This window comes from Vitis vinifera, chromosome 6, assembly GCF_030704535.1.
Source record: "Vitis vinifera cultivar Pinot Noir 40024 chromosome 6, ASM3070453v1".
Lineage (NCBI taxonomy): Eukaryota > Viridiplantae > Streptophyta > Magnoliopsida > Vitales > Vitaceae > Vitis > Vitis vinifera.
In genome coordinates this window covers 92104-150830 of record NC_081810.1, presented here as the reverse complement: position 1 = coordinate 150830, position 58727 = coordinate 92104, and the positions used below count along the sequence as shown (strand labels likewise).

The following is a 58727-nucleotide window of genomic DNA, read 5'->3' as shown; positions in this document are numbered from 1 at the left end:
GAGAGAAAATAAGAGAGAGGTGGGGGTAGGCATCACTGGCCGGTGGTGAGGGGTAGGTGTAGTGGGTCATGGGTATGAAAAGAAAAAAGAAAGACAAATAGAGAGAGAGAGAGAGAGAGAGAGAGAGAGAGAGAGAGAGTGGAAGGAAGAGAGAGAAGTAAGGGAAAGAGAAAGAATGAAGAGGGAGTGGAAGACTGTCAGTCAGCAATTGATAGTTGTCGGAGCTACTGATCAATAGTGTGGTGAGGGTAGGTGGGAAAAGAATGGGTAGAGAGTGAAGAGGAAAGAGAGAGAGGAAGAAGAGTATGAGTGAAGGAGAGAGAGGAAGAGAATTGACTATTGGCTGAGAAGTTCCTTGTAGAAATGAATCTCTTATATCTTGGCTGAAACTATCAGTATGAACTTCTTCGGATAACACCCGTTCAACATCAACACCTATTTCTCGAACATGTGCGGTAATTCGTGGGTAGGTATTTCCATCTTCATCAACTAAATGAAGAGATTTAACCCATTGAAACAATTGGTCATCTTTTTCTTCACCAACCTCAGCTGAAATGTCAAGTAAATCAAGGTAATCTTTCTTCGCAACCGTGTCATTCTCTATCTCCATAATGCGGATCTTTAGTTTCATGTTATAATAATAGAAAACTAATTGTTGGAGCCTCAAGTAAGCAAGCCGGTTTCTTTGTTTTGTATGAATTAAGGCAAACGTGCTCCAATTTCTCTCACAAGTTGAAGATGACGTAGTTTAAGATAAAACCTTGATGGCCAACCTTCTTAATGTAGGAGTGTGGTTTCCATACATGAACCACCATTCAGCTACAACTAAATAAATTATGTCAATACTTATATTGAAAATCTACAATAATAATATGGTAATGAAATGTATTTTTAATTCATAAATAATACTCTCTGGGAACTATTTTTGACCTAGAAGCAATCGTTGCTCGATCACCAAATCCTCTATTTGCATCTCAAAATAGTATAACCTACATATTAAATAATTGAAAGTAAAAAATTGAGTAAATGAAATTCAATTATTTAATTTATATTATAACCCTAATAATTTACCTCATTTCCAAATTGACTAAGACCTTCTACTATAGGATCTAATTTCCCAAAGACTTCATGAATAACTTGAAGTAGATCAGGATTAGTACCAATTCCACTTCTATATTGAAACCTTAGATTAAGAAAGAATGCTATAATAGTAAAGTAGAAATGTAGAACTAGAATGTTATGAAAGAAACATATTAAATACCAATAACTTTTGAAGATGGATAATACTTAGTTATCTATTGCATGAAGAGGATAAGAGTTCTATCCCAATGATCTATGAGTAGTTCTAACACCCATTCTCTAGCATTAAGTTGAATGAAGTTCTTTTTCAACACTCAAATCAATTAGTACAAAAATGGCATTATAGGAACAACTTCTGAATTGACAATGCGAAGAACCGTGTATAACACCTCATAGATTGACACTAGCTTTGGCACTCTTTCCTAGTACGCATGGTCAAACATAAGTTTTTCAACCTATTGGCCTATTAATGTGCGAATTAACTTGTGTTGTGCCCATTCATTACTGATAAACACTTTCTTCAAGTCCGTTTTTTTTTTCATAAGACTCTCGAGGGCAATATAATTGGTTGTAAATCTTGTTGCTCCAGGGCGAACTACGTCTCCACCACACACTTTCTACATCTGCGCAAGCAACCAACTATGGTTGTAAATGAAGTTGGTTATCTTCAAGCCTTTGTAATCACATCTACAACACTCGACCTTTTACCGATGTCTTCGAACATTAAGTCGATGCAATGTGCTGCACACGGAGTCCAATAAAAATTGTATTTCTTCATTAACAGCTTCCTCACCTTCACGAATGCCGACCCATTATTCGTAACTATTTGTACCACATTTTCTTTGCCAACTTCCTTGATCACGTCATTCAACAAACTATATGTGTATTTGTTGTCTTTTATATAATTTGATGCATCAACAGATTTGAGGAAGATTGTGATACCTTTTGAATATACCATGAAATTAATTATGCTTGATTTCGTGGGCCCAATCCATTCGTCACACATAATCATGCATCCATAAGTTGTCCACTTTTCTGTTTGAATATTGACATAAGCTTTCATGTCTTTATATTCTATATCCAAGTACTTGTGTTTGATTTCATAAGGAGACGGTGGTTCTATACCTATACCTACCATCCATATATAATTAAAGCATACAAGAACATTTTTGGCAATCATACTTTATAAATTATAATGATATTGTTAAAATGAATAAAACTCATAAAATTATAGTAATTACCTACTTGTTGTGCACCAACAATCATGTTCTTGAAGTGGTGAGAGTCTGCTTTATTGGGCTTAACATTCTCCTATATGAAGAACTTATTGATCAAACGTCCCATGGTTTCCTTGATGGCACCACATTTGAAAAGATTTTTCACATTTTTCTATCTTGCTGTTGAAGATTTATACAATGAGGGTGCAATAGGTGATGATGGATCTGAATATTGAACACTTTGCAATCTTCGCATATGCCTTGTTGGATTAGTTAGATGTGAAGACTCACCTATTACAATTATTAAAATTAAACATATATGTTAATTTAATATTATTGATAAAGTTGATAAGAAACAGTAATAATTGAACTTGATAATTCGGTCTTCCACTTTGCATATACTTATTTTTCTTTTACCTCTTACAAAATGTTCTTCTTGTTGCCGATTTCATTCAATAGCTTTTGATGCTCAAACCGCCACTTTATAAGCATGCTGCTTATCAGGGTGCATGTCAACTGGATACATATACACATCATCATCATCATGAAGGTTTTACTCATCAATTACATGTCTATGTCTTCTTGTCACTGTGTCTTGCAATTCAGCTCAGATATCTTCTATATCTACAACTTTCTTTGCTTTTGCCTTATTTTTTTTTCCTCTAAATGTAGTCTTATTTCTTGTTTCACTTCTAGAGGCACGTTAGGGCACTTTTTTGTATTTGAATGAGGGTCTATATGCGATAGGTGAAATTTAAAATGAGTAATCCTACCATTCTTTATTGTTAACCCACAGTAATTGCATATTGTTCCATTTTTGTTCCCTTCCATAGGTGTATAATATTTCCAATAAAGATCTCAACCTATGATACCACTTCCACTTCCACTAGCCATTTTCTAAACATGTATTTTAAATTTCCATACGAAACTAATATCAAATTTAAAATTATTAAAGCTAAAACATCTAAGTTAATTTAATATTAATATTATTCATGAAATTGATAAGAATTATTGTTAATAAAAATTGAAATTACAATTGAATTATGCATATATGAAATTGATAATTAAAAAGACAAACATTATCATATATGTGATCTGATATAAAAAAGACAAACATTATAAGTAAATTTCTATATGAGTTAAATTTTAAAAGTATTAAAGATAAACATCTAAGTTAATTTAGTATTAATATTATTAATGAAATTGATAATAATCATTACTAATAAAAATTGAAATTAAAATTGAATTATACATATATGTGATATGATATGAAATAGATAAACATTATAATTAAATTTCCATATGAATTAAATTTAAATTTAAATTTATTAAAAAATGAAACTAAATATGCATATGTGTCAAATTAATTTGCATATGAAATTTAATGTTAATATGACAAAATTTAAAATTAGGTAATATCAATTAAACTATACATAACAAATAAAATTGAATTATGCATAATAAAAATAAATTTTATGAAAGGTAAAACATACCTTAATTATCCTTGACTTGGAGTTAATCCTCTTCACCACCAAATTCTCAAAATATAAAAATTTTAATAGAGATCAAAAAAATAAAAATTTGGAGCAATAGAACAAGATCAAAATTTTATGTATGAAATGGAATGGATTGTGGGTATTTATTAGATTTTTTTTTATCAAACTAGCCATTGGATAGTCAAATAGTCGTTATAAATTAATTTTAACCGTTGGATCAAAAACTGGTTCAAATCTGGCCATTAGATCTTCATATAACCATTGGAAACATTTCATAGTCGTTGGATCAAGTCAAGATTGATTTTCCACCATTGGATCATGATTACTACTCAAAAGTGCTATTTTGTAGCTTGTAATTAACTCTTTTAAACACTCTTGAGTAGTAATTATTACCTTTTAACTCAATTGACATGTTAAGGACCCTTGCAATCGTTTCTAATCAAATTGTGTTAAGTTTTGGTGTTTTTGATAGCTTTTAGCTACACCAAAGCAATCCAAGAATGAGGGAGAGCTGTATATAATTCATGGCAAAGCTTTTGGAAGCTCAAATTCATGAAGAACCAAGCTTTGGAGCTCCATAGCCCTTTGACAAAGTCATTCAAAGTATGCAAGGAAAGAACAACGGAGAGAGGAAAAACAAAGTGAAGAAAATAGAGGACAACAACTACAGTATTATTTTGTACTTTTGGAGCACTTCCCGAAGTTCATTTTCTACATTCTATATACCATTTCAAAGCTTAGGAATTCAAGAATCCAAGGCTTCAAACGGTGTACGAATTGGAGCTGAAATGAGGAAGATATGGCCTTCGCAAGACAACTGCATCCAGTTGAAGGACAAATTCACATCTTGCGAATTTGGAACTCCAACGTGCGAAATTAAAGCCTACCTTGCGAAATGGAAATGGAATACAGCCACACAGTCACAGAGAAGCCCAACTTGCGAAAGTGATTTTGTAACTTGCGAACTTGGAGCTCAACGTGCGAAAATGGATTCCAAGTTGCGAAATCAACTTGTGAGATTTTCGCAAGTCACCATGCAACGTGCGAAATCTACGTGCGAACTGGGATATTTGTGCACCGACTCTTTTAGATCTTTTATTCAGATATTTTTGTATAAATTTCCATTCTTCTCCTTGTAATCCACCAATTATAAGATTTCTTAGTTAGGAAGGTTGGAAAAATGTCTCTATATATATTCCCTTGCATCCATTGTAAAAGAGATGGATATATAAATATATAGAATATACAGAGCCTTGCTCTGTTTTTCCTTCTCTTTCATTTTCATTTTCTTGCTAGCCAAACATTCTCTAAGGATTTTTCCTCAGAGGATGAGAGGCTAGGCTCTTTGTCTCTTGGAGTGAGGAAAGTCGGGTAAGTTTCCACATGCATAATTTGGAAGTTTTGTTGTTTTAGTTTTTAATGAAGAGAAAGTGTGACCCGTTAATGGTTTTTATCTTTTTAGTTAACTTAAAACGCCTTTAAATCACCTGGGCCAACACTTGGTAAGGCAAGTGATCTCCGTCCATGGAGATGCACTAGTTTTACTCTTGCGAGCTTTTGGGAGGTGACTTGAAGGTAGGATTTTCTAGAATAGCCAACACTTGGTAAGCTTTTGGACTCCAAGGAGACATCCATTAGTTATCTCTTGCGAGCTTTTGAGGGGCAATCCAAGGTTAAAGATCACCTTGAATGGCAAATGCTAGGTGAGAGGCACGAGCCATTGCAAGATGCATCAGTGAGAGAGATTTAGTGTTTGAACCCATTAATGGGAAGCATTTGTACAACACCGGTTGGAGAAGGAACTATATGTTAATTCTCTAATGCGAGGAAAAGAAACAAGTGACCGGAACTCCCTTTTTGTATGAGGAACCTAAGCCTAGTGATCTAAACTCCAAGAAACACTTTTCTTTGTAAGTAAAATCAGTTACTATTTGTGGTTAGTTTAAAACCAAACCTTTTCCAACTCAAGTTTATGTTTTCTTTTAAAGCTAACCTTGAAATGAAAAGGCACCAATTCAACTTTGAATTAATATCATTTGTGAAGTGAAAACCCATCCCAATGAACGATCCTAGAGCCACTATGCTATAGTAGCTTTTTCTTTGCTACCCTAGTATATGGTGTAATAGGTTATAAATTTTGTTGATTACTCCCTCAATCAAGGAGCACCAGTTGGACACGAATCAGCTGAGACACCAATTGAGCACGAATCAGATCACAAATCTGACCATTAAATGCCTTTAAAAAAACACGGGTGAAATCTGGGCCATCGGATTGTCAAAAAATTAAAATCTAGTCGTTCGATGTAAGGTGGAGATTTTTTTTTTCAAAAAATTGCCTAAAAAATCTCTGATATATTGTCGATTTTTTGTGATCTCCTCCGTCTGCCACCATACGTTGCCCCACACTTGATTTTTTCACCGATATTTCACCTCTGAATCGATATATCGTCGATATTTCGACGATTTTGTTAAAATTTTGCCGATATTCCTGATGATCGATAATTGATGCTTGATATCATTTCGGGCACCACCGATATCCGATGTATTAGTGATATTTCGTAAAAAAAAAATCGATATTTCAATCCTTGGTTAATAGTAATAACAATGATTGCCAATAGTGGAGGGTAGTGGGGACAAGTGTTGGAAAATGTGGTATGGAGAAGAAATAGAGAGGAATGAGAGAAGAGTGAGTGATGGCTAATGGGGAAAAAAACAAAGTCTTCAGGGCTTTGAAATGAATAGATGGTGGAGATGAATGTGAAAATAGAGGGTTCAAATTGGTTTTCTAAAAATGGGTATAAAGATGAGCTAGAAGCTTGGACCTAAAATTAAATAGAAAAGACTCCCAAAAAAAGAAAATGAAATGGGCTCCAAACAAAAGTTAGAAATGGGCTTGGGACAACTTTTAGGATCTATAGTTTAGTTGAGAAGTTTTAGATGTTTTAGTATTGAACTCAAGAGTTTTTATGAAAATGATTGTAAATTGTATCTCTTATTTGTATTCATAATTGAAAATTTTTTATTCATGAAAGTGTATCGATATTCCTTATCATGTTTTGAGCTCATTCCCTTTTATTGATAAATTTTCAGGTACGTTTTGTTTGGGTGAGTGATGGTGAGGTTTGGAATCTACCATTTTTAGGATTTTGGTTTAGACTTTTATTTTGGATTTTGTTTAAATGTTAGAAATTAATTAATGAAAGAATTATTTGAGTTTTAAGTTGTTTGGACTATCGCAAAGTAGGTGTAGAGTTTGTTTGTTTGTTTGTTTTTGTTTTTTTTTTTTGAAGTTGAGTTTTGAGGATTATAATATCTTGTACTACTCTAAACAAGAATTTGTTAATTGGTAACCTTCCAATTATAAGATGATTATTTGAGTCATTTTTACTTTGAGTCTTCCAACTTGAGATGTAAAATGATTGTCATGCCCTTATAATGGGTCTTAAGGCGTGATAGAGATGTATCCGAGCACTAGGTTATGATTTTTTTAGGAATTTGATTTACTCTAAATTAGGGATAGATGAGTGACACATTAGTTTAAGTTGCAACTTCATCTAATATAATTCCAAATTTTTCTTTTTTTATTCTAAATTGTTTAATTAGTTTCTTAGTGACTAATCCATGCTTAATGTTTTTTTTTTTTGTTTCACTATATTTTTTTGGTTTTTTGGGTATACCTATTGCTAGCATGTATTTTGATTTGATTGTTGCTTCTCATATATGAGCTTTTGTTGTGACCAATAGAATACTTAGAAATAGGTCATTATTTGATGATTGGCTATAGGGAGATGCTAATTGACTTAGTACTCCTTAACTTTTAGGATTTTGATGCTATTTTGGGAATGAATTGGTTATCTTCCTATCATGCCTCTATTGATTGTTTGCGAAAAAATGGTGACTTTCCACATTCTTGGTCAACCTAAGTTTAATTTTGATAGAAAGCATGTGAATAAACTATTGTGTATGATCTTAACCTTATGAGCTAGTTCCTTATTGAGGAAGGGTTTTCAAGGCTTTTTACCTTATATGGTTTGTGATGAAAATGATTTAAAGTTAGAGAACATATCTATGTAAGGGATTATCTTAATGTCTTTCCAGATGATTTACTTGGTTTATAACCAAAGAGGAAGGTGTAGTTTACCATTTATGTGATACTAAGGGCAAGTCCTATCTTTAAGGCCTTTTAAAGGAAGATGCCTTTATAGCCCAAGGAGTTGAAGTTTCAATTTCAAGAGTTGTTAGATAAGGGATTTATCAAGCTCAGTATTTCTCTTTGGGGAGCTCCTGTTTTGTTTATGAAGAAGAAATATGGATCAATGCATCATTTGGTTAAAGAGAGTTGAATAAAGTGACATTGAGAAACAAGTATTCTCTTTCTCAATTTGATGATTTTTTTATCAACTTTAGGGTGCATGTGTTCTCTAAGAATGATTTTCAGTCTGGATATCATCAATTGAGGGTTAGAGGTAAGGATTATAGGGAATATCATATCAATTCATTCCTTATCCTAGGATCAAGTTAGGTGCATCGATCCATATCTCCTTTGGGCATCTAGATCCTAGCAATAGAAGTAATAATGCATTTTAAAACATAAAGGATCTAGATATATTGTTTAGAAAACATTACCATAGATTTAGATGTCCCTAAATCTTTTATTTATTTATTTATTTATAAAGAATTATATGTTGTCTAAAACCTTGTACACACACAATCTTCCACCCAATGTCGCTTCTTGAATCTTGGCACTCAAATGGTGGGGGATTGGAGAATGGAGGCTAGGTACTCTCTCTTTTTGGTTGGTGGAAGAAGATAGAAGAATGAAACCCTAACTCTTAAAGGGGATTTATAAGGTTCCTATAAGGTTTAACTGATTTGAGCCTACTATGGGCTTAGGTCACTTAATTTAGTCCAAATAAGGTCCTAATTAATTAATTAACTTAAGAGGGTTGTCTAGTTAATCAATTTGCCCAATCCAAAGATACGATTCACCAACCCTTGTGAAACCTTGTGAAATTACCAAAATGGCCTTATGCAATAAGTAAACCAAGAGCCAATCCAACCCTCATAAACTATACCATCAAGGCATATGAGATTGAGCGGGACCATTAGGACCTGTAAGACAATATTAGATCCTTCAGAATCCAATTCTAAAGTTGATTCAATATTATGCTACAAAGAACCAACTCTAATATAGTATTTTATGTAAATAACAAGACAATAAGTGCTTGGGTCCATGACTTGCTATCCATTATGTATAATTTCTTCATGAACTGATGTTCAAAATCTAACCAGGTGAAAGTTATTAATCTCTCAAGATTACCTCTACCATTCTTGAGTTCTAAATCCTCCTATAGTGTGATCAACTGACATATCTTGGCTTATAAAGAGCTTATGTTAAGTTCTGCTTAAAGAATTACTATAATCATAATTTACATGAGCATACCTCCTTAGGATCACCTAAGGGGATACATTGTCTCACTCATAGGAGATATCATGGTGCTTTTATTAAGAATATCTATTGTTATCGACTTTTATCAATAGTGACCCAATTCATAAGGAATATTCCTTAATCACTAGTTATCCCAGTTATCCCTATCGTTATTTACCTTAAGACAAAGCTATAAAGAGTAGAAAAGATTGAAGAGCTAACATTTGAACTTAAAATCAATTTCATTCAACTAATGGTATTTATGAATCTAGATTTAAAAGAGGAAGTTAGGTTTTGGATGCAACTCTGAATTATAGAACTTAGGTTGATCATGAACTACCAAGGGTCCTAAAAACCCTAAGATCATAATAATCGAGAAACCCTTGTTTTCATATTCTGTTCTTGAATTTGTACTATAGAACACCCCCGAAATCGAATCATTTGACATTACAACTAACATTTGCTCACTTATTAATTTTGTTTTCTTAAGTTATTCATTTTCATAAAAATCAAATCATACATTGTTTTCATTTAAGATTTAGATAAAAGAAACTCATTTGACCTAATATTGATAATTTCTATAGGCTAGTTCTTGAGGATGATATCCAATTTCTTTTTTATAATAAATGACATATCACTATCATCTCAAAAAAGGATGATAATAATATATCCCCTACACACTAAGTGCATTAATGCGATTTTTAAAAATGACAGCTTGATTGTGTCCACTAGTGCTTGCTTATTTAAACTCAAGGTAAAGTTAGGTTTCACTAGGAAAAAAAATGTTCATCATGGAGCCTCGCTTCTATCACAACGTTTAATATATCTTCAATCTCTCTCTTTCTTATATATGACAAGTGATGTTTTTCTCAACTAGGAAATTAGGTTGTAGTCTAATGCTTTAGAACTTAATTGATACTTGCAACCCTTAAAGCTCAACCTTCTCTACTCCTATTGTTTCTATGATATATCCAAATGTGTTCATTTATTCGAAGTTAGAGCTATTGTACCAGCCCCAAAACTGTCGATTTTTTTGCTTATACTAGGCTAATTGATAAGTAAGTCAGATTTTCCTAATCATGTTAAATTAAGTTCACATGCATGAATAACTTTTGGACTACATGTCAATGACTTGATAATGACTAATTTTAATCTATTGTAGTGCAAACTCCATTTATTTCATTTAATTGAAAATTTATAATATTTATCAATTGTATTTTCACTTATTTTATCAAATGATTTATTAATTGAAAATATAGTTTTGGGGAATAATTGTTTAAAATGTTGTTTGGGGAATAACTTTGGTTGAAGGTCTTGGACAACATTCCACTAATTGATTTCAATATTTTGATTTCTTTCCTATACTTTTTTATGATCTAGTTAGTTCTTGAACCGATAAAAAAAGAAGAAAAAAAAGAAGAAGAGTGCTTACAATCTCATTTTCATTTCTTTCTATTGATATTACATTCTAAAATTTGGTTTCCATTGCACCGTGTGTCTAATTTGAATTATTTCTTTACAATTGTGTTTCGAATTTTGTTATAGGGAAATTAAGGTTACGATTTATAGGCTTTAGGGTTTAAAGTTTAGAGTTTGATCCTTAAGGTTTACAGGTTTTAGGGTTTAGATTATCAATTTCTTATAATATGTGTAATAGCCTTTGTATCTTTATGAAAATTGAGTTGTCATTTTGTTTTCACAAAAGTTTTGTATAATTGGTGCTTGTGATTAAATCTTATTTGAAATTCTAAGTGTGTTTGTTTGATTACAACTGGTATAGTAGTTTGTTACTCTTTTGTTTTTTAACCTTGGTAGTTGAATAAGGTGTTCCTTTGAGTAAGGCATTTTGTTTACCTATTAAATTTAAAAAGAAAAAAAAAACATATTGTTAATGAATCTTTTTATACCCCAATGACATTTTAAAATTAATCCTATATAAATAATTTTTTTCATTTTTCGTTATTGCACCCACTTAATCAACTTAAGATTATTTTCTATTGTCCTTTCTTAATTTTATGAAAACCCTAAAAACTAATCCCTATCATTGACCCTAATAAAAGAATAGTCTAGAAATGCTATGCACATACTGACTACCATTCAGATGGATAAGAAATCCCCTACAAAAGATTCTAAGTGTGAGGCCTCATGTCAAACTAAGAGATCTACGATATGGTTTGTTGAGCAAGAGATTTTGAGAGAAAGAACACCCAAATCTATAGCAATCATTTAGTGTGACCACGTTTCAAGCTTCTAAGAGCCTCATTTTTTTTTTTGCCATCTAAGAGAAGATAGTAGCAAAATTACCTCCACTAAGAAATTTGACATCCCTAGAGGCTTTGTCAATGGGATTCATTCCATAACGGCATGAATTTTTGTCCCTAAAGCAGTTCACTAGATTTGGACAAGCCTCTCAACATGTTGACGTATAGGTTCTTAAATGAGGTTCAATTTTTGGGGGAATAAAACACTAGAACTTGGAGAAGTCATTATTATATTTTTATTTATGTTTCTTTTGATAAATTAAACATATGTTCCCTATATTTCTTTGTATCTCTCAAATCTTTCTCTCTAGTATTTCTCTTCATTTATCTCTTTTCTTTCACTTGTGCACATGGGCTTGTTCAAATATGACAGGCATAACCTTTTGTTAGGAATTTGAGGCTAATCCAAACTATGGTAATCACCCTAGAGGGGGGGTAAATAGGGTGATGGTCTTTTTTTCACAAATTTAAACTATGCAAAAATAAGAGACAATTATATGCAAATATATAATAAACAAAATAAACACAATTGCATATAATTTAAAAGAGTTAGGGAAGAGAGAGTGCAAACACGAGAGTTTATAGTGGTTCGGCACTTCCTTGCCTACGTCCACTCTCCTCAACCTCCTAACCGAGTGAGGGTTCCACTATCTAGAAGCTTCAACCAAGCTTCCAATCTCTTTACAATTGGATTATGGTTCCAATTCACCATCTTGGAATTTTGGCTCCAAGCGCCCTTTACACTTCTTCAAGAGATATCCCTCTCTTGAACAACCTCTCAAGTGATACCCCTCACTTGAGAAAATTCCTCACAAAGTTATACAAATAATGATCTCTCAAAATCCTAGTAATAGAACTTTAGGTTCAAAGATACAAGAAAAACTAGGATTGAATGGTGCACTAAAGATATGCAAGTTTTGGAATAATGGTGCACTCAAAAATACTCTTCCAAGGCTCAAATATAATCAAGAAAGATTTGGGAAGGTTTTGCTTTTGAAATAATGAAGTTTTGAGCCTTTTTATAGAAGAAAAAAAGTCATACTAGCCATTGGGGGTTCGACCGGTTGACTAGCCTTTAGGAAAGTGACCGTTGGGCCTCAATCGGACCTTAACCGATCCTCGACCGGACCAACCTTGACCGGGAAGAGAAGGCCATTGGGAGAGAGAGAAGCTTTTTGGCCTCCCTCAACCGGTCCTCGATTGGACGAGCACAATTGGTCGACTGGTTGAGCCATTCTTTTGGCTCAACACTCAACATTTTTCAACTTAAAACCTTTTAACACAAGTTTGAAAATCATTTTACACAAAGTTTTAGTTGAAAACATGAAATCATCCAATTCTTAAGATATTTAAAACAATATTACTCTTGGATGATTTTGGTGCATAAATAAAGAATGAAATACATGAAAGTCCTAGTGCACCAACAACCTTACAAAGAGATCTTAAGAAGCTTTGGTCTTGAAAAACTCTTCTCTTTGAGGTGGTTTTCTTCTTCATGATTTCTTCTTGGCTTGATTTGTCTTTGGATTGCCACTTTGGAAGTCGTCTTGCCTAATCACACTTGAAATATGATCATTAGTTCTAAACCTTGTTTTGTTATCATCAAAATCAAGATTAACCAAACACTACAAGAAATTTGACCTTCAGCCACAAATTTTTTGGCCATGAATATAATTTCATCTCTAAAGATGATATTAGGAGACGAAATTTGAGTTTGTTACGAAAATTTGTGTCTAAAGTTTTAGTTGAATATAAAATGAGGCCAAATTATTTGTGACGACATCATAATTTTTAACAACAAAATAGTTCATGGTGCAAAATATATTGGGAGACAAAAAGCTAGTATCGTCCCAAAAGGTAAATAATGGGTAACAAAATTATGTTGTTGTAAAATAATTTTGGAGAGAAAAATCCTAATAATGGGAGACAAAAATATTGTCCTAATACCACTAGATGAATGAACAAAGAGAATTATTAGAGAAGAAATTGTTTTATTGTAAAAACTCAATATTGGAGACAAAACTATTTCATCCCCATTAAAATGCATTTTCCATTTTCAAAATAAATTTATCACTTTTAAATTTATTTATACTATTGAATACTTAACATGATTTATTTGTTTTTTGAGAAAGTTTCATGATACTTTAATATTCATGAAACAACACAATTATTATTAAAGAAAGTAAATATTATTTAGAAATAATGTGATAATTTTATTATTATAATTTATATATATATATATATATATATATATATATATATATATATATATATATATATATATATATATTAGAATCAAGAATGAAATTATCGGTAATTACAGATATATCGGTACTTCCATTTCACGGATATATTGGAAATATCAAAGAAATATTGGTGGAGCAAAAATTATTTAAAATTCATAGGAATGCTTGGAAAAACTCCAAAAAATGATAAAATTAATAAGCAAGAATACACATTTTAGAGTTATTTTGTAAGTGTAATTGACATAGATATGATCAAGAAGAAAAACATTGGTAGATTGAGATATATCGATAGATTCGATATTTGAATTTTAAGAATAATAAATATGAATTTTGGAAGTGTATAAAATTAGAATTGAATTAAGAAATATTTGATTTATTGAATAAAAACAATTTATACATAAATATAATACATATGACATTGTAATAGTCTTTGATATGAAAATGAAGATTAATGTGGTTTTATCATATTTTTAGATGAAAGGAACCCATTTTGTTGAAGACAATATTTATTTTAAAAATTTTAAAATACTTTTATTAAAATATGTTTTATTACATTTTAAATGAAAAATTAAATTAATTTATATAAAGTATTTTATTTGAGATTTAATTTCTAAAATTTTATTAAAAATATGTAGTAACAACTTTTTCCATTAACATTAATTAATTTAAATAATTAAAATATTTAATAATTTATCTTATTAAATTAATTTTAATTTACAAAATATTTTCTAAAAAAACCGAAATTTGAATGGTAGTTATTTAATCAAAATAAAGATGATAATTAATAATTATTTATATTTGTTCTCATGATTTGTTTTTTTTTTTTTTCTTTATACTAAATTTAAAAATCAAAAGGGCCACCCAACCACTTTTTCACTCGGGCATCAAGAACCCCTTTTTAGAAGTTGCCCTCCATACCAGAGAATCCCTAAAAAGGCCCTATTTTCCTCTTCCACTCTCAATCCTCGCAGGTACTAATCTAATCATGTTATTGCTACTATTTTCTTTTTTTGCAACCTCCGTTTGATTCCAAGAATCACAATCCAGCATGTCCTCACCACTGTTATCGCCCCGGTTCTGATTGTTCCCCCCGTTTCTTCTCCTGATTACCGTTCAAATCCGCCAATATAGCAGCAATCACGGACCCGCTAGACACCGGAACATTGTCGTTTTGGGCGGCCACGTTGCTCATCGATCGCGAGAGCCACTGGTTGGTCGTCGTCGTGGCCGTCGCCGGAGAGGACGTCGAATCCGAATTCGTCTGCAAGTGGAGAAAGCTCCCATCAGCGTATTGAATCTACTGCCGCAGAATTGCGTTGTTGAGCCACGTCGGGCCAGGGCCGCCGCCTCCTTCTCCTCCCAGATGCTGGTGACTAGGTGGTTTTAATTAATTTTATTACTACTATTTTCTTTTTTTGTAACCTCCGTTTGATTCCAAGAAATTCCATCCCTCATTCGATTTCCGGGAAAATTCATTCTCGTTTTTTTTTTGCTTCCTGTGTATTCTGGATCTGTTCTAGGGATTGCTTTGATTTTGTACCATTGGATTTAAATTTCACGACCTTGCCTGCAAATCATGATCTGAAAAACACAACGTTATGTTTTACATCCACGATCTCGGAGCCCCTGAGTCTTGGGAGGTCGTTGATTTGGACGAGAGCATGAGCAGATTGATGCTCTCCTCTTCATCATCCAAGAAAGATTCCTCTTCCTCTTCCTTTCTCGATGCCTCGGTACCAGCTTCAGCTTTTGCTTCTGCTTCGGCTTTGTCGTCTTCGTTGGTTCTGGTTGGTTCCGGGATGATTTCTAAGGACTCTATCAACCAAATGGATCAATTTCTTCGGGAGGCTCTGCAGAATCCGCGTGAGTTGCCACGCTCTAGGTATTGTTTTTCTCGGGTTTAACTAAAAAAAATTGTGTTGAAGGCTTTTTTTTTCTTGGTAATATGTCGTTTTTTTTTTTTTTTTGGTAGTATGTTGCTCTCTGGTGATAATTTAGGTTTTTGGTTTGGTTTTATTGTGTGTTTGTTGGGTATAATAGAGCAATTTGGTTTGCTATGTTCTCGTTGGTTATAAAAAACTATCCAAAAATATTTTACTTCAAAATTGGAAAATATTTAAAGAATTGGTAAGTAATATTGTAAAATATTAAATTGCCTATCAAAAAAAAAAAATTGTAAAATATTAAATGAAAACAAAAATAAAAAAAAGAAATTAGAATAAAAAGCTTTCCTAAACTCTCCACAAAAATCCTCCATCCTGCTTCTCCTTAAATAACATCTCTATTATTTCAAACCCATCACCATATTCATTGTCCATCACCACGGACTGCCATCAACTACTTCTGTTGCTCATCATAGGCTGCTGCTGTTGCTGATCTTGGTGTTCTACAACATTGAAAAAAAAGCAAATCAGGTATGTTATCACTACTTTATATTTTTAGGTATGTTATTAGTTACATAAATAGTCTTTTTATTAATTAAATTTTCATCTCTTTTAATAGTTCTAATAAAATGCTATTAATCTGATTTTATTTACTATAGACATTCAATTAATCACTTAAATATCTATATTTGTATTATTGTTGTTATTAAGGTTAATATTGCTTTAATATTATATTTTATATGCTTTTACAATTTAAAAAATAATTGAATATGATTAAATATCTATATTTGTATTATTGTTGTTATTAAGGTTAATATTGCTTTAATATTATATTTTATATGCTTTTACAATTTAAAAAATAATTGAATAAGATTAAATATCTATATTTGTATTATTGTTGTTATTAAGGTTAATATTGCTTTAATATTATATTTTATATGCTTTTACAATTTAAAAAATAATTGAATATGATTAAATATCTATATTTGTATTATTGTTGTTATTAAGGTTAATATTGCTTTAATATTATATTTTATACGCTTTTACAATTTAAAAAATAATTGAATAAGATTAAATATCTATATTTGTATTATTGTTGTTATTAAGGTTAATATTGCTTTAATATTATATTTTATATGCTTTTACAATTTAAAAAATAATTGAATATGATTAAATATCTATATTTGTATTATTGTTGTTATTAAGGTTAATATTGCTTTAATATTATATTTTATACGCTTTTACAATTTAAAAAATAATTGAATAAGATTAAATATCTATATTTGTATTATTGTTGTTATTAAGGTTAATATTGCTTTAATATTATATTTTATATGCTTTTACAATTTAAAAAATAATTGAATATGATTAAATATCTATATTTGTATTATTGTTGTTATTAAGGTTAATATTGCTTTAATATTATATTTTATATGCTTTTACAATTTAAAAAATAATTGAATAAGATTAAATATCCATATTTGTATTATTGTTGTTATTAAGGTTAATATTGCTTTAATCTTATATTTTATATGCTTTTACAATTTAAAAAATAATTGAATAAGATTTAATATCTATATTTGTATTATTGTTGTTATTAAGGTTAATATTGCTTTAATATTATATTTTTTATGCTTTTACAATTTAAAAAATAATTGAATAAGATTAAATATCTATATTTGTATTATTGTTGTTATTAAGGTTAATATTGCTTTAATATTATATTTTATATGCTTTTACAATTTAAAAAATAATTGAATAAGAGTTGCATCATACAGGTTTGACTAATGGATAAAAGTTGGATGAATCTTTGCGATAGATTGTCAGATGAATATGCAACTGGTGTTAAAACATTTCTTCAAGTTGCAAAAAATCATGTGGATCAAAATGGAAAGACTCGTTGTCCATGTAAACATTGTCAGAATGCATTTTGGAAATCCATATATGACATTGAAACCCACTTATATAAATACGGAATAGCCACAACATATCAAAGATGGATTTTTCATGGAGAAAAAGTTAGTGTTGATTACAATGAAAGAAATGATATGAGTGGTCCTAATAGGTTAGATCATCATGAAACTTTTACTGTTAATGATGATGTTGACGACGATGATGAAATGATTGAACTTTTGAGTGATGTTTGTGGCCCAATACCAAATAGAGATGCTACATCTGAGACAACTAATGTAGAGACCAAACATTTTGATGAGTTGTTAGGTGAAGCTGGAAAAAAGTTGTTTACGGGGTCTAAATTTTCATCTTTGACATTCATTGTTAAATTGATGCATCTAAAGGTTCTTAACCATTGGAGTAATAAATCATTTGATATGTTACTTGAATTGTTAAGTGAGATATTTCCTGAAGGTACAAATCTTCCATCATGTACGTATGATGCTAAGAAGATGTTACGGGATTTGGGTTTAGGGTATGAAAAAATTCATGCTTGCAAGTTTGATTGTGCATTGTTTTGGAAAGAAAATGAATTTTTAGATAAATGTCCTATATGTGATGAGGATCGATATAAGATTAATGATGGAAAGGGTAAGAAAATCCCACATAAAAGCTTGCGATTTTTTCCTCTTAAACCAAGATTACAAAGACTATTTATGTCAAGGCATACAGCAAGTGATATGAGGTGGCATAAAGAAAAGAGAGTAGATGATGGTGTGCTAAGGCATCCGGCTGATGCTGAAGCATGGAAGTCGTTTGATAGAATGTACCCCTCTTTTAGTAGTGAACCAAGAAATGTGAGGTTAGGTCTTTCATCAGATGGTTTTAATCCATTTGGTAACATGAGTCACTCATATAGTATGTGGCCTGTTATACTAGTGCCATATAACTTGCCTCCTTGGAAATGCATGAAAGAACCATTCTTAATGATGTCACTTTTGATTCCGGGTCCACATTCTCCTGGAAAAGAAATTGACGTTTACTTACGCCCATTAATTGATGAACTCAAAGAGTTATGGCATGATGGCATAGAGACTTATGATGTCTCTATTGGTCAATATTTTAAAATGCATGCAGCAATTTTATGGACAATAAATGATTTTCCTGCGTATGGCATGTTATCCGGTTGGAGTACCAAAGGTTACATGGCTTGCCCTGTTTGCAATGTTGACACATCATCTCAATCATTGAGAAGCAAAATATGTTATATGGGCCATCGTCATTATATGCCGACTAATCATCCTTGGCGTAAAAGTAGATTGCATGATGGTAAGTTGGAAATGAATCCAGCACCCCAAAGTTTTTCTGGTGATGACATATTGAAGCAATTAGAAAATGTTGATCATGTTATTTTGGGTAAGAATCCAAACAAAAAAGATAAGAAAAGGAAGCGAGTACCTAGTGAATTAAATTGGACCAAGAGAAGTATATTTTTTGAATTGGAATATTGGTCAAAATTAAGTATAAGACATATTCTTGATGTTATGCATATTGAGAAAAATGTATGTGACAATGTGATGGGGACACTGTTGAATATTGAAGGGAAGACAAAGGACACATATAAAGCTCGACTAGATTTACAAGACATGAAAATAAGAAAGGAGTTGCATTTAGTGTTGCATGGTAACAAATACTTGAAGCCTCATGCATGCTACACATTAACATCAATGGAAAGAAGAGAATTTTGTGCTTTTTTGAAATCAATCAAGTTTCCTGATGGATATGCCGCAAATATTTCAAAGCGTGTGAACATAGAAGATGGAAAGATATTAGGTCTCAAAAGTCATGACTGCCATGTGTTGCTCCAACGACTTCTCCCAATTGGAATCCGTAAATTTCTAAGGAAGGATATTAATACAACACTTACAGAACTCTCATGTTTTTTCCAAAAGTTATGTGCAAAATCATTGAGGATACAAGATTTGGAAATATTAGAACATGATATTGTGTTGATTCTTTGTAAGCTTGAGAGGATCTTTCCACCTGCTTTTTTTGATGTTATGGTACATTTACTTGTACATTTACCACATGAGGCAAAACTTGCTGGACCTGTTGGACTTAGATGGATGTATCCTATTGAAAGGTAATATTTATAAACTTTATATTCAATTTTAAAAATTAATTTCTTTAACAATTTGAATAATGTTTCAATGACCTTTGTTTTTATTTAGGATTTTATCGACTTATAAGAGTTATGTAAGAAATAAGGCTTACCCAGAAGGTTCAATAGCAGAGGCTTATATTGTGAATGAATCATTAACATTTTGTTCTCAATATCTTCTTGGAATTGAGACTAAATTTAATCGACCAGATCGAAATGTTGATGATTTGAATGATCAGTCAAATGGGTTTTCTGTTTTTTCTCAAAGAGCTCGCCCATTTGGAAGTTACCAACAGCTTGAGTTCTCTCGTGCCGAAATAGAGAAAGCTCACTGGTATATCTTGAACAACTGTAAAGAACTACAATCATATTTATGGTAAGACATAAAATTATTTTTGCAACCATTTATAATTATTTATGACTCAATAGCTAATTAATGCAGTGTACTAACAAAAGTGTGTACAACTAGTGAACACATGGAGCAGTTGGAAAAGGAAACCAATGATAATTTATTTCAAAGGCAAAAACAGCTATTCCCAAAGTGGTTTGCGAATCATGTATGTATATCTAAAGACATTTTTTCTCTTAAACAAATTTAATTAGAATGATATTCTTAATGACATATCTTCTCAATTATGCAGATGAAAATATTACGCCATCAAGGATCACCAGAAGCTACTGATGAGTTGTATTCATTAGCCTCTGGACCTGATCGTAGAGTATCTTTATATCATAGTTGTGTGGTAAATGGAATTCGATTTCACACTAAAGATCGAGATGATCGACACACAACTCAAAATAGTGGTGTTCTTGTATTGGGTGACCATTATGAGGATATGATTGATTTCTATGGTGTGTTGCTGAATGTTGTTGTGTTAGATTATATCTTCAACAACCAAGTTGTTCTATTCAAGTGTGAATGGTTTGATACTGATCCCAATAAAAAGAGATTGCAAGATGATGGTGTCCTTAGGTGCATTAATGTGGATAATAAGTGGTATGAAGAAGATCCTTATGTTCTTGCAAGCCAAGCACAACAAATCTTTTACATAAATGATCCAAAGTTAGGATCAAGTTGGAAAGTGGTGCAAAAAGTACTTCATAGACACATATTTGATGTCCCAGAGCAAACTACAACAAATGATAGTGAAAATGATAATGAAGATCCAACAATAGAAGAAGCATATCAAGAAAATGATTCAACTGATATCGTTTGGTCAATAAACCAAGATTGTAATGTTCTACAATATCAAAGGGCAGATGGTGATCCAAGCTATATTGATATTGAAAATGTGGCTGATCATGGGAGAAGATTTGAAAATGATGATTTAACTGCTTTCATAAATGACCAAGATGAAGAAGATGAAACACTTGTAGACTATTGTAGTGAGGATAATGAAAATAGTGATGAAGAAGATCATGATAGTGATAGTGATAGTGATAGTTAGTTTTATTATTTTAATGTCAATTTCAGTTAGACTTTTCTTGTTTATCATCTTATTGTTTTTATTTCATTACAATTTGAGTTATTTATTTAATGCATATACATGATGTATCCCCTAAACTAATTTTTTTTTAAATCTCATTTATCACATCTTATGTGGAATTGAAGAATATAAATGAAAATATTTTATGTAACTATGTATTTGTCTAATTAAATTTAGTGCAGGAAGTATTATCATAGATGGAGCGTGGAAATCGACGTCGCCTTAAATATACTTCTAACACTAAGTCTCGAGCTCCCCCTAAGAATATGAATAATCATACTAAAACCACTATTAGGGTTGTCTCTCCTCCTCCTCCTCCTCCTCCTCCTCCACCACCACCACCTCTTCCTTCTCCTCCAATTTCTTCAACTCCTATTCCTACTAATAGTAATATGCCATCATCAATGCAGACAATAGTTAGGAATAGCACTGGTAAGAATACATTTTTTAAGTTTTTGTTTTTATTTTTATCATTAACTATGCATTCTAACTTTGTTTTTAAATTGTAGATTCATATCCACCATTAAAGAAGGGTCGTGGACCTACAAGAGGTAAGGGCACATATACTATTGTACAAATGTCAGGGAAAATCAAGTTAGATTTCAACACAGAGAGTGGAAGACCAAAGGATAGTGATAAATCTGCAAAGTTTTCTAATGAGTGTGGCTATCTCATTAGAAAATTTGCTCCACTACAATTCGAGAAATGGTCAGCTATTCCAGCTATGGATACACAACCATTAATTGATCGCCTTTTAGTAAGAGTTCTTATTAGTTAAAAATGTTTTAATTAATTAGTTAATCTATAATTATACTAACACATTATTTTTATAATTATACTAACACATTATAAAAATGTTTAAACCTTGGTTTCACACCTTCAATGTTAATTTGCTTAAATGGTTGATGAGTAAATTATTACTTTCCTAATGGAGGGTGGATTTGAAATCAAATTAAAATGGGCTGGTTTTGTTATCAATTTGTGGTTCTTCAAATTTCCCCTTATGCTCATTTTTGGATAGGCAAAGATCAATTCTATTAAAAGCACCTAGCAAAAAGAGTGCACAAAGGTATATATGTTGTATCCAAAAACACAACTAGGCCAAAACAATGCCGAAGAAAAATACAAAAAACAATACTCTCTACACATTTAGAGCTCAACTAATAAGTGAAATCCAACCTGGATATTGAGTAATCCCATATGTATACTCAAGTCTCTTGACTCGAAACTCTAAACCTCAAATCTTATACCCTAAACCTTAAATCCTATCATTCGAAATAACTAAAATTATTGTTTAGCTAGTATAACATCATCCAACACTCATTTGTTAATAATTTTTTTTCACAACCCTTCATTGTGATGTTTTTGTCGAACATAACTACTTATTAAATTTATTTCAATCTAATAATTCAAAAGAATCACATTTATTACTATATAAAAATTGGTAATCGATAGAAATTTAATGTTTTGTATTCAAGCTCACGTCTTCAAGCAAATTGATTTTTTTTTTCATATGAAAATTAATTATGACGATTTTGGGGAATATAACTACATCTATATTATTTTTCTTTTTAATCAAAATCGCACAACCCTATCAATCAAAAGAACAAAAATTTTTGTTTGACTTTATAAAAAAATGACAATTGCAAGTTATTTAATTGAGCATCACACTCATTTGTTAGCATCACACTTATTGAATTTCTTTGCAATCAAAATTGATTAACCTAATCATCAAAGAATCAAATCTATTGCTACATAAAAATTGGTCATTGATGGAAATTTAATGTTTTATAGTCTAACACAAATTAGGAAGCAAATTAATAGTATTTTTCATATAAGAACTCGTTATGAAGATTTTAGGGAATATGATTACATTTGTATTAAAGATCATTGCAATCAAAATTTGGCAACCCTATCATTCAAAAGAACCAAATCTATTGTTTGAGTATATAAAAAATGACTGTTAAAAGTTCTTTAATGTTGTATCCTCCAACATTCATCTATTAAAAAAAATTTTATTTGTCACATGACACTTCATTATAATTATTTTGACGAACATTACTTATTAATTTCTTTACAAATTGAATTTCTTTACCAAATCCTTTGAAAGAATCAAATTTATTTTTATATCAAAATTGACTGCTCATGAAAATATAATGTTGTACAATCTAGCTGATATCATAATGTAAGGTGATTTTTTTGTTTTCATACAAAAATTCATTATAATAGATTTTTGGAAATATAACTACACTTGCAATCAAAATCTAGCAACCCCATCATTTGTAGAAATCAAAATTATTGTTTAGATATATAAAAAATGAACATTAAGAGTTCTTTAATGTAGAATTGCCAACACTCAATTGTTAGCAATTTTTTTTTATATTTTTTTTTAGGACCACTTCTTTATCATGATTTGATCAACATACTACTTATTAATTTCTTTGCAATTAGATTTGGTCTACAAGATCATATGGAAAAAAAATATTATTATATCAAAATTGATTGCGGATAGAAATTTAATGTAGTATAGTTTAGTTCACATTCTAAAGCAAAATGATTTTTTTTTCTTTCTAAAATTCATGATGATGATTTTGGGAAATATAACTACATCTGTATTAAATTTCTTTACAATCAAAATCCAACAACAATGTTATTCAAAAAAATATAAAAAATTGATCGTTTAATGTTTGCTAGCAATTTGTTTTTTCCACCCGACATTTTATTATGATGACTTTGACAAACATAACTACTTATTAAATTTTTTGTAACAAGAATTGGTGAACATGATCATTTGAAAGAATCAAATTTATTGCTATATAACCATTGATAGAAATTTAATATTTTGTAGTCTAGCACAGATCTTGAAGCAAATTGAATTTTATTTAATATGCAAAATTAATTATGATGATTTTTGGGGAATACAATTATATCTAAATTAATTTTATTTGCAATAAAAATCTAGCAACCCTATCATATGAAAGAACCCCTATTTTGACTATATATAAAAATGACCATCAAAAGGTTAACATAATATGGTCCAATACTCATGTAATAGCAATTTTTTTTCTTCATTCGAAAGAATTACAATCTATTATGATGATTTTGACGGATATATCTATTCCCTATTAAATTTCTTTGCAATCAAAATTGTTTTACCACATTATTTGAAAAAATCAAATTTATCTCTATATTAATATTGACTACTAATAGAAATTTAATGTAGTATAGTCTAGCTTAAATTTGAAAGCAAATTGATTTTTAATTAATATGAAAATTAGCTATGATGATTTTAGGGAATATAAATATCTCTATATTAATTTTCGTTGCAATTAAAATCAAGATCATTCGAAAGAACTACAATCATTGTTTGACGTACAATACTAAAAATAATTGTAAAAATTTAATGTTTTATGGTCAAACACACATCTTGAAGCAAATCGATTTTTTTTTCTTACACTTCATTATGCTGATTTTGACAAACATATTCTTTGCAATTACAATTGGTCAACCTAATCATTTGAAAGAATCAAATTTATTATTATATAACAAGTTGTCATTGATAGAAATTTAATGTATTTTAGCATAGATTTGAAAGCAAATTGATTTTTTTCCTTATGAAAGGATAATCATCTAATAACAATTATTTTTCATATATCACTTCATTATGATGCTTTTGACGAACATATTTACTTTTTTTTTATTAAATTTCCTTCCAAACAGAATTGTTTTACAAGGTCATTTGGAAGACTTAAATTTATTGCCACGTACAAATTAACCATTGACAGAAATTTAATGTTGCAAAGCCTTGGCTCATATTTGGAAGCAAATTGACATTTCTTTTTCATACGAAAATTCATTATGATGATTTTATAAAACATGTTTACATCTTTATTAATTTTTTTTTTCCGGAATCAAGCAACCCTATCATTTGAAAGAATCAAATTTATTATTTGAGCAACCCTATGTCAAAAATGACGATTAAAAGTTTTTTATGGTAATATTGTCCACTACTCATCTAATAGCAAATTTAATTTTTTTTTATTCACAAGACACTTCATTATGATGATTTTGATCAACATAACTACATCATTCAAATTCTTTGCAATCAAAATTTCTACACCAAGTAATTCCAAACAATTAATTTAATTGTTATTTAAAAAATTGATCAATGACAGAAGTTTAATGTAGTATAGTGTAGCTAAGAGATCTAGAAACAAATTGATTTTTTTATTTATTTGAAAATTCATTCTAATGATTTTGGAGAAGATAATTACATTTGCATTAATTTTCCTTGTAATCAAAATCTAGCAATACTATCGTTTGAAGTAAACGAAATTATTGTTTGACTCGATCAAAAGTGACGGTTAAAAGTTCTTTAGTACAGTATCATCAAGCAGTGATTAGTTAAAAAAATCGTTTTATTTATTTATTTATTTTCATACAACAATCCATTAAGATGATTTTAGCGAGTATAACTACTTATAAAATTTCTTTGCATTCAAAATTGCTTTACCTGATTTCTTAGCAAGCTCCATTTATTTCATTTAATTGAAAATTTATAATATTTATCAATTGTATTTTCACTTATTTTATCAAATGATTTATTAATTAAAAATATGGCAAATTTGATGTAAGAGCAATCTTAACTTTTGTTATATTTACACTACGTTATGTGGGTTAATTAAATTTGTGGTACATAGATCATGTAAACATAACATCATAAGAAAAGGAGACTTACAAACAATGGAGTTACAATCTTGCCAATATATAGAACATTGAATACTAAACAAATCAAACTAGTTGAAGTCTTGAACTTTGAACATAAATTATTTTATTAATTAGTTTGGTGGGGTTGATACTACAATGAGACTCAATGCAATTTCGTAAGCCTTTTATCTCTAATTTAACTATTTTGTGAGGAGTGTTGATAAAATGGTCATGCGAACCATTCCCAAGCATTATTAGACCCGAGGGTAAGCTAAGACTACTTGGTTATGGCCTTCCACAAATTTTAAGCCAACGTCATTGTGAAAGCCATCACAGAAGGTTTATTCTAGACTTCTAGTTACACAAAGGAAATTAAAAAGGAGACAAATACATATAAATAGAGAACACAAAGTAATGGCATTTTGGAAAAGGTCGATACACAAGTATAATCATCTACTCTTTTTGTTCCAATCCCTCTTATTCTTTACCGTCGATTACTCTTTTGAAACGTATACAAATTACAGGTTTTAGCTCAATTTCTCTCCTTTGATAGCTTCTCTCTATCACTTTCTCCTTGTCTCTCTTTGATAGCCACATATAGAGGAGTTTAAATGGTGTAAGGCTGGGGCTTGGGAAGGCCTTTAACAATACCACATAGTTCCGCCACGTCAGGGATGTTGTATTCATCTCTGAGGGACCGTGCTGGGGATAAAACACTTACGTAGAGTTGTTGTCCCAAGTAATTCCTCTCCCACGTTTCTGACCTCAGGTTCCACAGTCCAGCATTATCAAAGGTCAGCAAGATTGCTGTCCATGAGCCTGGGTATACTTGGATTGTGTTTCTACTCACAGCATCAAGAAGATTGTAGTTCTTCCTTTTATCTGGGTTCCACCTCCCTGGCTCCATACTGTAAATATAGGTTGAATCAATGACTTATTGGACATCAAATTTAAATACCAATTTAAAATTCTATAAAGAAAAGAAAATGTGCAATAAATAATACTTACGCGACTGCAAAGAAGGAGTAGCCATTCAAATGCCATGACTGGATGCTCTTCTCATGATTCTCAAAAATAATCTCCACAAATGTGCGGAACGTGATGTTAAGGACATTGGGTGTTATGACAATCTTTTCGGCACTTTCCGGCGGTGGGTCGTCCACCATAGTATTATACTTGAACACCTTATCTACTACTCCAAAGTACTCAGCAAGTTTAGGGGGGGTGGTTGGATCTGTATGTGAGACGCCATTAATGGCATAACGAAGCTTGCCATCCACAGTGCTGGCAGAGTTGACAATCTTGATGGTGCGAGTAATGTTAATAAAACCATAATGGTAGGAACCTTGAGGGTTAGGTCGGGCAGCACTTGCTGTGAGGTTCCATCGAAATGAACGGAATTGATTGAGAGACCAAATCCAACCACTAGGAGGCTCAGGTAGTTCTGGTGAGGCTGGGCCCTTGCCGTTGGTGTAACGGATAATGCGTTTAGCAGTATAAACTTGTTTGAGAAACCGAGTGGAGGCTACCATATAATAATCCTTGGGGTCTTGGTTAGCAGTGACCAACACTGAATAGCATTGGCCAAGATGCACGTCAAGGGAGTCGTATACATTTTGAACAGTATGGGATCCTTCCAACTCCACTAGCTTCATTGTGTGACCTTGGATCCTGAAGTTGAGAGAACTTTTAATCCCTACGTTACAAATCCTATACCTGTAAGTCAGACCAGGCTTCATGGTGAAAAGCGGCTCATCCTTATCTTCTGATTTTCCATTGATTTGGACACCATCAGGCCTTCCGATTGAATGACCGCTATCTAGTTTCTTCTTCAGGACAGTATGACTCTTTTTGTACCAGTCTCCAATAAGGACAGTGTAGTCGTCTTCTGGATCATCAAAAGGAACTGGAATGAGCAGACGACTGTTGACACGAAGGCCACCAATGCCACCAGCTGCCCTTTGCATGCCTAAACTGGGGAAGTAGAAATAGGTTCCAATCTGGTCCTTCACTTGAAAGCGGTAAGTGAAATTAGTCCCAGGCTGAATTGGGCAATTGGTTCCAGGCAATCCGTCCTGCCAAGAGTTCTTCCTTTGTTGGATACCATTCCTACCATGTCGGACCAACACATGAAAAATGCACTATCACAACACAACAAATACATGAGAAAAGGGGAAGAGAATATGCTTACATACCATGTAAAAAGCAGTGGTTCATCAAGATTGTTAAAGACATTGATAACGATATTGTTGTTGGAGGAGCAATTGATTCTTGGTCCAGGAAATTCACCATTGATGAGAATGCCTTGCTGCGGTACACCTAAAGGAGAGATAGTCCCATAGGTGACGTTCCAGGTGTAGAAGAAGTAAGGGTCTTCACCGCGGACCAAAAAGGACCCTGCCGAAAGGCATAATAACAAAGCTAAAAGAACCCGACTCCCACCCATTTCTGTCTCTCTTTGCGCCTCTGTTGATAAAAAAGATGGGACTCGTATCTGACCATCTAAAATGGGTTCCCAGTCGCCAGCTTTTATAATAAGGGATGGAATAGAAGGAACAAAATGACAGCCGTTGAGCTCCCTAAAACTTCTCTGTGCTTACCCATATTTCTTGGCCCTTGCATTGCGCCCTTCCTTTCGTTATGTTTTATTCCAGGTCCGTCGCTCCCTAATCTGTTATCACCGCCGCACAACTGTCTCCTTTGCCGGTAAGCAGAGGTAAAATTGTCTCTCCTTCGTTCTCCAGTCCCTCCCTTCTATCATTTCCATGTTTCATCCCTTCTTTTTTCCCCAGTTTCTAGTCCGGTTCTTCTCTCCTACTTTATGCGAGAGAACCCTCATTTCGGTCCATTAGGTTCTCATCTTGTGCATTTTGGACTGCACCGAGGTTTGCTATGGAAAGATCATGGATGGAGGAAGACAACACGAATGATTCTGGGTTGATTTAACTCCAGTGTTGGCGGCTTTGCATGAGAACGCTTATTTTGGATCTTCTCTCTCACACTTTTCTTCCCCAGATACCCTAGCTGTGAAAGCATCTCACATCCACTGGGGAAAAAGCCTAGCTGTCTCTCATCCCAGATCTATGACAGAATCTCTGGCCATCTTTTCTCTCTTACCTCAAGAGAAAATCATCAAAAACTTATTTCACTTTAGTTATCTTTCTCCAAAACTTCTCAGGTGTTTCTGTTTTCTGTTATGATGATTTATACCTTAACTTCTAGCATCTGCACTTTTTCTTAAAACTTTCTTAAAAATATCAGCCTCCCATCTGGGATCCATGAGAGAAACTCTGGCCATTTTCTCTAATTTAGAAATCCTCATATAGAATCATCAAGAATTTATTTCACTCCAGATGTTCCTTCAAAAGATTTCAGGTAGTTTTGTTTACTTGTGTCAAGATTTAGAACTCAATTTCAACCATTTGCATTTGTTCTTAAATGTTCTAAGAAAATTTTGGACTCTTGTCTTAGTTAAATTTTGAAAGTTTTGTTTTGCAGTTGAGTACTCCTCCAAATTTTAAGATCCGGTTATTTACTAATGCCGTTCTTGGAAGTTTTAAAAAAAATAATCTTTGGCCACTGATTTTTCTATCTTTCTTTCTTTTTTAATTAATTTCTTTTCAGCTGGTTGTGTATTGAGTTTCATATGCATCAATTGATTTTGATTTGGAATTTTGACTTCGATCATTCCTAAATGGACTATTTTTCCTGAACATTTGACTTCTCATACTTTTCATGTATATTAATTGTTCATGGAAATCTTGCATTATAAATTGATTCATTCCTTTGCATTGGATAATTGGACCGGATGTATTCAGCTTTCTGTGTGAGATTTTGCTTCCTTGTAGGCAATGATGAAAATATCGGTAATCACAGATATATTGGTACTTCGATTTTACGGATATATCGAATATATCGGAGATATATCGGCGGATATTCTGAAAAAAAATATCGATAGGCTTAAAATTGTTAAAAACTCATGAAAATGCAAGGAAAACCTAATAATAATATAATTAGAGGTATAATGAATATTTTAAAGTTGTTTTATTGAAAATTTTGATATACATATGATATAATTTGCGATATTAGATGTAATTATATTATGTCGATCTATAAGAAATGTTAATTTTGTAATTGTTCTCATTATAAAGTCACATAAAATACTTCATTTCATTAAATATCAATAATTTGTACACATTAAATCCATTAAATAAACATATTTCATATTCAAAATATACTAGTTCATGTTAATTAAATTAATTAAATAATTTAGAATGTTAATTAAATTAATTAAATTAATTAAATAATTTAGCTAAGTTAACTAGTTTAATTTAATTCTAAATGTGAAAATAAATCACAAATAATTATCTAAAATAAACATGTCAATGTATAATTAAATAATCAAATTAACCTAATTTAATTCAATAAAAATATAAAAATTAATTACAATTGAATGTAAAAATAGTATTAAAGCATCCATATTGCAAACATACTAATTAATTGAAAATACATGAATTAATTACAATTTCAAACAAAATTAATTACAATTTTAAACAAACATACCTTAAAATGATTAAATAATTGAGCAACCTTAATAAAAATTGGAGTAATGAGAGAGCAAATGAAGAATGAAAGCAAAAATGGATGAAATAAATTAAATTTGGGCCAAAATAGCCGTTGGAACATTAATTTATCGTTGAAAATCAATTTTGGCCGTTGGATAAAAAACTGGGAGCAATCTGGCCATTGGATCGCCATATTACCATTGGAATGACATCTAGGCCGTCGAATCAAAACGGACGTGATCTGGGCCGTCATATCACGTTGCATGAAGGAAGGGAAATATCGCCAAAAAATTGACGATTTATCTCCGATATATCGCCAATATTTGGCCACCAGAGGCGATTTTTTCAAAAAATCTCCGATATATCTCTCCGAGCCGATATATTGCCAATATTTGAGGAAATATCTCCCCTCCGATTTTTCTCCACGAAATATCGTGTCGACCCCTCCCGATACACGATATATCGGCGATATATCACCGATATATCCCGACATTTTCCTCCTTGCTTGTAGGTTCCTTATAATTTATTTTCCTTTTATGATTTTCTTTTTCATTTCTATCATTTTAATTCTTTGTTAACTATCCCACATTACATATTTATTTTATTTTAATCCAAAAGTCCACATATATGTAATTTTATAATTCCCTTAATAATTTCATATTTATTTATATATTTATTAATATTTCAAGCCTTTATGCTTGTAAATTTCTTTGCTTCAATTTACCAATCATCAATTGTATTTAATTCCTAAAAAATATAATATGTTAGGTCTATGCATTTACTAATTTAAGTAAATCTCATATCACAAATGAAACTATATTTTACTATATTCCCAATTTAAGCTTCCATTGTTTTAAATATCTTAATTTTAGCTAATAATTCACGAACAATCAATTATTTAATCTTTCAACTTATAATAGTTAGATTCTCAACCCTTCAGGATTACATTAATTTGATCCACTTCCTTGTTAATTATATCTCAATTAAATCAACCTTTCAAAAATCAAATATATTAAATGAGAATATTCACATTTAATTAATTTACCTTTTTGTATAAATTCCTAAATTCATATAAAGTAATTTAATCTTAATTTGATTTCAGTTTAATTTTAATTTTGTTTCATGTTTTGTAATATTATGAGGACCAATTCCAATTATAGATATCAAATTGACTCGTTATAACATTAAAGTCAATATCTTTTGAAAATTTTATTATAACAACTTGACTTAATGCAAATTTCACCAAGTTTTTCTAATTAAGGTTCTCTTATAATTATCCAATAATAATAAAATTAATTCTTACAATACATTTAATATTCACATTTTAAAAATCCAATCCCAAATAATTTAATATTTAAATTTATTTTAAATTTTAAATTTAATTTCAAAAATTCCCAATTTTGAAATATGATATGGTAAGAATTCAAACTATTAACTTTTGACTATTATTTCAAAAAAAAAAAAAAATTGTAACTAAATATTGAACCTAGATCTTGGGATCTCTAGTCCGCTAGGTTGGGTTTCCATTATGAAACTCTTTAGTGATGGGCCTTAATCTTATTCCCCTCGATGAGTAGTTTACTTGATCTCTAGACAATCCTTTAGTTAGTGGATCCGCCAGGTTGTCCTTTGACTTAACATAATCAATGGAAATAATTCCATTAGCAAGTAATTGCATTACAATATTATGTCTGCGACGGATGTGTCGAGACTTACCATTGTACATGCTACTTTGTGCCCTTCCAATCGCTGATTGGCTATCACAATGTATACATATTGCAGGCACTGGTTTTGGCCAGCATGGAATGTCTTCTAGAAAATTATGAAGCCATTCTGTTTCTTCCCCTACTTTATCTAAAGCAATAAATTCAGATTCCATCGTTTATCTTGCAATACATGTTTGTTAAGATGACTTCCATGATATCGCAGCGCTACCAATTGTGAATACATATCCACTTGTGGACTTTGAATCATTCGTATCAAATATCCAATTTGCATCACTATATCCTTCAAGTACGGCTGGATACCTTAAATAATGAAGTCTATATTTTAGGGTGTATCTTAGATATCTAAGAACCCTAACCAACGCCTTCCAATGGTCTTTCCCCGGATTATTAGTGAACCTACTTAGTTTATTAACTACGTAGGCTATGTCTGGACACATGCAGTTCATGACATACATTAAACTACCAATGATACGAGAATATTCCAACTGGTCAATTGTTGGACCATTATTTTTAGCTAAATGTAGATTTAAATCTACTGGTGTCTTAATTGGACTATCATCATATTGGTTAAACCGTTTAAGAATGTTCTCAATGTAATGACATTGAGATAATATTAGTCCACTAGATGTCTTAGCTATTTTTATACCTAAGATCACGTCTGCGACACCCATGTCTTTCATATCAAAATAAGTGGTTAGCATTTTCTTGGTAGCTTTAATGACATCATTATTGCTACCAATAATTAATATATCATCCACGTACAAACACACAATGACATACTCACTTTGTGTATTCTTTGTATATACACATTTATCACATTCATTAATTTTAAAATCATTTGACAACATTACCTTGTCAAATTTCTCATGCCATTGTTTTGTTGTTTGTTTTAGCCATATAGGGACTTTATCAGCTTACACACATTCTTTTCTTATCCAGGAGCAACAAACCTTTCAGGTTGTTCCATATATATTTCTTCTTCTAACTCGCCATTTAAAAAGGCAATCTTAACATCCATTTGATGAATTTCCAAATTATGCAATGCTGCAATTGCAATTAACATTCTAATAGATGTTATTCTCATAACTAGTGAATATGTATCAAAGAAATCAAGGCCTTCCTTTTGTTTAAATCCTTTGGCTACCAATCTAGCCTTGTACTTATCTACTATTCCATTAGGCTTCATCTTTTTCTTGAAGATCCATTTGCAACCCAAAGGTTTATTTTCTGGTGGTAAATCCACCAATTTCCATGTGTGGTTATGCATGATGGATTCAATTTCACTATTGATAGCCTCTTTCCAAAATGGGGCTTCTGGTGTTGACATTACTTCTTTGAATGTCTTAGGTTCGTAATCTAACATGTAAGTTAGATAATCCGAGCCAAAAGACTTTGTCTTCTTGGCTCTCTTACTACGTCTTAGTTCTTCCTCATTTTGATGATTACCATTTGCAGTATCATAAGTTCTCTTATTTGAACTAACTTCTTGCTTTTCTTTACAAGGAAAAATATTCTCAAAAAAGGACGCATTCCTAGACTCAATAATTGTATCTTCATGTATATCAAGAATGCCAGACTTATGTACAAGAAAACGATATGCACTACTATTGTTTGCATATCCAATAAATATACAATCAATAGTTTTAGGCTAAATCTTAACTTGTTTAGGTTTTGACACTCCTACTTTAGCCAAACACTCCCACACTTTCAAATATTTGTAAGAGGGTTTGTGACCCTTCCATAACTCATATGAAGTTAAATCCTTATTCTTGTGTGGTATCTTATTAAGAATGTGGTTTGCAGAAAGAATTGCTTCTCCCCATAAGTTTTGGGGTAGACCCGAACTTATCAACATAGCATTCATCATTTCCTTTAATGTACGGTTATTGCACTCAGCAACACTGTTCGATTGAGGTGAATAAGGAGCAATAGTTTGGTGGATTATTCCATGTTCTGAACAAAATTCTCCAAAATGAGCTTCATACTCTCCACCTCTATCACTTCTTATTGCCTTAATCTTTTTGCTAAGTTGATTTTCAACCTCATTCTTGTAGTGTTTAAACACATCTAAGGCCTCATCTTTGCTTCTTAGCAAATACACATAACAATATCTTGTACAATCATCTATAAAGGTAATAAAATACATTTTCCCTCCTCTTGTTTGTACAAACTTTAAGTCATAGATGTCACTATGAATTAAATCCAAAGGTTTTATGTTCCTTTCAATTGAATGAAATGGTGGCTTAGCCATCTTAGCTTCCACACACACTTCACATTTATGTTTAAAATCAGTGTTAAAAGAAGGCAACAAATTCATGTTAATCAACCTTTTTAAAGTTTTATTGTTAACATGTCCTAACCTATTATGGCACAAAGTAAAAGACTCAATCAAGTAAACAGAAATACTAGCTTTATTATTATTGAAATCACGCTTAACAGCCATTACATTCATCTTAAACAGGCCATTGGTCATATACCCTTTGCCCACATACATCCCATTTTTTATTAATACAAATTCATTAGACTCAAAAACTAACTTGAACCCATTTTTGCTAAGCATAGAACCAAAAACAAGATTCTTGGGAATATCAAGCATATGTAGCACATCTGTGAGAAGAAGTTCTTTTCCAGAAATCATCTTTAGCACCACTTTTCCAATTCCCACAACCCTAGATGTGACAGAATTTCCCATGATAAAATTTCTACCATTGATTGGTACATATGTAGAGAACATGTTTCTTTCTCCACAAACATGACGGGCGACACCTGTGTCAACCCACCATTCGTTTGGGTTATCTACCATGTTGGCTTCAAACAGTACCAATGCAGAAAGCATGTTTGCCAACTCCTCTTCCTCAGTCATATGTGTTTTATTTTCCCTACTTTGTCATTTCAAGCGACAATCCTTGGCCCTATGGCCTTGTTTATTGCAAATGTAACACTTTCCAACAAACTTCTTGTATTTGTTCTTCCCTTGACTTAGACCTTCACCAAAGTGCTTTCTCTTTTTATTAGCCTTTGGTTCCACCAAGTTTGCCTTGGACTCTGATTCATTCCCAATTGGTGTCTCAACTGATTCATGTCCTCTCAATGGTCCCTGACAGTGGTGCCATTTGATTCGTGTCTAGCTGGTGTCCCTTGATTGTGGTCCTCAGAAGGGAGTAATCAACAAAATTTATAACCTATTACACCATGTACTAGGATAGCCTTAGCTAGCATAGCATAGTGGCTATAGGGTCGTTCACTGGGATGAGTTTTCACTTCACAATTGATATTAATTCAAAGCTGAATTGGTGTCTTTTCATTTCAAGGTTAGCTTTAAAAGAAAACATAAAGATGTTTAAATGAAAAAGGTTTGGTTTTAAACTAACCAAAAATAGTAACTGATTTTACTTACAAAGAAAAATGTTTCTTGGAGTTTAGATCACTAGGTTCAGGTTCCTTGTACAAAAAGGGAGTTTCGGTCACTTGTTTCTTTTCCTCGCATTAGAGAATTAACATATAGTTAATTCTCTAACTGGTGTGGTACAAATGCTTCCCATTAATGGGTTCAAACACTAAATCCCTCTCACTGATGCAACTTGCAATGACTCGTGCCTCTCACCTAGCATTTACCATTCAAGGTGATCTTTAACCTTGGATTACCCGTCAAAAGCTCGCAAGAGATAACTAATGGGTGTCTCCTTGGAGTCCAAAAGCTTACCAAGTGTTGGCTATTCTAGAAAATCCTACCTTCAAACCACCTCCTAAAGGCTCGCAAGAGATAAACTAGTGCATCTCAATGGATGGAGATCACTTGCCTTACCAAGTGTTGGCCCAGGTGAGTTAAAGGCGTTTTAAGTTAACTAAAAAGATAAAAACCATTAACGGGTCACACTTTCTCTTCATTAAAAATTAAAACAACAAAACTTCCAATTTATGCATGGGGAAACTTACTCGGATTTCTTCACTCCAAGAGACGAAGAGCCTAGCCTCTCATCCTCTAAGGAAAAATCTTCAGAGTTTGATTGGCTAGAAATAAAAAAAAAACGAGAAAACAAAAATATATATGAAAAGCAAAGCAAATGCTCTGTGTGGGATCCTCCCTAAAATATGCCACGTGTCTCTCTCTTTCTTGCGACACGTGGCATCGCTCATTCCACCCGGACGGAAATTCTCACTCATTCCATCCAGATATCTCGCAGTCGCAATTATGTCCGGCCGACATCCCACCTCATCCGGATATCTCACATCCGAATCCGGTCGACGTACCATCTCATCCGGATATCTCACATCCGGATCCGGCCGAGGTTCCACATTCTCCAGATATTTCACATCCGGCGTCTTCCGCCGGATGGGAGAGGAGGACGATTCAACTTCCCCGGACAGACATGTCCGGATACTCTAGTGACGCTTATCTAGACAGCTTGGCTCGTCAGACACTCGCGATTCGCCGGATCCATTTCCGCCCACAATCAAAAAGCAAACTCAGATAATATTGACGACCAAGTCTCCTGAACTGTCACTCATCTTCAATGCAAGATAAGCTCGACAGGATATTCCTAAATCTTATCAGAGTGCCTGACACATTCCTGATATTTAAAGAGGCAAGATATTCCTAAATCTTATCAAAGTGCCTGACACATCCCCGATATTTAATGTCATAACTAAAGTGGCAGCCGCCACCTGGCACCAGAAATGTCATGATTGCTTTGCCACCTTATGAGCCGCAATCATGACGATGGGACCCACTAGCACAGCGAGGCCATACTTTCTGACACTATATAAAAGGGTCTTCACATAAGGAGGAAGGTAAGGATAACTATCCCTGAAAAATCCTGATAGCTTGATCTCTTGAGCCATGGCTAACAAAACCATCGAAGGGTGTGTCCGGACAGGACTTTTTGCAGGAGGAATGAGGAATTACTACCATGCGTTGATCGAGATTCCGTTGCTGGTCACGACTATTGTAGTAGGGGAATTTTGCCATCAACACTCTGTATTTTACTTCCTTTCAAAACTGTACAAAGGATGCGTCTCTAAGAACAAGCTCCCGAGATCTATATATAAGAGGTTATTCACCCATTTGTTCTTACTTAAAGACTAAGGAATCCTATGATAGGTGGGTTACAAGGAGACTTTGGGGATTTAGACAACAAGTATCTAAAGCAAAATATCTCAAGATGTCAGTTGAAAATATCTCAAGATGTCGGTCGGAAATATCTCAAGATGTCGGTCGGAAATATCAGGAAGCTTCAGGAGAACACTACAGCACTGTATACTGAGAGAAAAACTCTTCGAGTAAGCGCTATCAGAGGATCCGGATATGTCTGACTAGAGAAGTTGAAACGTCCTCCTCTCCCATTCGGCTATGAGATATCCGGATGTGAAATGTCGGCACACGGAATTCCGAATATGAAATATCCGGAGAAGGTGGAAAGTTGGCCGGATAGAATTCTTCCTCGGGTGGAATGAGCTATGCTGCGCAAGGGGGACCGTCTGCGTGTGCAAGGTGTAGGGACCCCTCTCCCGGATGACACGGAGCACACAAGGCTATCCGGATATCTCACAATCGGATGGGAGAAAAGGACGTTTCAACTTCTCCGGTCAAACATATCCGGATCCTCTGACAGCGCTTACCCGGAGAGTTTTTCTCTTAGTATACAGTGCCGCGGTGTTCTCCTGAAGCTTCCTGATATTTTCGACCGACATCTTGAGATATTTTGCTTTAGATATTTGTTGTGTAAATCCCCAAAGTCTCCTTGTAACCCACCTATCATAGGATTCCTTAGTCTTTAAGTAAGAACAAAGGGGTGAATAACCTCTTATATAGATAGATCTCGGGAGCTTGTTCTTAGAACGGATCCTTTGTACAGTTTTGGAAGGAAGTAAAATACAGAGCACTTGCTCTGCTTTTCATATATATTTGTTTTCTCATTAGTTTTCTTTCTAGCCAACCAAACTCTAAGGATTTTTCCTCAGAGGATGAGAGGCTAGGCTCTTTGTCTCTTGGAGTGAAGAAAGCCGAGTAAGTTTCCACATGCATAAATTGGAAGTTTTGTTGTTTTAGTTTTTAATGAAGAGAAAGTGTGACCCGTTAATGGTTTCTATCTTTTTAGTTAACTTAAAACGCCTTTAAATCACCTGGGCCAACACTTGGTAAGGCAAGTGATCTCCATCCATTGAGATGCACTTGTTTATCTCTTGCGAGCCTTTGGGAGGTGGTTTAAAGGTAGGATTTTCTAGAATAGCCAACACTTGGTAAGCTTTTGGACTCCAAGGAGACATCCATTAGTTATCTCTTGCGAGCTTTTGATGGGCAATCCAAGGTTAAAGATCACCTTGAATGGCAAATACTAGGTGAGAGGCAGGAGCCATTGCAAGTTGCATCAGTGAGAGGGATTTAGTGTTTGAACCCATTAAAGGGAAGCATCTGTACCACACCGGTTAGAGAATTAACTATATGTTAATTCTCTAATGCGAGGAAAAGAAACAAGTGACCGGAACTCTCCTTTTTGTATGAGGAACCTGAGCCTAGTGATTTAAACTCCAAGAAACACTTTTCTTTGTAAGTAAAATCAGTTACTATTTTTGGTTAGTTTAAAACCAAACCTTTTTCATTTAAACATCTTTATGTTTTCTTTTAAAGCTAACCTTGAAATGAAAAGACACCAATTCATCTTTGAATTAATATCAATTGTGAAGTGAAAACCCATTTCAGTGAACGACCTTAGAGCCACTATGCTATGCTAGCTAAGGCTATCCTAGTACATAGTGTAATAGGTTATAAATTTTGTTGATTACTTCCTGAGGACCACAATCAAGGGACACCAGCTGGACACGTATCAAATGGCACCACTGTCAGGTACCATTGAGAGGACATGAATCAGCTGAGACACCAATTGGGAACGAATCAATGATGGAATGAATGAGAAATGCCATGCGGGGGGGAGGGGGCTATTTATAGGTTTTCTGGTGACTCTTAGAAGAGATGTGTCTTAAATACTTGGCATATCCTTTGACACAAGTTGAGTCCATTAGGAAGAGTTGAGTCTAATTGAAATGATGTCTTAATTTCCATTCACCTATAAATATCCTAACAAAAAACGCATCAAGCTATCATCACATGATGAGTAAAGTTCAATTCTCCTCTACATATGGTAACTCAACACTTGCATCTATGCGTGGAAATAAAGAAGGCTGATTTCGCAACTCAATATGAAACTTATGCTCACGAGATACATATCATCAAAAAATCAAATCATGTGATAATGAACATGTACATTAACTTTGTAATTGCTAGCAAGTTTATGGAAATATAACACATGAATCAATGTAAGAAATCAAATTGTCACAATTTTGCCTTATCAATCTCTCACATATAGCTAACTGAAGATTCCATTCACAGTCAATGCTTTTAGATATAGCAGTAACTGTTAATTGTACCTAACCTAATATCTTTGCAAGTGATTTCACGTACATGGGTTATTATAACCTAATCAATATTTTGTTATTGATCAAATTTTCCTAAAATTGTCAATTAAATGATCAAATTGAATGGTACATTCATATGTCAATATTTAGTTACGATTTTTTTTTTTTTTGAAATGTTAGTCAAAAGTTAATAGTTTGAATTCTTACCACATCATATTTCAAAATTGAGAATTTTTTAAATTAAATTTAAATTTTAAAATAAATTTAAATATTAAATTATTTAGGATTGGATTTTTAAAATTTGAATATTAAATGTATTGTAAGAATTAATTTTATTATTATTGGATAATTATAAGAGAACCTTAATTTGAAAAACTTGGTGAAATTTGCATTAAGTCAAGTTGTTATAATAAAATTTTCAAAAGATATTGACTTTAATGTTATAACGAGTCAATTTGATATCTATAATTGGAATTGGTCCTCATAATATTACAAAGCATGAAACAAAATTAAAATTAAACTGAAATCAAATTAAGATTAAATTACTTTATATGAATTTAGGAATTTATACAAAAAGGTAAATTAATTAAATGTGAATATTCTCATTTAATATATTTGATTTTTGAAAGGTTGATTTAATTGAGATATAATTAACAAGGAAGTGGATTAAATTAATGTAATCCCGAAGGGTTGAGAATCTAACTATTATAAGTTGAAAGATTAAATAATCGATTGTTCGTGAATTATTAGCTAAAATTAAGATATTTAAAACAATGGAAGCTTAAATTGGGAATATAGTAAAATATAGTTTCATTTGTGATATGAGATTTACTTAAATTAGTAAATGCATAGACCTAACATATTATATTTTTTAGGAATTAAATACAATTGATGATTGGTAAATTGAAGCAAAGAAATTTACAAGCATAAAGGCTTGAAATATTAATAAATAAATAAATAAATATGAAATTATTAAGGGAATTATAAAATTACATATATGTGGATTTTTGGATTAACATAAAATAAATATGTAATGTGGGATAGTTAACAAAGAATTAAAATGATAGAAATGAAAAAGAAAATCATAAAAGGAAAATAAATTATAAGGAACCTACAAGCAATGAGGAAAATGTCGGGATATATCGGTGATATATCGTGTATCGGGAGGGGTCGACACGATATTTCGTGGAGAAAAATCGGAGGGGAGATATTTCCGCAAATATTGCCAAAATATCGATGATATATTGGCTTGGGGAGATATATCGGAGATTTTTTGAAAAAATCGCCTCTGGTGGCCAAATATTGGCAATATATCGGAGATAAATCGTCGATTTTTTGGCAATATTTCCCCTACTTCATGCAACGTGATTTGAGGGCCCAGATCACGCCCGTTTTGATCCGACAGCCTAGATGTGATTCCAATGGTAATATGGCGATCCAACGGCTATTTTGGCCCAAATTTCATCTATTTCATCCATTTTTGCTTTCATTCTTCATTTGCTCTCTCATTACTCCAATTTTTATTAAGGTTGCTCAATTATTTAATCATTTTAAGGTATGTTTGTTTAAAATTGTAATTAATTTTGTTTGAAATTGTAATTAATTCATGTATTTTCAATTAATTAGTATGTTTGCAATATGGATGGTTTAATACTATTTTTACATTCAATTGTAATTAATTTTTATATTTTTATTGAATTAAATTAGGTCAATTTGATTATTTAATTATACATTGATATGTTTATTTTAGATGATTATTTTTTATTTATTTTCACATTTAGAATTAAATTAAACTAGTTAACTTAGCTAAATTATTTAATTAATTTAATTAACATGAACTAGTATATTTTGAATATGAAATATGTTTATTTAATGGATTTAATGTGTACAAATTATTGATATTTAATGAAATGAAGTATTTTATGTGACTTTATAATGAGAACAATTACAAAATTAACATTTCTTATAGATCGACATGATATAATTACATCTAATATCGCAAATTATATCATATGTATATCAAATTTTTCAATAAAACAACTTTAAAATGTTCATTATACCTATAATTATATTATTATGAGGTTTTCCTTGCATTTTCATGAGTTTTTAACAATTTTAAGTCTATCCATATTTTTTTTCAGAATATCCGCCGATATATCTCCGATATATTCGATATATCCGTAAAATCGAAGTACCAATATATCTGTGATTACCGATATTTTCATCATTGCCTACAAGGAAGCAAAATCTCACACAGAAAGCTGAATACATCCGGTCCAATTATCCAATGCAAAGGAATGAATCAATTTATAATGCAAGATTTCCATGAACAATTAATATACATGAAAAGTATGAGAAGTCAAATGTTCAGGAAAAATAGTCCATTTAGGAATGATCGAAGTCAAAATTCCAAATCAAAATCAATTGATGCATATGAAACTCAATACACAACCAGCTGAAAAGAAATTAATTAAAAAAGAAAGAAAGAAAGAAAAATCAGTGGCCAAAGATTATTTTTTTTAAAACTTCCAAGAACGGCATTAGTAAATAACCGGATCTTAAAATTTGGAGGAGTACTCAACTGCAAAACAAAACTTTCAAAATTTAACTAAGACAAGAGTCCAAAATTTTCTTAGAACATTTAAGAACAAATGCAAATGGTTGAAATTGAGTTCTAAATCTTGACACAAGTAAACAAAACTACCTGAAATCTTTTGAAGGAACATCTGGAGTGAAATAAATTCTTGATGATTCTATATGAGGATTTCTAAATTAGAGAAAATGGCCAGAGTTTCTCTCATGGATCCCAGATGGGAGGCTGATATTTTTAAGAAAGTTTTAAGAAAAAGTGCAGATGCTAGAAGTTAAGGTATAAATCATCATAACAGAAAACAGAAACACCTGAGAAGTTTTGGAGAAAGATAACTAAAGTGAAATAAGTTTTTGATGATTTTCTCTTGAGGTAAGAGAGAAAAGATGGCCAGAGATTCTGTCATAGATCTGGGATGAGAGACAGCTAGGCTTTTTCCCCAGTGGGTGTGAGATGCTTTCACAGCTAGGGTATCTGGGGAAGAAAAGTGTGAGAGAGAAGATCCAAAATAAGCGTTCTCATGCAAAGCCGCCAACACTGGAGTTAAATCAACCCAGAATCATTCGTGTTGTCTTCCTCCATCCATGATCTTTCCATAGCAAACCTCGGTGCAGTCCAAAATGCACAAGATGAGAACCTAATGGACCGAAATGAGGGTTCTCTCGCATAAAGTAGGAGAGAAGAACCGGACTAGAAACTGGGGAAAAAAGAAGGGATGAAACATGGAAATGATAGAAGGGAGGGACTGGAGAACGAAGGAGAGACAATTTTACCTCTGCTTACCGGCAAAGGAGACAGTTGTGCGGCGGTGATAACAGATTAGGGAGCGACGGACCTGGAATAAAACATAACGAAAGGAAGGGCGCAATGCAAGGGCCAAGAAATATGGGTAAGCACAGAGAAGTTTTAGGGAGCTCAACGGCTGTCATTTTGTTCCTTCTATTCCATCCCTTATTATAAAAGCTGGCGACTGGGAACCCATTTTAGATGGTCAGATACGAGTCCCATCTTTTTTATCAACAGAGGCGCAAAGAGAGACAGAAATGGGTGGGAGTCGGGTTCTTTTAGCTTTGTTATTATGCCTTTCGGCAGGGTCCTTTTTGGTCCGCGGTGAAGACCCTTACTTCTTCTACACCTGGAACGTCACCTATGGGACTATCTCTCCTTTAGGTGTACCGCAGCAAGGCATTCTCATCAATGGTGAATTTCCTGGACCAAGAATCAATTGCTCCTCCAACAACAATATCGTTATCAATGTCTTTAACAATCTTGATGAACCACTGCTTTTTACATGGTATGTAAGCATATTCTCTTCCCCTTTTCTCATGTATTTGTTGTGTTGTGATAGTGCATTTTTCATGTGTTGGTCCGACATGGTAGGAATGGTATCCAACAAAGGAAGAACTCTTGGCAGGACGGATTGCCTGGAACCAATTGCCCAATTCAGCCTGGGACTAATTTCACTTACCGCTTTCAAGTGAAGGACCAGATTGGAACCTATTTCTACTTCCCCAGTTTAGGCATGCAAAGGGCAGCTGGTGGCATTGGTGGCCTTCGTGTCAACAGTCGTCTGCTCATTCCAGTTCCTTTTGATGATCCAGAAGACGACTACACTGTCCTTATTGGAGACTGGTACAAAAAGAGTCATACTGTCCTGAAGAAGAAACTAGATAGCGGTCATTCAATCGGAAGGCCTGATGGTGTCCAAATCAATGGAAAATCAGAAGATAAGGATGAGCCGCTTTTCACCATGAAGCCTGGTCTGACTTACAGGTATAGGATTTGTAACGTAGGGATTAAAAGTTCTCTCAACTTCAGGATCCAAGGTCACACAATGAAGCTAGTGGAGTTGGAAGGATCCCATACTGTTCAAAATGTATACGACTCCCTTGACGTGCATCTTGGCCAATGCTATTCAGTGTTGGTCACTGCTAACCAAGACCCCAAGGATTATTATATGGTAGCCTCCACTCGGTTTCTCAAACAAGTTTATACTGCTAAACGCATTATCCGTTACACCAACGGCAAGGGCCCAGCCTCACCAGAACTACCTGAGCCTCCTAGTGGTTGGATTTGGTCTCTCAATCAATTCCGTTCATTTCGATGGAACCTCACAGCAAGTGCTGCCCGACCTAACCCTCAAGGTTCCTACCATTATGGTTTTATTAACATTACTCGCACCATCAAGATTGTCAACTCTGCCAGCACTGTGGATGGCAAGCTTCGTTATGCCATTAATGGCGTCTCACATACAGATCCAACCACCCCCCCTAAACTTGCTGAGTACTTTGGAGTAGTAGATAAGGTGTTCAAGTATAATACTATGGTGGACGACCCACCGCCGGAAAGTGCCGAAAAGATTGTCATAACACCCAATGTCCTTAACATCACGTTCCGCACATTTGTGGAGATTATTTTTGAGAATCATGAGAAGAGCATCCAGTCATGGCATTTGAATGGCTACTCCTTCTTTGCAGTCGCGTAAGTATTATTTATTGCACATTTTCTTTTCTTTATAGAATTTTAAATTGGTATTTAAATTTGATGTCCAATAAGTCATTGATTCAACCTATATTTACAGTATGGAGCCAGGGAGGTGGAACCCAGATAAAAGGAAGAACTACAATCTTCTTGATGCTGTGAGTAGAAACACAATCCAAGTATACCCAGGCTCATGGACAGCAATCTTGCTGACCTTTGATAATGCTGGACTGTGGAACCTGAGGTCAGAAACGTGGGAGAGGAATTACTTGGGACAACAACTCTACGTAAGTGTTTTATCCCCAGCACGGTCCCTCAGAGATGAATACAACATCCCTGACGTGGCGGAACTATGTGGTATTGTTAAAGGCCTTCCCAAGCCCCAGCCTTACACCATTTAAACTCCTCTATATGTGGCTATCAAAGAGAGACAAGGAGAAAGTGATAGAGAGAAGCTATCAAAGGAGAGAAATTGAGCTAAAACCTGTAATTTGTATACGTTTCAAAAGAGTAATCGACGGTAAAGAATAAGAGGGATTGGAACAAAAAGAGTAGATGATTATACTTGTGTATCGACCTTTTCCAAAATGCCATTACTTTGTGTTCTCTATTTATATGTATTTGTCTCCTTTTTAATTTCCTTTGTGTAACTAGAAGTCTAGAATAAACCTTCTGTGATGGCTTTCACAATGACGTTGGCTTAAAATTTGTGGAAGGCCATAACCAAGTAGTCTTAGCTTACCCTCGGGTCTAATAATGCTTGGGAATGGTTCGCATGACCATTTTATCAACACTCCTCACAAAATAGTTAAATTAGAGATAAAAGGCTTACGAAATTGCATTGAGTCTCATTGTAGTATCAACCCCACCAAACTAATTAATAAAATAATTTATGTTCAAAGTTCAAGACTTCAACTAGTTTGATTTGTTTAGTATTCAATGTTCTATATATTGGCAAGATTGTAACTCCATTGTTTGTAAGTCTCCTTTTCTTATGATGTTATGTTTACATGATCTATGTACCACAAATTTAATTAACCCACATAACGTAGTGTAAATATAACAAAAGTTAAGATTGCTCTTACATCAAATTTGCCATATTTTTAATTAATAAATCATTTGATAAAATAAGTGAAAATACAATTGATAAATATTATAAATTTTCAATTAAATGAAATAAATGGAGCTTGCTAAGAAATCAGGTAAAGCAATTTTGAATGCAAAGAAATTTTATAAGTAGTTATACTCGCTAAAATCATCTTAATGGATTGTTGTATGAAAATAAATAAATAAATAAAACGATTTTTTTAACTAATCACTGCTTGATGATACTGTACTAAAGAACTTTTAACCGTCACTTTTGATCGAGTCAAACAATAATTTCGTTTACTTCAAACGATAGTATTGCTAGATTTTGATTACAAGGAAAATTAATGCAAATGTAATTATCTTCTCCAAAATCATTAGAATGAATTTTCAAATAAATAAAAAAATCAATTTGTTTCTAGATCTCTTAGCTACACTATACTACATTAAACTTCTGTCATTGATCAATTTTTTAAATAACAATTAAATTAATTGTTTGGAATTACTTGGTGTAGAAATTTTGATTGCAAAGAATTTGAATGATGTAGTTATGTTGATCAAAATCATCATAATGAAGTGTCTTGTGAATAAAAAAAAATTAAATTTGCTATTAGATGAGTAGTGGACAATATTACCATAAAAAACTTTTAATCGTCATTTTTGACATAGGGTTGCTCAAATAATAAATTTGATTCTTTCAAATGATAGGGTTGCTTGATTCCGGAAAAAAAAAAATTAATAAAGATGTAAACATGTTTTATAAAATCATCATAATGAATTTTCGTAAATTTGCTTCCAAATATGAGCCAAGGCTTTACAACATTAAATTTCTGTCAATGGTTAATTTGTACATGGCAATAAATTTAAGTCTTCCAAATGACCTTGTAAAACAATTCTGTTTGGAAGGAAATTTAATAAAAAAAGTAAATATGTTCGTCAAAAGCATCATAATGAAGTGATATATGAAAAATAATTGTTATTAGATGATTATCCTTTCATAAGGAAAAAAATCAATTTGCTTTCAAATCTATGCTAAAATACATTAAATTTCTATCAATGACAACTTGTTATATAATAATAAATTTGATTCTTTCAAATGATTAGGTTGACCAATTGTAATTGCAAAGAATATGTTTGTCAAAATCAGCATAATGAAGTGTAAGAAAAAAAAATCGATTTGCTTCAAGATGTGTGTTTGACCATAAAACATTAAATTTTTACAATTATTTTTAGTATTGTACGTCAAACAATGATTTTAGTTCTTTCGAATGATCTTGATTTTAATTGCAACGAAAATTAATATAGATATAGTTATATTCCCTAAAATCATCATAGCTAATTTTCATATTAATTAAAAATCAATTTGCTTTCAAATTTAAGCTAGACTATACTACATTAAATTTCTATTAGTAGTCAATTTTAATATAGAGATAAATTTGATTTTTTCAAATAATGTGGTAAAACAATTTTGATTGCAAAGAAATTTAATAGGGAATAGATATATCCGTCAAAATCATCATAATAGATTGTAATTCTTTCGAATGAAGAAAAAAAATTGCTATTACATGAGTATTGGACCATATTATGTTAACCTTTTGATGGTCATTTTTATATATAGTCAAAATAGGGGTTCTTTCATATGATAGGGTTGCTAGATTTTTATTGCAAATAAAATTAATTTAGATATAATTGTATTCCCCAAAAATCATCATAATTAATTTTGCATATTAAATAAAATTCAATTTGCTTCAAGATCTGTGCTAGACTACAAAATATTAAATTTCTATCAATGGTTATATAGCAATAAATTTGATTCTTTCAAATGATCATGTTCACCAATTCTTGTTACAAAAAATTTAATAAGTAGTTATGTTTGTCAAAGTCATCATAATAAAATGTCGGGTGGAAAAAACAAATTGCTAGCAAACATTAAACGATCAATTTTTTATATTTTTTTGAATAACATTGTTGTTGGATTTTGATTGTAAAGAAATTTAATACAGATGTAGTTATATTTCCCAAAATCATCATCATGAATTTTAGAAAGAAAAAAAAATCATTTTGCTTTAGAATGTGAACTAAACTATACTACATTAAATTTCTATCCGCAATCAATTTTGATATAATAATATTTTTTTTTCCATATGATCTTGTAGACCAAATCTAATTGCAAAGAAATTAATAAGTAGTATGTTGATCAAATCATGATAAAGAAGTGGTCCTAAAAAAAATATAAAAAAAAATTGCTAACAATTGAGTGTTGGCAATTCTACATTAAAGAACTCTTAATGTTCATTTTTTATATATCTAAACAATAATTTTGATTTCTACAAATGATGGGGTTGCTAGATTTTGATTGCAAGTGTAGTTATATTTCCAAAAATCTATTATAATGAATTTTTGTATGAAAACAAAAAAATCACCCTACATTATGATATCAGCTAGATTGTACAACATTATATTTTCATGAGCAGTCAATTTTGATATAAAAATAAATTTGATTCTTTCAAAGGATTTGGTAAAGAAATTCAATTTGTAAAGAAATTAATAAGTAATGTTCATCAAAATAATTATAATGAAGTGTCATGTGACAAATAAATTTTTTTTTAATAGATGAATGTTGGAGGATACAACATTAAAGAACTTTTAACAGTCATTTTTTATATACTCAACAATAGATTTGGTTCTTTTGAATGATAGGGTTGCCAAATTTTGATTGCAATGATCTTTAATACAAATGTAATCATATTCCCTAAAATCTTCATAACGAGTTCTTATATGAAAAATACTATTAATTTGCTTCCTAATTTGTGTTAGACTATAAAACATTAAATTTCCATCAATGACCAATTTTTATGTAGCAATAGATTTGATTCTTTGATGATTAGGTTAATCAATTTTGATTGCAAAGAAATTCAATAAGTGTGATGCTAACAAATGAGTGTAATGCTCAATTAAAGAACTTGCAATTGTCATTTTTTTATAAAGTCAAACAAAAATTTTTGTTCTTTTGATTGATAGGGTTGTGCGATTTTGATTAAAAAGAAAAATAATATAGATGTAGTTATATAGAGGAGAAAATTCCTGACGTTATATATTTAGAGGCTCCTCTTAACCAAGTAGACATGTTTTAAAGTCGTGAGGGCCCCCTTGGACCCAAAACGGACAATATCTATATGGTTGGGAGTGGGTCGTTACAAATGGTATCAAAGTCGATCCCTCACCTTGATGTGGAGGTTTTTTATAGACAATATCTATACGGTTATGAGTGGACCATTACAAATGGTATCAAAACCGATCCTCGACCCCGATGTGGGGGTTTGTTTGACCCCGCAATCCCATGGGATACAACGAGGACGTTGTGTCTGCATGAAGGGTGTTTGTGATGTCCTACATCGGATAGAGGAGAATATTCCTAGCGCTATATATGTAGAGGCTCCTCTTAATCAAGTAGACGCGTTTTAAAGCCGTGAGGGCCTCCTTAGACCCAAAGCAGACAATATCTATACAGTTGGGAGCGGGTCGTTACATATATTCCCCAAAATCGTCATAATTAATTTTCATATGAAAAAAAAATCTATTTGCTTCAAGATGTAAGCTTGAATACAAAACATTAAATTTCTATCGATTACCAATTTTTATATAGCAATAAATGTGATTCTTTTAAATGATTAGGTTGAAATAAATTTAATAAGTAGTTATGTTTGACAAAAACATCACAATGAAGGGTTGTGAAAAAGAAAAAATATTAACAAATGAGTGTTGGATGATGTTACATTATAGAACTTTTAAATCGTCATTTTTGATATAACTAAATAATAATTTTAGTTATTTTGAATGATAGGATTTAAGGTTTAGGGTATAAGATTTGAGGTTTAGAGTTTCGAGTCAAGACATTTGAGTGTACATATGAGATTACTCAATATCCAGGTTGGATTTCATTGATTAGTTGAGCTCTAAATGTGGAGAGAGTATTGTTTTTTGCATTTTTCTTTGGCATTGTTTTGGCCTAGTGTTTTTGGATACAACATAGGTGCTTTTAATAGAATTGATCTTTGCCTATCCAAAAATGAGCATAAGGGGAAATTTGAAGAACCACAATTTGATAACAAAACCAGCCCATTTTAATTTGATTTCAAATCCACCCCCCATTAGCAAGGTAATAATTTACTCATCAACCATTTGGGCAAAATAACATTGAAGGTTATGCCTATCAGATTTGAACAAGCCCAGGTGCACAAGTCATTGGATTCCTAGCTAGTTGCCTAGATCTTATGGTTGATGAAATTAGGTATGGTGTGAGTTTTTCAAGGAACAAAAATACAATGGAATTCGTATTTTACCATTAATTCCTAAACTTATAATTAGCCATTAATTTAAAAAAAAATCATCAAATCACTATAAAAAATGTCATTAGAATTATTTAAGAAAATAAAAATGATCCAAAACCAATTTTAGAAAATCTTAATTACAACTAGAAATAAAAATGCTTCAAAATCCAAGTTAGTATTGTTAAATGAATGTTTGAATATTCTTTATAAGATAATTCAAGAGAGAATCCCAGCATGAACAAAAAAAAAATGTTACATCTCAAGATAAGTTTAATAATCTATCTTTTTTGATAGGTAATTTTTTTTTTCCTTTTTTTCTTGTCCCCATTGGGACTTGAAGCCGGAAGATAAGTTTAATAATCATAATAATATAATATTAAAGAAATATTTTTAAAAATAAAAAACTGAATACATAAATGGAGTATAGTAAAACAAGATAAATAAATTGCTTGTTTTGTCACTTCAACAAAGGGATAATTGCTCCAAAAGTTCTCGTGCCAGGGTGATGGAGGAGAGAAGAGGAAGAGAAAGGGTTAAAAGAGGAGTTGGCATAAAACAGAAGAGATAGAAAGTGAAAGAAGAGAGATAAATGAAGAGAAATACTAGAGAGAGATTTGAGAGATACAGAGAAATATAGGGAACATATGTTTAATTGATTGGAAGAAACATAAATAGAAAGATAATAATGACTTCCCCAAGTTCTAGTGTTTTATTCCCCCAAAAATTGAACCCCATTAAGGAACCTATATGTCAACATGCTGAGAGGCTTGTCTAAATCTAATGAACTGCTTTAGGGACAAAAATTCATGCCCTTATGGAAGGAATCCCATTGACAAAGCCTCTAGGAATGTCAAATTTCTTAGTGGAGGTAATTCTGCTACCATCTTCTCTTAGGTGGCAAAAAGGAAATGAGGGTCTTGGAAGCTTGAAACGCAGTCACACTAAATGATTGCTATAGAGTTGGGTGTTCTTTCTCTCAAAATCTCTTACTCGACAAACCATATTGTAGATCTCTTAGTTAGACATAAGGCCTCACACTTGGAATCTTTTGTAGGGGATTTCTTATCAATCTGAATGGTAGTCCGTATGTGTATAGCATTTCTAGACTATTCTTTTATTAGGGTCAATGATAGGGATTAGTTTTCAGGGTCTTCATAAAAGGAAGAAAGGACAACAGAAAATAATGTTAAGTTGATTGAGTGCAACAACGAAAAATGAAAAAAAAAGTACTATGAAAAAATTTATATATATAGGATTAATTTTAAAATGTCACGGGGGTATAAAAAGATTCATTTACAATATGTCTTTTTTTTGTTTCTTTTTAAATTTAATAGGTAAACGAAATGTCTTACTCAAAGAAACACCTTACTCAACTACCAAGGTTAAAAATCAAAAGAGAAACAAACTACTGTACCGGTTGTGATCAAACAAACACACTTATAACTTCAAATAAGATTTAATCACAAGCAACATTTTAAACTTTATTGAACATTTTAAACAGTTATTCCCCAAAACTATATTTTCAATTAATAAATCATTTGATAAAATAAGTGAAAATACAATTGATAAATATTATAAATTTTCAATTAAATGAAATAAATGGAGCTTGCACTACAATAGATTAAAATTAGTCATAATCAAGTCATTGACATGTCGTCCAAAAGTTATTCATGCATGTGAACTTAATTTAACATGATTAGGACAATCCGACTTTCTTATCAATTAGCCTAGTATAAGCAAAAAATCGACAGTTTTGTGGCTGGTATAATAGCTCTAACTTCGAATAATTAAATGAACACATTTGGAGATATCATAGAAACAATAGGGATGGAGAAGGTTGAGCTTTAAGGGTTGCAACTGTCGGTTAAGTTCTAAAGCATTAGACTACAACCTAATTTCCTAGTTGAGAAAAATGTCACTTGTCATATATAAGAAAGAGAGAGAATGAAGATATATTAAGCATTGCGATAGAAGTGAGGCTCCATGATGAACATGTTTTTTTCCTAGCGAAACCTAACTTTACCTTGAATTTAAATAAGCAAGCACTAGTGGACACAATCAGGCTGTCATTTTTAAAAATTGCATTAATGCACTTAGTGTGTAGGGGATATATTGTTATCATCCTTTTTTGAGATGATAGTGATATGTCATTTATTCAAAAAAAAAATGTGGATATCATCCTCAAGAACTAGCCTATAGAAATTGTCAATATTAGGTCAAATGAGTTTCTTTTATCTAAATCTTAAATGAAAACAATGTATGATTTGATTTTTATGAAAATGACTAACTTAAGAAAACAAAATTAATAATTGAGCAAATGTACGCTAGTTGTAATGTCAAATGATTCAATTTCGGGGGTGTTCTATAGTGCAAATTCAAGAATAGAATATGAAAACAAGGGTTTCTCAATTATGATGATCTTAGGGTTTTTAGGACCCTTAGTCGTTCATGATCAACTTGAGTTCTATAACTCAGAGTTGCATCCAAAACCTAATTTCTCCAATTTAATCTACATTCCTAAATACCATTAGTTGAATGAAACTAATTTTATGTTCAAGTATTAGCTTTTCAATCCTTTCTACTCTTTATAACTTTGTCTTAAGGTAAATAATGATAGGGATAACCAGGATAACTAGTGATTAAGGGGTACCTAAAATCACTAATATCTAGTGGTGCACTATTGTATCATCTCCTAATCCATCTAACATGAAGAGAATTAAAGTTTCATGATTTATAACCCAAACCATTTATTGATCTCATTTTTATTATTATTGACCTATTGTGCCTCTTAAATATCTAACCTAGGTTTTCATACTTCACACCCCAGGATGGCTTTTTCACCCTTCATATGAGTACGTATTGTCACATACAATACATGTTGTAACTCTTTTCAATACATGACTTCACCAAGATGACATGTTGTATTGTCTCTCAACCTTAAGAGAATATTGAGTTTATGTCTAAGTTAAAAATGACCTTAACCTACAGGTGAGATCTTAAAGTGATCATATATTCCTTATGAATTGGGTCACTATTAATGAAAGTCGATAACAGTAGATATTTTCAATAAAAGTATCATGATATCTCATAGGATTGAGATAGTATGTCTCCTTAGGTGATCCTAAGGAGGCATGTTCATGTAAAATCCAACCCACCAAGATCAAATTCCCAAGCTTTATTCAACCTCTCTCTCTAAATGTCAAACCAATTCGTGAGCAAAATTCCAACCCTAATCCAAAAACCAAATCAATGGAAGTAATCAAAATCCCAAAATCCAATCCATTCAAGGTGGATTTTAGTTTTTTTCACTCTTCCTCAAACCCCTCAACCCTCATGCAATATACCACCAAAGCACAACCCAATTCCAAAGAAACAAAAAATTCAAACCCGAGACCAAGAAGACCTCCTAAAAAAATCCAATTTAGAAAGAAGACAACGCAATCAACGGGGAAGAAATCGAAAATGGAGAAAAATGATAGATTACCATAAATGAAAACAACATAATCTCTCTCGCCACGTACACTCAAGGTTGACTCCAAAGGGCATTGTCTCGCTCTTCTCTCTCCCCCTCCTATCTCTTAGGAAATTTTAGGATTATTTTTTGTTTTTTATTTCAAACTTAACCCCCCTTCTTTTCTTACCCATTTTAATTTGAATTAATTTGATATAAATATCGATCAACATTTTGATTATTTAGGTGAAGGTAAAAAAAAATGGTAATTTTTACAAGAAAAATGATGATATTCTAGTAAAAAATGGGTAATTTTTAAGATGAAAAACAAGTGAAGGGCTAGTTTTACAACTTGAATAAATTTTATCCTAAAAAATTCAATTTGTTTCATCAATTGAACTAAACTATGTTAGATTAAATTTATGTAATCGATCAATTTTGATAAACCAATCATAGCTAGACAATGCAACATTAAAATCTCAAGCAATGGGTTATTTCTATATACCAAGAAATTTATTTTATTCAAATTGTTAGGTTAAGCAATTTAGACTGATGAAAATTTTTATATTGTAGTAGTCGTGGTCTTGAAAATCATTATCATAAACAAGTGTCATCCTAAAACAAATTATTTTGCTTTATCAAATGTTAGATTAAATTTTTGTAAATGATCAATTTTGATAAAGCAATAAATTTGATTATTTTGAATTTTTAGGTGGATTAATATGGATAATAGAGATATTAGGATTTAGGGTTTAGGGTTTGGTGAGGATGTTTGCTAGCTACCTAGTTGAGGCAACATATGGTGTACAAATAGATTTAGAATCCACTTTCTCTTTGATGAAGTGTTGATCTACTTCCATATATTTGTGTGATCATGATGGATGGGCAATATTTATAGTTGTTTTGTTGTCATAGTACAACATCATTGGTTCTTTTATCTTAATCTTATTTGTGAGTATAATTTTCAGCTATAGTAGCTCAAAAATACCTTGAGCCATAACTCTATATGTGAGACTTAAGTGGAGAATGAATAAACTAACTCACCACACTTGTAACATATGTATATTAGGTTTAGTGTGTGATGAATAAATTAGATTCCTTGCCATTCTTTGATAGATACCTCGGTTAACCATATGTTCTTCATTCTTTTCCCTTGACTTGTGGTTTGATTCTATAGGGGCATCAATAGGTTTGCACCCTAGCATGCTAATTTATTTGAGTAGATTTTGTACATACTATTAAAAATGGTGGTAGAAAAGTGAATCTGAATATTATTTCACTTGATGAAACTAGTGTGCAAATACGAGGTTATATAGATTACACAGTTAGCAAACTAAATCCTAACAAAACCACAAAACCAGGAAACTAAGTTATCAGATAATACAACAATCTTATCCCCTAGTAATTCGACCTAACAAACTCAAATTATTCCTACTTATCCAAATAAGATTAATTCCATATTTCCAACACTCCCCCTCAAGTTGGTGAATGTATATCAATCATTCCCAACTTGCAACATAATCTTTCGAAGTCCAGCCTTGAGAGTCCTTTTGTAAGAATGTTTGTCATTTGTTGTCTAATAGTAATAAAGGTCATGCACAACAACTTTTCTTCAATCTTCTCCTTGATAAAGTGACGATCAACTTCCACATGTTTGGTTCTATCATGTTGAACTAGATTATGTGTAATGTTAATGGTAGATTTGTTGTCACTATAAAGCTTCATAGGACCACTTCATTGAATTCTTAATTCTTCCAGTACTCATTTCAACCACAAAAGTTTACAAGTTCCAATAGTAATTGAATGAAACTTAACCTCTGCAGTACTCCTAGAGACAAATCCTTGTTTCTTACTCCTCCAAGTTACTAAGTTCTTCCAAACATAAGAGCAGTAGCCAGAAGTTCTTCCAAACAAAGTTCACAAGTCCAAACATAAGTTTCTCCAAGTTACTATGGATCCAACCCAATTGATGTCTGCAACGGCTTCGATATTATTTTTCTCATTCTTCTCAAAAAACAAACCTTTTCTAGGAAATTATTTCAGATATCTCAAAATTCTATGAATAGCTTCAAGATGCTCCTCATATGGATCATGTATAAATTGACTGACTAAACTTATAGCAAAGGTGGTGTCATATGAGACAAATAAATAAGCCTCCCTACTAATCTTTGGTACTAGCCTCGATCAACTTGTTTTCTCCTTGTTGCTTGCAACTTTCTGATGGTGTACATCACTCCATGACAGTTTCTTTTAGAAGGTCTAGAATGTATTTTCTTTGAGAAACTGATATCCATTTTTTGAACGAGCTACTTCCACACCAACAAAGTATTTCAAGGATCCTAAATCCTTGATTTCAAATTCTTCTACAAGAATTTTCTTCAACTTATCTATCTTTGTAAGGTCATCTCTGGTTAAAATGATATCATCAATGTATACAGTAAGTATAAAAACTTTACCCTTCAAACTATGCTTAAAAAACAATGTATGATTTGATTGTGCTTGAGAGTAGTTGTATCTCTTAATAGACTTGGTAAATTGATCAAACCAAGCTTTAGGGGATTATTTGAGCCCATATAGAGATTTCTTCAATTTACACACCTTGTTCTTTCCTTCTTGATCTTCAAATCCAAAGAGACATGTCCATCTAAACCTTTTCTTCAAGATCTCCGTTGAGAAATGTATTCTTCATGTTGAGTTGTTGAAGGGGCTAGTTTAAGTTTTTCGTGAGAAAAGGTAGAACTCAAACAACATTTAATTTGGCTATTGAAGCAAAAGTCTCTTAGTAGTCTATACCATAGGTTTGTGTAAACCCTTTGGCTACTAACAATGTTTTGTATCTTTCAATCATCCCATTAGAGTTATACTTCACTGTAAAGACCCACCTACAAACCACAGTCTTCTTTTCTCTTGGAAGCTCTGTAATTTCCCATGTTCCATTACTCTTAAAGCCCTCATCTCTTCATAAACTGCTTTCTTCCAATTTGGAGATGCCAAGGCTTCTTGAACATTATTCGGAATTTCTACACTAGAAAGGTTGGTTATAAATGCATGATGTGTAGTAGACAATCTGTCATAGGAAATATAATTGGAGAAAGAATGCAAGGTACACGATCAAATTCCTTTTCTAAGGGTAATGGGAACATCCAAGTCCTGGAAGATATGAGTACCTTTTTGTTGAGGCCTTGCGTCCCGATGATCCACGTAGCTGCCAAATGGACGCACGCTTTCAACCAAGATAGAGTTCTGGTTCAATTATCCCTGTAAAAGATGTCCGGACAGGGTGTCCGGACATACCCTCCGATGGTTTTGTCAGTCATGGATAGAGAGATCAGGCAGTTGGCCTTTTTCTAGGTATAGCAAGCTTACCTTCCTCCTTGTGTGAAGGTCCTTATATAGTGTCAGAAGCTCTGCCTCCCTCTTTAATGGTAGGGAGACTTTTTGGCTCATCATGATGTCTCTAGGTGGTGGCAGGGCCATCATCACCCTACGGGCGGCTGTCAGAGATCGTGGGAGGTGACTTACCATCATTTATGTCTTTTCGCTCTGTAGGTGGCGGAACGTGGGCTATGGCAGGTTGTCGGAATGACGTAGTAAGACTTGCTCACTTTAGTCAACGATCCGAACAATATATTTGGATAGGATATGCTATCGTCTGGATGTGATGTTTGCGAGTGTCGTGTGCTTCTCTCTGAGGAAGTCCGGATAGGGGAGCGCGCCACGTGTCCCTCTTTGGGGAGTCCAGATGAAGTCGCTCCGGACAGTGAGGCACGCCACGTGTCATCAGGGGGAGGGGTCCCTACAATGCTCCCCTTTTAACTTGCCGATTTTGCCCGGGCAGAATGGGCGGGTTAAAAATGATTGTTTTTTAAACTGAGGTTACTTTTTGCGCTCATTGGGCCACGTGGTGCGCGGAGGCGAAGAGAAACAAGAACATTTATGATGAGCCGCCGTCTCTGGGATTTCCCAGGCAGCGTGTCTTTTCAATAATGGCGCGGCTAAGCGGTTAGAATACTGAGGGGCTGTCTCTCGTTTTAAATAGTAGACCGAGTCCTTCACTCTTGCATTTTTTTCTTCTGCATTTTCTACCGATAGTGCTTTCTCTTCAGCCTTCTGCATATCTTCGTCCATGAGTGAGGTTCTAGGGTTTTCTGCTAGCAATACCTATGCCGTGATGGTGACTGCATCGCGGACTTCATCTCCATTTTCTCAGTTTACGCTCGGTACGTTCTCTATCCCTGCCTTCTCCTCGTTGTGTTTGCTTTGTGGTTGTTTCTGGCTTTGTTGGGCAAGCTACTTGCGACTGGGAGTCGGTATTGGTTTCTAGGGCTTTTTCGGGGGGTTTTGATTGTGTTTTGGGTGCGTTAGGGTTTCTGTTGCCCCCTACGCCTTTTGTGGGCTGCCGATTCTTCTTTGTGGTAGAGCCAAGGGTTGGGATGGGGATGCTGGTGATGTTAGGTTTTCTGAGCATTTTTGCCGTTAGGATTGTGGGGTCAAGTCTTTGTTTTTTTACTGTTGCCATCCTGCCATGCAGGTTCCGCTTCAGCCCCACTCCCAAAAATGTTTGCGAACAAGAACGCTGCTTCGTCTAGTGCGGCCAGGCAGAGCGGCAAAAATGCATCCGGAGAGGTCCATGCGGAAAAATCTGTGGACAAGCTGAACGTGAGGGAGTTCTGCGAACGCTTCTGCATCCCGAATGGCGTGTTCGTTCACCTTGTGGGCGGAGAGGCCGTGTCGACTGAGAAATCTGCGAACAACGCTATCTACTTCACCAAGGAGCAATTCAATGCTGGGCTCCGGTTCACCCTCCCATTGTTGTTCAAAGAATTTCTCCACGTCACCCGGATCCCCCCAGCTTACATTCATCCCAACATGGTCCGGGTGCTGATGGGGTACAGCATTCTGAGCATGCTGTTCAACCTGGACCTTTCACTACTAGAGGTTTTTTTTATCTACTCCATCAAGAAGGGGAAGAATGATATCTACAGCTTTGTCACCAGCCTTCCATCCCTTCAGTTGGTGACCAGCCTTCCTGACTCGACCAAGGGGGCCGCCAGAGGACGCTGGTCAAGGGCGTATGGGCTGGTTTGACGGTGCATCTGGACAGGCAGTTTGCTCCCAACCAGTCATTGAAGGCCCCAAGTATGAATAAGTTGTTTCCTGTCCTCTCGTGGTTGCGAGTTAGGTCAGCATTATTAGGTGGCTGACATGCTTTGTTCTCTTGGGT

At 32.8% G+C, this 58727-nt stretch overlaps 2 protein-coding genes across 2 annotated transcripts; one reads left to right on the top strand and one right to left on the bottom strand.

Annotated features, from left to right (window-relative positions):
• Nucleotides 1-26005: 26005 nt before the first annotated feature.
• LOC132253896 (L-ascorbate oxidase homolog) lies at nt 26006-28346 on the bottom strand. Its single transcript, XM_059737246.1, has 3 exons — nt 28055-28346; nt 26868-27968; nt 26006-26767 (listed from the first exon to the last, which is right to left on the bottom strand). Exons 1-3 carry the CDS (start codon nt 28303-28305, stop codon nt 26467-26469), a joined length of 1653 nt encoding a protein of 550 aa, XP_059593229.1. The 5' UTR covers nt 28306-28346; the 3' UTR covers nt 26006-26466.
• A 14810-nt stretch (nt 28347-43156) lies between these two features.
• LOC100854827 (L-ascorbate oxidase homolog) lies at nt 43157-45497 on the top strand. The gene is made up of 3 exons (XM_003635551.4): nt 43157-43448; nt 43535-44635; nt 44736-45497. The coding sequence occupies exons 1-3, from the start codon at nt 43198-43200 to the stop codon at nt 45034-45036; spliced, it is 1653 nt and encodes a 550-aa protein (XP_003635599.1). The 5' UTR covers nt 43157-43197; the 3' UTR covers nt 45037-45497.
• Nucleotides 45498-58727: the final 13230 nt, after the last annotated feature.

Bases quoted from the DNA above. Each gene is read 5' to 3' on its own strand.
- LOC132253896 (XM_059737246.1), bottom strand. From the start codon at position 28,305: ATGGGTGGGAGTCGGGTTCTTTTAGCTTTGTTATTATGCCTTTCGGCA. The intron at 27,969-28,054 runs GTATGTAAGCAT...CCGACATGGTAG, and splicing joins GAACCACTGCTTTTTACATG to GAATGGTATCCAACAAAGGA. The intron at 26,768-26,867 runs GTAAGTATTATT...CTATATTTACAG, and splicing joins TACTCCTTCTTTGCAGTCGC to TATGGAGCCAGGGAGGTGGA.
- LOC100854827 (XM_003635551.4), top strand. From the start codon at position 43,198: ATGGGTGGGAGTCGGGTTCTTTTAGCTTTGTTATTATGCCTTTCGGCA. The intron at 43,449-43,534 runs GTATGTAAGCAT...CCGACATGGTAG, and splicing joins GAACCACTGCTTTTTACATG to GAATGGTATCCAACAAAGGA. The intron at 44,636-44,735 runs GTAAGTATTATT...CTATATTTACAG, and splicing joins TACTCCTTCTTTGCAGTCGC to TATGGAGCCAGGGAGGTGGA.